Source organism: Nyctereutes procyonoides, unplaced genomic scaffold (assembly GCF_905146905.1).
Source record: "Nyctereutes procyonoides isolate TBG_1078 unplaced genomic scaffold, NYPRO_anot_genome, whole genome shotgun sequence".
NCBI classification, from domain to species: domain Eukaryota; kingdom Metazoa; phylum Chordata; class Mammalia; order Carnivora; family Canidae; genus Nyctereutes; species Nyctereutes procyonoides.
Genome location: NW_026575121.1, coordinates 36,166,223 through 36,238,311, shown reverse-complemented (window position 1 = coordinate 36,238,311; position 72,089 = coordinate 36,166,223). Strand labels below are relative to the sequence as shown.

At 34.2% G+C, this 72,089-nt stretch overlaps 1 protein-coding gene and 1 pseudogene across 1 annotated transcript; both read left to right on the top strand.

Annotated features, from left to right (window-relative positions):
- Positions 1-13,698: 13,698 nt before the first annotated feature.
- On the top strand, positions 13,699-43,746 carry LOC129516473 (60S acidic ribosomal protein P1-like; annotated as a pseudogene).
- Positions 43,747-62,097: 18,351 nt separating this feature from the next.
- SLITRK1 (SLIT and NTRK like family member 1) lies at positions 62,098-65,464 on the top strand. The gene has a single exon (XM_055336084.1). It carries the CDS (start codon positions 62,150-62,152, stop codon positions 64,238-64,240), a length of 2,091 nt encoding a protein of 696 aa, XP_055192059.1. The 5' UTR covers positions 62,098-62,149; the 3' UTR covers positions 64,241-65,464.
- Positions 65,465-72,089: the final 6,625 nt, after the last annotated feature.

The following is a 72,089-nucleotide window of genomic DNA, read 5'->3' as shown; positions in this document are numbered from 1 at the left end:
TCATCCCTGCCTATTTCTCCTTAGAGTAATAAGTATTGAGCTTCCCTCCATCATATTCTCTTTTCCACTTTCTTTCCTTGCATATCCAATTTCCTTAAGGTGGAATGCCTTCAGTTGCCAAACCACTAATCAGAATTCCACTGCCTATGTGTCTCTTCTGGTTGATAATATTTTGTGATCTTTCTTTAAAAAAAAAAAAAAACCTCCCACTATACCTTCAGAAGATTTTATATATGCCTTTATTATGGAACATATTGTGCTTAACAGATTGTTAAATTTTTCATTTTTTTAAAATAGCATGGAATATCATTAAAAATGCCCAAACTAACATGTTTAATTCTTATCAAACTTTCTCTTATGTTGAATCTCATTAGCAACACTAATCCCTACTGGCCCTTTCAACATAAATTTGAGAAAGATTGATGCATGTCAGAAGTATTTTTCTCTGTTAACTAATTGTACATTTATTTTCCAAGGCATAGTAGCAGTTCCATCCCAATAGTTCTTCTAGGTTGTTTTATAGGCAAGGCAGAACAATTTTCTGGCTACATATTATTTCAGCCATAAGCAATGGACAAAGTTTCTAATACTCAGCCTGGTTCTTTTTCTCAGATGATAAATTTCATTCAGTGATATAGCTACCTTTTACTTAAGATAAAATCATTTATTCAGCTATTCAAACTTTTTAAACTTGTGACCATTTAAAGAAATGAAATTATTCTTGACTGTTGATAAATTGTATATGTAGAGGCCGCTTTGAGGCAAACAGGCTTGAGCAGTGGAATGCAGAAAGGGCCACAGCAAGCACCTGGCTGAACATGGACAGGTCCATCAGGTGACCTATCGTGAAATATCCGAAATAACTGACCAATGGGCTACTTACAACCAAGTGCAGTTACCAAAAAAGGGCAGATTCCATATGTGCCATATCGCCTCATCTTCCCCCTTTAAAATACCCCCCACCTACTGCCTCATTACAGACAACCTCTCCTCTGCTACCCTGCTCAAGCTCGCTTCCAGTGTATTCAATAAACTTCTAGCTCCTGTGCTCTGCCTCAGGTGAATTCTTTGACCACTGGTGCCACCAGCTTTCCGCCCCATCCTCATCCTACATTAGGGGGTTGCCATCCTATCCATGGGGAGACAATCCATCTGGCTGCCACATTAGGTGGCCTATATGGGGAGACTTTGTGCCCCCCCTCCACATTTGGGAAAACCCCACACGAGGAGCCTCTGCCAGTCCAGATTCTCCCTGGATTTTCTGGGAATTTCTCAGGACTTCCTCTTGCTAGATAGACTCTAGTACTCCTTGGGGAATTGACGATCTCCCACTTGGGTTACTCCTGGTTGAGGATCCAAAGCCCCAAGGGGAGAACCAGCCTACCACCCTCGCCCTAAAGGGTGAGGGATTTCCCCTTCTGTTATTTGAAGGGACCCATCCCTCCTCTCCTTTCTCATTTTTAGCCCTTTGGCAGTCTAACTGTAGTGCTCCTCAGACCACTGAAGGCCTCTGCCCAGGGCAGCTTCTTAGTGTTGCTTGAAGGTCTGAAGTCAAGCCAGTCCACTATCCCAGCCTGTGAGGGGGAAGGACCTCTTTCCTCTGCTTTCTCATTCTCTCCGGCAGATCTGCTCCCAAAGTCTTGTGCAATTGTTAGATCATACAGGCTGAATCACACACCTTATGCACTAGGCAGGGACCCTTTCCTGCTGCTCAGCCACCTTGCTTCTTTCAGCCACTGCCCCTTTTCCTCTGTTCCTGCGATCCAGATGCCATCTTCACCTGCGGGCAAACGTTTTCCTATGCATCTGAGTGGTGAGTCCTCCTCCTTTTTCCTACACAGTTTGACCAAACTGGTGTCTGGCTCTCCTGTTGCCAGGGGACTACCCAACCAAAAGTACCATGCCATTTGCTCGACCCTCTTGGTGGGATACCCCAACATGGTGGGACACCCCAAAAGTGTCTCCCACTGCTTGCTGCAACTCCTCCCCATGGTGGGATGCCACCAGAAGATTCTGTAACCTCCTATAAATCCAGTCCTTTTTCAGGTCAGGCAGATGCCCTGACTGAAATCATGACCTAGAGTCAGAGCTCTGTTCCCTTTGGCAGGACCCCCCTTTGGGAATCGGCAGCTGATCTTTCCTACCCTCTGTGTTTCTTCTGACTCACCTTGGGATGTGTATCAAAAAGCTGGAACACATTTGACCCCCAAGGCCTGATGTTTCATGGTCTCAGTACAAACTCTCAGATTAAGAGGTATGGCCCTTCCACAGAACTCTCTTCTAAAACTATTCTCCAGCTTGACCTCCTTTGTTAGAACTCCTCCATGAGGTTGGAAGTCCCTCATGTGTCTTGCTCAGTTTCATGACTCTAAATTAGGAGCCTGACCTAAGAAACTCTTGTAGAATGTGTTTGGGTAATAACCAGCCACCTCCTGACATATTGGACAGTGACTCTCTGTTCCTCCTCCTAATAGATGTAGGGTTTCTCCTCATTCATTTCCCAGGTTAATGGACACAATCATTGGAGCCAACTATGGTTAGTCTACTCAGGTAAGGGATTTAAGGAGTATTCAGAAGCAGCTGCCAAAACTCTTTTGTTTCAGGGAAGTCCCCTGTTTTCTCTGGCCCAACATGGCCTGCCTATTTTCAGTTTGGTGACAAACATGGCATTTGCTCCTCTGTCTGAGCTAACAAGGCTTAGAACCAGGAACTAGTTTTGTTTTTTTGTTTGTTTGTTTTTGTTTTTTTAAGATTCTATTTATTTATTTAAGAAAGACACACAGAGAGAGATGCAGAGACACAGGCAGAGGGAGAAGCAAGCTCCATGCAGGAAGCCCAATGTGGGACTCGATCCCGGGGCTCCGGAATCACACCCAGAGCCAAAGGCAGATGCTCAACTGCTAAGCCACCCAGACGTACCTGATTGTAGTTTTATAACTCTTATTTGAAGCATTGTTGGTTCTCTACTGTTTTTTCTTCCAGATTAAGGAAACTTTCTCTTAAAATAGGTATATATGACTTATAAAAATGTTATAAAGTATTCATTTCAAAACAAATTCAAACATTTAACTTTTTTCTCTACCTGAACTCTCTGAAATTCAAAATGTCTCAGTGAGTATTCTTTCTTTCATGGCAATCATAATCATTTGCATAAGTTTAATAAGAATCTGTTCTCCTTGTAAAAGACACCATTGGAAACATTGGTTATTTTACCAAGGCTTTGACTGGAATGTCATATTTGAGAGACATGCATAGACTCAGATATGACCAAATGGCTTTAAGGAACTTAGATTGACTTTATAAAGCATGCAGCATGGCAGGTTCAGGAACCCCAGGATACTTAGGGGAACCCATGAAGAAGAATCTGCCCAAGTCTAAAGGTTTTGCAGGCATGTCTGATGGCAAATATTTGGCTTGGCTTCTATTCCATATATGCTACTGAAAGGTCAATTGGGATTCCTTATGAAAGTTCCAGCAAAGCAGATTTTGAAAACCTATATGGTCAAGCATTGTTCCTGCTGAGCTTATGTAAATAATTGGGCCAACTTTATTAAAACTGGACTTGTTTTGCAAATGAATTGTTCTCATTTTGGCTATCTCTGGAAATAGGTGTGATTCTAGAGAGAAAAATTATGTCTCAATAGCCCACCTTTGCAAATTTTAAATTCTAGTTCTAATTTTCACTGAGTGTTGTTTGCCTAAGCTAGACAACTTGAGGTCAACTTCAGAGAACTTGCCACAATAGCACATGTATAGACCATCTTCATGCTTGTTGATCTGTGGGGATAATAAGAGGACCCCATAGGCATATGATTATTTGAACAGCCAGAAAATGGGATTGATTCCCCAACAATTGTATAACTCACCTAGCACCTTGACCAATTCTGTGTGGCTTGAATAACAGAATCATTCCCTAAAAGCCAGGGTGTACCCCACTCCATGGAGTCAACTATGGACTTGTGGAAATAATGAGTGGCCTCACTTTCCCTGTGACTGGATTAGGTGATGCACTTGGGAATGCTCTTATCCCCTGAGGCAAGTTTTCCCCCCTTTTACCAGTAACTCCTCTTAATTAGAATATTGTTACAGCTAAACATCAAATAAAGAGGGTTTCTTGATGGTTTTATCCCTTAGCCATATTTGTTCTAGGAGTCACCTCTGTTGATGTAAAGTTGCAAATAGAGGCTTTAGCTGAGCAAATAGCAGCTACCTTTAACTGAGATCAACATGCAGTCAACCACAAATTCAAAAAATGGCCATACAACACCAAATGGCCCTTAATATCTTGGCCGCAGCTCAAGGAGGAACCTATGTTTTATTAAAAGTGTTATGTATTTACTCCAGATTGCCACAAAAATGTAACAGGGTTACTAGAAGACATAAATACTCAAATTGATGCTTTAACCAATCTCTCTCCTTTGTTGATTAGTTAAACTCCTGGACTAGAGGAAGATTTTTGCCAGCTATCAAAGGATATCCTTAAGGCAAACTGTCTCCACCATTAATGACCACCAAAACTAGTACAATCCAAAACCTGATTCCTCTTACTCAAATAACATACATTCAAAACTTATATCTGGGGATTTGGTATACTTTAAGGCTCTTTCACAGGATAAAAAGCCACTTGAACCTGTCTAAACTGTCTCCTATCAGGTTCACTGCTCCAACAGAGGTAGAACTTCACAGCTTCTCCCCACTAACCCATCCTTTCAAAATCAAGACCACTCCAGCCCCGGATGAGGAGCCCTCCACCAAGTACAGTGGGTAGGAGATCTAAGCCTGTTATTCAAATGAGATTCAGGTGATACAGACCCAGAGGCCTACAGGCCCATGAATCTGGCTCATTGTCAATATGTACTCTCTCCCAATCATTCTATGATATTATCTTAGAAAAACTCCTTGAATACTTTCCTCTCAAAACTCTCACTATTTTTCCTTCCCAGTCCCATGTCTTCATTCTCAACATTTTCCTTCAGGGTGGCCTTTCTGAATTTACTTGGTCGGAAATTATAACTTACCTAGAGCTGCCCCCCACCTTTGATGTCCTACTCTCACAATATAATCACTACCTTTCTAGGCTAAGCTTTGTCTTTCTCATCATTACCTTCCTTTGGTTTCCTCCTTCTGGCTCTGTGCAACACAAGGATAGCTGTCCTAGAAAGAAACCTGTTCATGGTTCTTCTGGCTTCTTCCATTCTTAGGACCCCTGGCCTTAGTACTCCTACTCCTAATTATTGGTTTTCCTCTTTTATCTCTTTGTTAAATTTATGTCTTCTAGGATCCAACAATTCCATATAGGAATCATGGTTCAACAGGGATTCCAATCCATACCATTGGAGGGTTCTCTTCCCCAAAATCCCATAGACCTGACCACCAAGGAATTTCACTCAAATCACCTATTAATATATTAATATAATACCATGCTCTGATCTATAACTGCACAGAATCCCTGATGAACTGACAAATTGGTGTAGGGACATCTCTAAGGCTTTCATTCAACAGGAAGAAGCTACTGAAGATGAGACCTCCACACAAATGCCAAAGGTTTGTCATCTTCAAACTGTCAAGGGAATTTAAGAGGCTACTTTTAGGCAAAGAGGTGTGAACAATGGAATACAGAAAGGGCCACAGTAACCACCTGACTGAACACAGACAAGCCCATCAGATAACTCACACCAAAATATCCATAGGCCCTAACGGACCACTTACAATTAAGGCACAGTTCCCAAAAAAGGAAGATTCCATGTATCACCATACCTTTTCATCTTCCATCTTCAAAAGTAGCCCCTACCCACTGCCGTATTGCAAACAGCCTCTCCTCTGCTATCCTGCCAGCCTCTCCCTTGTGGTGTATTCAATAAACTTCTATCACCTTTGCTCTGCATCAGGTGAATTCTTTCACTGCCCATGCTACCAGCTTCCATTTGATCATTGCCCCACATTTGGGGGCCCTATGCAATCGAGAGAAACCCATTTATGCATCACACTCTAGTTATAGCATAAGTCACAGCAGTTTGGATAACTATTTTAATACAGTGATATTATCTGCATCCTTTATTACAATAGGCACAATACTTACAATTGTTATTAGTTTATCAGATATTTAATTAATAGCTTATATTAAGACCTAATTTTTCTTCCACTTCTCAAAATGAAGTATTTGCATAATTTAAATAAAAATATTATTTTTCATATAGGGAAATTCATTATTATGACTATGATTCTATACTAATGTTTTTGTAGGAATAGCATCATGGAATGTGTGGAACTGTGAGAACATACAAAAGTTATTTTTATAGAAACTCTTTTCTTAAAAATGCATGCTTATTTTTTATATTTTTAAAATTGTTTACAAAAAGATGGCTAATGACTCTCTTCACTTACCAGTGTATTATCTTTAACATTGGAATTTTCTGTTACTCATGTATTCAACTACTGGAAGAAGTATCTTTTAATAGCTTATATAAAATGCTTTTGTTTGAGGTTGACATAGTTTCATTCTCTTTCTAATCTCAGGGAAAAAAATATATATGTATCTTCTAAGATTATCCAGATTAAGTGAATAGATTAAAAGAAATCAGTTAATGAAAGGAATGGTTTTCTCTGACTTACATTTGTAAAAACTGCCAGTATAGTTATTTGACTTTAATCCTGCAAATCCTAGTTTTGCTTACCCCGAATAACCCCAGAGCTTTTATCTCTTCCACTTATTTATTGAACACGTTTCCACATTAATCCTCAGAAGATAACGAACTGTAGGTGGTTATAAATTAGGAACAACACGTTTTGTTCAATTCTATTAGTTATATAGTATATGAATTGGCTATTTCTTCCTGAAACCAGGAAAAAAATTGTTTCATGAACAAAGTAACAGAATTATAAATTAGAGTTCTAAAAACTGCACTATTTTCTTCAGGCTCAATGGTCTTTTAAGGCAATGATGGCTCCCTTAGGAATGTCTGTGTTATGAGCCCCTGACATTGTTTTTGAGGAGAAAATACCTCTGGTAGTGTGGTAAAAATACTATCAGCGTGTACCTAAGGCAGCTCTCAACCACCTTTAAATAGTTTCTACACTGACTCTCATTCCATCTGGATGAAAGACAGTTGGCAGTTCTGTGCAATATGTGTTGTGTGTTCAGTGACTCTGAGATGTCCCAAAATTTTATTCATATTTTCCTCTTTACGGATGCATGTGGCAAATTATTGAAATATATATATATATATACATATATATATACATATATATGTATATATATATACATATATATATATATGTATATATATATATATATATATATAAAGTAAAAGGTTTTTGTAAATATTAACAGTTTGCTTAGGTAACAAATAAAAAAACTTAGGTTCTGGGGATCCCTGGGTGGCGCAGCAGTTTGGCTCCTGCCTTTGGCCCAGGGTGCGATCCTGGAGACCCGGGATCGAGTCCTACGTCGGGCTCCCGGTGCATGGAGCTGCTTCTCCCTCTGCCTATGTCTCTGCCTCTCTCTCTCTCTCTCTGTGTGTGACTATCATAAATAAATATAAATTAAAAAAAAACTTAGGTTCTTATTTCATTTTTGCATAAGGTGAAATTTAAATATCAGTTTAGAACTTCTAGTGTTTATTACATAATTATATTCAGATCTATTCTTTTTTAAATATTTGTTTTAAAATGGTCACTGAGATCATTTTATTTCTATGAAGTAATATGAATATTAACTTTCGTTGAATTTTTAATCCAATTTGCTGTTATTTAACGTGACTGATAATCAGAACAAGACAAAATTCACGAAATAGGATAGCACAATCAATGAATTACTGTATATAATACTGGATTACTACAGCTCTAGTGATAGGACAATGAAAATTGTAAAAACAACAATAATAAATTTAAGCCAAACTTTGAACTTTAAGTTTTTTAAAATAATACTTGCCACAATCCTCATCTTTCCCTACTGTATTGCAAGAGTCCCATTTTCCTTATTTCAATGCTTGCCTTATGTATACTGGCTTTTGCTGTTCGGGGTAACCCTACTAAACAACAACCCTGTAAAGAAAATAATATATAAGTAAACTCCATTTCATAAATAAATACAGGACCCTTCCAGAACCTAAGAAAATTATTCAATTCAAGACCGTACACTTTGTAAGTGAAAACTTGAGATTAGGATTTAGAAGCAGCATTTCTAAGCACTTTTCATTATTGTCCCAATTTTGATGAATTTTGATGTCTGTTTAAATTACTTTTTGTTGGCTTTAAAATGTAAACAGGAAAATGTGGTTTTGTAGCTGTAGATTATAGTTTCCACTGAGTGTATAAGATAAATTGTTTTGAATGAAAACAAAATAAGAAAAATATATATTTTTTAAATTTCAGAATATTTTATTCATGCAAAGTATGTTTTTGTGCTACACAACTGAAAGCATTTTTAAATTTAGATTTCCTTATGCAGCATTCCCTTTTGATATGCAATAATTCCCTTTACAGTGCAATGAATGTTAATAATTACATACATAACAATCTGACCAGATGCTTACAGTAGAGGCTAGGTAATATAAAATAACAAAAATGTGATAAAAAACACTTTCAAACAAAAATGACTTAAAATAAACCATGCTAGTTATTTTATGAATGAAAAGACTTCTTTATAAAGTTAAGAAAGAGGGGATTATCTACCTGTCCCTAAGATTTTTTTTAAAGCATGTAAATTTTACACTCTAAGTGATTATGTTTTAGACATAGAGAAATTCTGAAAAGAGCAAGGATGAAAGTACTAACTGATTACTAACGTGTATGTGTATCTCTGTATGTCCATGTGTGTAAGCTTACACAGCACATTATTCTTCTTCAAAACAATTGCTGGGCATATGATAAAAAATAATAATGACTGACAAGAGGAAAAAGCTATGTTAGAAAAGTCAGAAGGGTATAAAACAAGGAATGTACATGTATAACAATACTGCTTTTATAAATACATATTTGGCTAAGCAGAACACTTACATAAAAACATCATTTTATAAGAAACAGTACAATTTCCTTTTGTACAATCAGCCAGTAATTATTGACATGAACCATGTCCCAAGTTCTATGCCTACTGTTGAAGGGACAAAGGTCAATAAAATATGCACGCTCTCAGAGAGCCCACAATAAAATGAGAGGCAGGTGTGAACAAATTACTATAAATAAAATATAGAGAGAAGTATAAACCAAGTACTATGAAAACACTGAGCAAAGATATTCACAAAAAGATTTATCAAGGAATAAGCACTTGAGCTGACTTTTGAATCTGAGTTTATCATGTGAGTCTGGGGAGACAGCTATTTCCAGGGACAGAAAGTGGCATATATTGAAGAACATATGAAAGAAAAAATGAGAACTAATGAGATAGCATTAAGCAGAGCACGTTGTGCCTGGAGGAGGATGGGAGGATGGACGCAAGAAGAAGATTGGATCTGGGATGGGCTGGGAAGAACTGTGAGCATGAGCTTTATCTTTAGGAGAGGAAAGGCCAATAGAAGTATTAAAAAATGGAAGCAGTATTACCAGATTTGCTTAATTAGGAAGATACTTCTGGAAGTGGTAGTGAAATTCTTGCTTTTCTATTTTCATGCAAAAAAAATCTTTCTTAGCTCACACTTCGTATACTTTGACAGACGTAGCTGACTCAGTTGTACCATTTCCAGAAGCAGCAGTAGAAAAACAGAAGAGAGTTTGTGAAATGCAATGGGTGGGAGCAGCAATAGGAATCGAACCCATTGGCCCCACTCTTTCAATCTCTGCTAACTTCCACATCAGACTTTCACAATCACTGAGGCAAGCTATAGGCACTTAATCTTCTGTCTTCTCACCCTTAGATAATCCCAGCATCTAGGGTAACTTCAATATCCTGATGAATGACTCAGTAACGTAGCCTGACAACACTTGGCCTAAAGCCTTTAGAGACCTGCATTCACACCCTTCTTTAGGAACTACTTTTATGACCATAACAGACACTGACAGCCCAGGGATCAAAATCCCAGTAGCTTTTCACTGACCAACATTTTATATGACATTTACTTCTCTTTGAGGAATAATCTTACCAACCCCAGTGATTATTGTCACTTTGATATTTTTCAACTACATTGCCTTCAAGAAGATTAATCTCAATATGGAACAGTTACATAAGTGACAAAAATGTCATTAAAAAAACTATTGGAAATAGTAGAAAACTCAGTGGAGGCACTGATGAAAGAAGAATTAAATCTTCCTTTAAAGTTAGGGAGGTCTTCATTAAAAATTTTTGAATTGAAATTTTAGGGATAAACATATTTGTCAGGTTCACAAGTAGAGGAAGATGATTCCACACAGAAGAAATAGTATGTGCAAATCAGAGCAGTTTGAGAATATATGGACCTGGTCAAGAGAGCACAGGTATTCCACATTACTAGTCTATGTAGTTCAAAAAACATGTGCAGCTGGATATGTGCCTAATAACCCAAATGCCAGAATATGAACTGCATTCAATGCCATGCAAAGAAGCTAAATTATTATTCCTATAGGATGTTTGGATCTATACAAGAATTTTAAGTATGAAATGGTTCTATTATTTCTGTAGATGGCAAAATGTTCTTCTGGTTCCTAATATATTTCTTACACATTTCCATCTTATCCGTTATTTAAATGCTAATGATCTTAGACATTTGTCCTATATGCTAATGTCTTGAAATCCAAATATCCAATCCTAAACTTTACTTAAGATTCCAAGTTTATTTATCTTGTTGACTTCAGAGTATTTCCATTAGGATACTGCATAGAGACATCTCCTGTGTGTCTCTGGAACTTCTAACACTTTCTTCACTTTTGTGATCTTCCACCTTTATTGGTGACAAACCATCTACTAGGTCATATTGCTGAGGACCATACTTAACTCCTTTAGTTACCACCTATACTTAATTATTTAATGAAATTCTGCCATTTTACTTTTAAATATCTCTTGGTACCAATCTTCTACAGCTTCAACACAACTACTTTATATTAGGCATTCATTCTATCTTTCTTGAGCAATATCCACTTTAAATACTTCTCATTGTTACTAATAGACCCTTAATCAATATTGTGAGATGAATAACAAGCTAAGGATATGAATAGAAATTTAATTAGTATTATCAGCCATTGTAGATTCAAACTCTTTCTTTCTCGTACAGACTAATTATAAAAAAAATGCCTAAAGTAAATAAGTAAGTGGACTGAATTTAGGATGGATGTAGTAGCTGAGTAGAAACAGAAACACCATTTGTGGAATTCACGGTTTTAATAGTATATGATGTTTTAAAACTGTAATTCAATTGGAATATCTATAAACTAATTACTCAATTAGTAATGTCTTAAATGCTAGTGATTATGTATAGTTATGTATATATAACTCAATATAAACTGCACTTAATGTATTTCTATGAAATAATATGAATAGATAAAAAATTCATACAACTGAAATGTGATTTATTGTGAAACTGAAATAAAAACTGCATAAATTCATACTAAACACATAGAATATTCAAAGTAAATCTCACTAGCGTGATATAATGCTAATGACAAGTAATAATGCAAAAACAGATCCTTAACTTGATTTCCTAAGTCAATTCTGACAGTATAATCCAGAGAAATCTTGTATGTGCTTCCAAAATACTCTAAGAATAGAACACCTTTCCTAGTAACTATATCGGATATGTATTATAGAACTATCTTCTTAAAAAATTATGTACAATATTCTGATTTTAATCCATAATAAGGAACAAAAAAATCTATCTAAATTACATAAAGCCTCTCCATATTAAAAGTAGTAGATTAAATAAAACCAAAAATAATGTTTTAAATTTCAGATTAAAATGCATATTTAGGGATCCCTGGGTGGCGCAGCGGTTTGGCGCCTGCCTTTGGCCCAGGGCGCAATCCTGGAGACCGAGGATCGAATCCCACATCGGGCTCCCGGTGCATGGAGCCTGCTTCTCCCTCTGCCTATGTCTCTGCGCCTCTCTCTCTCTCTCTCTGTGACTATCATAAATAAAAATAAATAAATAAATAAATAAATAAATAAATAAATAAATAAAATGCATATTTATACTCTTATGGCCAAATAATAAAAATATTAACAGTGATATTATGTATATAGTTATTGTATTATACATGTTATATACATGTATAATGTATGTATATATGCATATGTCATTACTTATTCCATACTACAACTTTGTGATGAATTATAATATTTTAGTAGAAGAAAAGAAATTTACACAAGTTAACTGGCTTTATAAAATCAAGGAGATAGTAAATGAAAGATCCCACGTTTAAACTGATATCTGGCTTATTTCAAAGATTAAGTTCTTTCTGAGAGACTACACAAAAAATGAACAGCACTGATTTCTTAAAGTGTACTGTTATCTATGCTTGTCATTGCAGATAACTTTTTACATTATCTAGCATATTTACAAATTAACACAGTGAATGTTACAGGAAGAAAATGAAGCAAGAATTGACAAAATTGTTCTGAAAAGGCCAGATACTACATTCTTTTGGCATTGCTGGCCATATGATCTCTATGGCAACTACTCAGTTTTGTTGTGGCATGAAAGCAAACACAAAAATACAAAAACAAAGGAGTGTGGTTGTTTCTCATAAAACTTCATTTATTGGATACTGATATTTGATTTCCAGATGAGTTTCATATCTCATGATATATTTTTCTCTTTTTGCAATCATTTGAAAATGTAAAAGCCATTCTCAGCTTGCAGGCCGTAGAAAAACAGGTGGCAGAAGGATTAGGAACATGGTCTGCCAATGCCTGAAAAAAAGACAGCTTAGCTCTACAACCTGATATACAAAAATATAGAGCTAAAATAATTGTCAAAACCTATTATGAATTTTCATCTGTTAAAATTAAGGGGACTAAAATTTTCTTTCTCATCCCATGTGGGAAAAGAATGAACAGAAATTATTAGGAAACAGTGATTCTTGAAATCTGAATGTGCTATGCTCAGTGTGTTGCTTAGCTAATGAGATTTCCTTTCTATGCCCACAACTCGCACCCATCTATCCCATCAGTCATAACTAGCATGAAACTTCCACATCTGTGTCTTCTCTTATTGTTAGACTTACAAGGAACATTATAATCTTTAAAATCACGTTGACTTTAATGTCCTATGGAAACATTACACATTATAATGTTTTTTACTTTTTTATTGTAATTTATTTCATGGTTCAGTACTTTAATCATAGAAAAAACATGTAATTCTATCTCTCACAATGTGTTAAACTTATAGTAGACTTTAAAACAATCTTTTTGAAACAATCATCAATATAAACAGCAAAATTTAGAATTAGTAGAACAGGCTTCTGAGGATTAAACTGATTTATCTTCCTTTAGCCACATAAAAGCTTGTTATCCCAATTTCTCTAAATAATAAAACTAAAACCCAAAATTATGTGACTTGCATATGACTACATGTCTAGTAACAGAATGAAGGTTGTGTCATGCTGACAATAGCACATCAATTAACTAATTGATCAGAAAATGTATTACAATGGTTTTATCAGCTTAATTAGAGGTAGCTAATGACACAATCCCAAACCCTCATTGGCATAATATAACAGAAGTTAATTTTTCATTTACCTAACAGTCTGCTGCAGTTAGATATATCTATATAGATATGTAGAGTTCTCTTAGCAATGACTAAAAAGATCCTGGCCATTTCTCTATTACAACTCCAAAATCCATTGGATCCTTTTCGGAATCTTCCACTGGATCTGGCAGGTCCAGTGAAGGAAGAAAATGTGGATTCTCAGGCAGAGTATTTAATGGCCAACCATAGAGATGGCCTTAATCACTTTTCTTTAGCCTGAATCTAAATAACTACAGGCTAATGAGAAAGTGATTGGAGGAGGAGGAGGAGGAGGAGGAGCAGGAGCAGAAGGAGGGGAAGGAGGAGGAGGGGGAGAAAGAGCTGGGGAAGAGAGAGGAGGAACAGGAAGAGAGGAAGAGGAAGGAAACAGGATTGAGAGAATCTTGACAATGTATGCTGCTAAGGGTAAGAGGCTTCCCAAATTGAAGACATTACCGACGTCAGTTGGAAGTCTTCTGTAAAAATTTTATAATTAAAATTTTTATTTTCTTGAAATCTCTTAAAAGCTAATAAAAAAGGCATGCATCCTATATTAAGGCTAAAAAAAGTCATTTGTTTTTAGTTTGAAAAGAAAAAAAATAATTTATTAGCTATCTATAATAAGACATTTTTACAATTGTCTGCAACACGTTATTATATTTAAATCTAGAGTGTTTTAAGGCCAAATCAGTAAATGATAGATCTTTGCTTCACTAGCTTTTAGCTTTGACAAAGTGTGAGATTCTAAGTTATATCATCCTTAATGACTATAATTAACATATTAAGACTCTTTGAAAATAAGATCTGAAGCTCTTTTTTTTTTTTCTTGTGTAGGAAAGCTTCAGACAGTAAGCCTTTTAAAATGAACTTATGTCTTTGACTTTTCTCAGCAAATGATTCCTGCCGTTCTGATTGTTTCTTTTAATTAACACAAAACAAAGTAAAATAGTTACTAGTATTCCTGAGAAGTCAAGGTCCTTGATTGATCAAATTATAAAGCTTTTTAATTCTTAAAGAATATGTTTAAAATTTTATGTCTGGTATTCTTAATAAACATAGTGTACTTTTACATTTGCTTAAATATATAACTACTGGTTTCATGAATTTGTATAACCAGAGTATAGAATTGGTGATGAATGTTCTAGTAGTACAATGGAAGGCTTCTCTAGGACTTTTGTGGATATTGACCATTGGTTTCACTTTAGAAATATTTTTTTCTCATGTGACAAGCTTTTAATCCTGTAAGCTGCTCTGTACTGCCCTTGGAAAGGACAAATATGAATTTCTTTGAGAATGGCTTGTAAGAGCTGAGTGGACCCTATTTTCTATGACCCAAATTATTCAGTGGCTTTCTCCTACAGCTGAGGGCTGGCCACCTTTCTATTATGATTTACTTAGAGGCCAGAACTCACTGAAACCGTTCACAATGGTAGAATTTGGACATCTAACCGTGAATTAAAACTTTGATGATCTTTCTCATAGCAGTCACTCAAATAAACCACTTACAATTTTTAAAAAGTCTACGGTGGTACTCTAGAAATATGGTGTAGCATTCTTCCTAAAAGGTGTATTCATGTATCTCAAAGTAGATTGTAAAAGATCATAATTTGGATATAAAACTGCTAAAATTTAGAATAGATATTCAGCATTTTAGGTGGAATTTTTCTATAATTTCCCTCTAGTTTATCTTTGTCTGTCAAAAAAAAAAAATTAGGAGGGGGCAGGGACAGAGGGAGAGAACAAATCATAAGTAGGCTCCGAGGAAGGGGACTGTATCTCACGACCCCAAGATCATGACCTGAGCCAAAATCCAGATTTGGATGCTTAACTGATTGAGCCACCCAGACAATACTACCTATCAAAATTTTATCTCATATAATGCAAAAAGTATTTCAATCTTAGTTTATCTGATTTCTTTCAAGATTCTGTTTGTGTTTACTTTTTTGCAATCTAGGTAGGATACGCCTTGGGTATAATGAAATACTTACCATTCTCTAAGTTTTCTGGATCTGCGTTTTGGTGTATGTTATTAATTTTTTGAAATTCTCAGACATTGTTACTTCAAATATTTCTGTTATTCAGTTATCTTTATTTTTGTCTTCCAATTATGGATATGTTATGACTTTTTAATTGTCTCACATTTTTTAGATGTTCTTTTCTGTTCTTTTTCTTTCATTACTTTTCTTTTTATATTTTAGTTTTGTGAGTTTCTACTGATGTATCTTCAAGTTCACTGATTCTATCATTGGTCATATCTAGTCTTCTGATAAGCCTATTATAGGCATTAGTCATTTCTGTTATAGCTTTTCATTTCTACCAATTTCTTTTGAGTTGTGTTTGTTTCCATCTCTCTGCTTATATTTCCCATCTGTTTTTGCATATTGTCTGTTTTTCTATTAAAGACTTGGTAGTTATTTTAAACTACTTGTCTGGTAAAGTCAAAATCTATGTCATATCTGAGTCTAGTTCTGATGTTTACTTTGTCTCTTCAGGCTGTGTTTCTCTTGCCTTTTATTATGCCTTATAATTTTTGATGAAAATAAGACATGATATATCAAGTGATAGGAGCTGAGGTAAAGAATTTTAGTGTGAGATTTAATGTTAATTTTGCTAAAAGTTGAGCTGTTCATAAGGCCTGCTATGACTGTAGATGCCAGATACTTCAACTTAGTGTCCTATTGGAGACAAAAGATTCTATGCTCTACAGATTGCTTAACTATAATGTGCTGTTAGTTAGACTGGAGTCCTATTGATATGATAATAGTGTGTGTATGAGAGGGGGAAAGATGTGTTCCTTAATGTTATGATTAATTATCAGTATTTTAGTATATTCCTATATCCCTTGGCTATAAACTTTACAACGTCCCTTAGTGTTCTTTTTCTCATCATTAAGTGTGACAGGAAAGCCAGAGGGGCCTGGAATTAACTATATGTTTTTTTTCCCTAGGTGGGATGAGATTCTGTTAGTTTTTTTCTCCTTGAGAATGTTTGAACATATTTCAAAATAGCTATTTTCTCTTTCTCCTTCCAGATCCAGGAGTGGGTCTTTTTCTTGTTTTTTCACCATGAGGACATGGTAGGTTCCCAGAGGTAATATGTACAAAAGTATTGGGCCCACACTAAGATTAGGGCCTCCAGGACTTTCTGAATCTCACATTTGTCCACAATCAACCTCTAGCAATTTGCCACAATATCATTTAAGAATTTCTAACAGTATTGAAATCAGTGATTCTTGCTGTAAGTAAGCAGATCTTGATTGTGATTCTCTTTATTTACACGCTTTTCCAGATTTGGGAGTGGTGGTTAGCCCTAAAACCTCAGTTCTCTGACAGATCTAAGAAAAGTTATTAATTTTCAGTTTGTTCAGATGTTTCCTAATAAGGATAGAAGTGACCACTTCCAAGCTCTTGTTAGAAATAAAAAAGGAAGTTTCATGTTTTTAATTAGAACGAATTAGAACAAATAACTCTTATTTTTATGTACTAATTTTATATTGGCATAGCTTTTCTTCCACACTTTATGTAGATAAAATCCATTGAAAATGAATCATCAGATGTTCTAAGATTATAGGACTAAATGTTATCAATAAGCAATAAATTATTAAAACTAATTATACTTGCAGTAACTACTATAAATTAGATTCAAAGAGATACTGGAAACTTATTTTAAATTTGGCTGCCCATAAAAAAGAGCATCTAGAAATATGAAGGATGTAAGTAGGATTGGGGTTGTTCTGTGAATAGTAAGCTATTTAGAAGAAATTGATAGGAAATTAAGTAGATGCATGTGGTTTTATATCCAAAGGCAATTTTTTTTTCAAGAGAAAACCTATATCATATCCTAAATTGTCATTGTTTGGTAACAAATAGTTTGATGATAAACAGTAGGTATCATGGAAAAGTGACTTCAATCTATAAAATAGATTCATAAAATGATGTTCCTTGGCAAAAATTTCAGTAGGCAAAAAAATCCCAATTCTCATTTTTATTTTTCAAAGTTTTTATTTAAATTCCAGTAACATATAGTATAATGTTAGTTTCAGGTGTACAATATAATGATTCAACACTTCCACACAACACCTGGTACTCATCACAACAATTGCACTCCTTAATCTCCATCACCCATCCTGCATCCAGCTCTCTTCTTCTAGTAACCATTGGTATATTCTCTATAGTTAAGAGTCTTGTCCCTCTCCCCCCCCATGTTTGTTTGGTTTCTTAATTTCTACATACTAGTGAAATCATATGGTATTTGTCTTTCTCTGACTGACTTATTTCACTTAGCATTATACTGTATAGTCCATCGATGCTATTGCAAACGGTGAGATTTTATTCTTTTTTATGGCTGAGTAATATTCCATTGTGTATATATACCACATCTTCTTTATTCATCCATCAGTGGACACATGGGCATTTCTGTAATTTTGCTATTATAGATAATGCTGCCATAAACATCATAATCCATGTATCCATTTGAATTATTTTTGTATCCTTTGGATAAATACCTAGTAGTACAACTACTGCACCATATGTAAAAATAAATCCAAAATGGATTAAAGACCCAAATGTGACACATGAAACCATAAAACTTCTATAGAAAGAGACAGGAAGTAATATTTCTGATATTGGCCATAGAAACTTCTTTCTAGATATGTATCCTGAAGCAAGGGAAACAAAAGTAAAAATAAACTATTGGGACTTCATCAAAATAAAAAACTTCCAGAGGTGCCTGGGTGGGTTTGTCAGTTAAGTGTCTGACTCTTGCCTTTGGCCCAGGTCACGATATCAGGGTAATGAGATCGAGCCTCGTGTCAGGCTCTACACAGTCTGTGGAGAGTTGGCTTCTCTCCCTCTCCCTCTCCCCCCCCATATTTGCACACACTGGTATGCATGCCCACTCTCTCCTTCTCTCTCTAAAATAAATAAATAAATCTTAAAATTAAGAAAAAAACATAAAAAGCTTTTGTAAAGTGAAGGAAACAATGAACAAAACTAAAAGGCAACTTATGGAATGGGAGAAGATTTTTGCAAATGATATATCTGATAAAGGATTAGTATCCAAAATATATAAAGAATTTATCAAGATCAAAAACCAAAAAATGAATAATCCAATCTTAAAAATGGTCAGAAGACATGATTTTTCCAAAGAAGATATACAGATGGCCAATAGACACATGAAAAGATGCTCTACATCATTGGTTATCTGGGAAATATAACTCAAAACTACAATGAAATGTCACCTCACACCTGTTAGAATGGCTATTTCTCATTTTTAAATGTTAAACTGGATAATTTATAAAGAAAGTTCTTTTTTGGACCATATAGAACATTCTTTGGCTCATTTAGAAGTACAGAGTACTCCTTGGGAATTCGGTTTGGGGAATTTTTGCTATTAGAATGTTGTGGTTCAGTTATATCTTCTTTATTGAATTGATCTAACTTAGTCTCTGAAAAGTATGTTGCCATTAGCTGCAAGTTAAAATGGAAAAAGGAGAAAGAAAAATCAAGGACAGTGCTCAATACATTTAGAAACTGATGGCCAAAAAGTTCAAATATATGTGACTATATATAATAAGTAGTCTTATTATATACTGGTATTTATTTTAAGATCCTCAGTGAATTTAAGTTAATGACATGCTTTTTACAAGTCTACTATAAAATAATACTGTAAATCTTTTCTTTAAGAAAAATGCAACCAAAGTAAATAGAGAATTTTTTAAAGAGGTTTGTTCTTTTTAAATGCTCAAGATATAACGTCTCAGTGCTAGTAAATTAAAAAAAAAGGTGATTTTCACTCAGAAAAATTAACTCAAAATGGATTTAAGACATAAATATATGAACTAAAATGATAAAATTCCTAAATGAAAGCATATGGAAAATTCTCCTTCACATGAATCTTAGCAATGATTGTATGGATTTAATACCAAAAGCACAAGCAATGAAAGCAAAAATAAATAAGAAGGACTACATCAAATAAAAAATTTTCTACAAAGCAGAAGAGCCAAACAAAGAAACAAACAACAAAAACAGAAAAAGAAAAGAAAAGGCAATCTACACAATAGGAGAAAATATTTGCAAACCATATATTTGATCAGAGTTAATATCTAAAATACATAAGGAACTTATATTAATAGCAAAAAAAAAATTCAAAATAATCTAATTAAAAAGTGGACAAAGGGCCTGAATAGACATTTTTCTGAAGAAGATTATCAAATGGCCAAGAGATACATGAAAAGATGTGCTACATATCTAATAATTGTGGAAATGAAGATCAAAATTACAATAAGAGTACCTCATGTTGATTGGGATGGCTAGTGTCATCAAAAAGACAACAGATAACAAGTGATGAGGAAGATGTGGGGAAAGGGAACCTCTGTACACTTTTGGTGGGAATATAAATTGGTATAGACACTATACAAAACAGTAAGACATACCCTGAAAAAAATAGAAATAGGACTACAATATAATCCAGCAATCCCACTTCAAGTGTATATCCAAAGGAAATGAAATCACTACATAGAAGAGAAATATGCATCCCTGTATTCATTGCAGCATTATTTACAATAGCCAAGACATGGAAACAACCTAAGTATCCATCAGTGGATGAATAGATGAACAAAATGTGGTGTGTATGTGTGTGTGTGTGTGTGTGTGGTATGTGTGTACATATGCCATTGTGTACACACACACACACACACACACATACGTACACACAGAAATACTATTCAGCCATAAAAAAGAAGAAAATTCTGCCATTTGCAGCAATATGGATAAAACTTGAGGGCATTATGCTAAATGAAATATGTCAGAAAAAGACAAATACAGTATGATTTCATTTTCATGTGTAATAAAAAAAATAATCACACAGGAATGGAGAACAGATTCATGGTTGCCAGAAGAGGGTGAGGAGTTAGGAAAATGGATGAAGATAGTCCAAGGGTAAAACTTCCAGTGATAAAATTAATAAATTCTGAGGATGCAATATATAGCATAATGACTATTTAATGGTATCATATTGTATATTTGGAAGTTACTGAAAAATCAAATCTAAAATTTCTCACTGTACATACACAAAATGTAATTATATGGAGTGATGAATGTGTCAACTAATCTTATTTTGATAATTATTTTGCAACATATACATATACAAAATCACTACATTATATGATTTAAACTTACATAATGTTATATGTCAATTACATCTCAATAATAATAGAAAAAATTAAAGAGAGAGTTTACATAGGTACAATTTATTCAGCAAAAAGGAAAGAACAAGGATTGTATATTAGGGAAATATTATAATTGTATATTAGATGGAAACTAGAGAGGGGGTTAAGCATATGCATTTTATGATCCATATAATAGAATGTTTTATAAACAAGAAACAATTCATTTAACAATTAAGAAGCTTACAGTTGTGTTATCTATAAAACTCTTCCCAAGAGAAATAAATTTTTAAGTCATATTTGAAGATAATAATGAACTTGAATTGGTAGAGTTATGTGTATTAGAAAGAAGTGAGATCAGAATTTGATTTGAGGGAATTACTTGAAAATACATACAGACAATTAGGGGAGAGAAGTAGCATGTTGGAAAGTATTATTGAGCATGCTAGAATAGGATCTATATGAGTGAATAAAGAGAGGTAATTTAGTTAGGGTGGATTTATATGACAGAAGGAGTAAGATGAATGTTTAGATATTAGAGAAGCACACTTGATGAATAACTAGAAAAAAATTCTGTTAGACGAAATAAATGGTTTACTAAAGAAATAGTCACCAATTAATTCTAATTATTTGCCTACTACTTTATAATACATGTATCATGATTTCCAAAATCTAATTGGCTTTTGATTCTTCAACATTATAGGAACAGAATACAGAGCTCAAAAATATTCAATAGAATATAAAGAACCCAGAAATAAACCCATGATTATATGGTCAATTAATCTTTAACAATGAGGCAAGAATATACTATGGGGGAAAGACAATCTCTTCAATAAAGGTGCTGAGAAAACTGGACAGGTATATATAAAAGGATGAAACTGGACTACTTTCTTACAGCATCTACAAAAATAAAGTATGCCAAAGACCTAATGTGAGACCTGAAACCACAAAATCCTAGAAGAAAACACAGGTAGTAATTTCTCTAACATTGGTCATAGCAATATATTTCTTGGTATGTCTTCTAAGACAAGGAAACAAAATAATAATAATAACATATTGAGACTACATCAAAACAAAAAGCTTTTGGAAAGCAAAGGAAGCCATCAGCAAAACAAAAAGACAACCTATTGAATGGGAAAGATACTTGCAAATGATGGATAAGGGGTTAATAACAAAATATATAAAAAAATAAAATAAAAAAATAAAAAAATAACAAAATATATCAAGAACTTATAAAATTTAACACCTAAAAAAAAATAATACAATTAAAAAATGGGCAGAGGATCTGAATAGACATTTTCCCAAAGAAGACATTCAGATGATCAACAGACACCAAAAATGTTCAATACCACTAATCATCAGGGAAATGGAAATCAAAACCACAATGCAATATCACCCTACTCCTCTTAGACAATGGCTAAAATAAAAAAGATAAGAAATAACAAGTGTTGGTGAGAATGTGGAAAAAAAAAAAAAGGAAGCCCTGAGCACTATTGGTGGAAATGTAAATTGGTACAGCCACTGTGGAAAACAGTATGGTGGTTCCTCAAAAAATTAAAATAGAAATACATGATCCAATAACTCTACCATTTGGTAATAAAACAAAACACTAATTTGAAAAGATGTGCACCCTAATGTTTATTGCAACATTATTTACAATACCCAAGATATGAAGGCAACCTAAGAGTCTATCAATAGATGAATCGATAAGAAAGATGTGGCATACATCAATGGTATCTTACACAGCCATAAAAAAGGATGAGGTTTTGCCATTTACGACAACGTGGATGGACCTGGAGAGTATTATACTAAGAGAAATAAGTCAGACTGAAAAAGACAAATACCATATGATTTAACTTACAAGTAGAATCTAAAACAAACAACAACAACAAACAAACAAAAAGCAGAATCAGACATATAGAGAACAAACTTATGGTTGCTTAGGGAGGAGGAGGGTTAAAAGTTGGGCAAAATGGATGAAGGAGAGTAGGAGATGCAGCTGCTAGTTTTGGAGTGAGTGAGTTATGAGAATAAAAGGCACGGCATAAGGAATATTATCAGTGATATTATCATGCAATGATATTGTATGGAGATAGGAACTACACTTGTGGTGAACATAGCATAATATATAAACCAGTGGAATCACTATGATGTACATCTGAAACTAGAGCAGCCTGGGGGGCTCAGCGGTTTAGCGCTGCCTTCAGCCCGGGGCATGATCTTTCCACAGGGCTCCCTGCATGGAGCCTGCTTCTCCCTCTGCCTGTGTCTCTGCCTCTCTCTCTCTCTCTCTCTCTCTCTCTCTCTCTCTCTCTGTGTGTGTCTCTCATGAATAAATAAATAAAATCTTAAAAAAGAAAAAAGAAATGAAACTAATAACATGAGTATTAACTCTAGTAAAAAAAGCATAACAAATTTGCAACAAAATAATTTATGAAAAAGTTGATACTGCAGTACAATAGAAAAATGTTATTTTCAATCAGTGATGTTCTGTCAACTGGGTATCTATTTTTTTAAGAATGAATTTTGATCTCTCACTTCATAAACAAAAAACTATTTCAGATGTGTTACAGATTTACATATGAAAAGCAACATAATAAAGTTTCCAGAAAGTAGCAGATAAGAATATCTTTATAATTATGGAACAGGAAGTTATTTTTTAGTGATCACCAAAATCAGCAAATTAAAAATTATAAATATTACTACATTAGTGATAAGAATGTCTTTTTATCAAAAGTGACCAGTAAGAAAGTGAAAAGACAGTTCATGTCATAGAAGCATTTGCAGCACATAAATCGGATGAAAATTTCACAATGTATAAAGACCTCTTCTAAATAAACAAGGAGGAATTCACTCAATATAAGAGAAAAATGGGAAAAACACTTAAATAAGCACTTCACAACAGAAGATAATCTAAATGGCCAATAAATATTAGAAAGTGTGCTCAACTTTCCTCGTCATCAAGGGAAATAAAAACCTAAAATTAAAACCCTAAACTTGATACTGCTGTATACACAATCGAATGCATAAGAAAGACAAAAATATCAAATACTAGTAGGTATATGGAGTGAGGAACCGCCCTCACCCCCCCACCTCCCATCCCCCATCTGTAATTTTACTTTCCACAGTTTCAGTTGCCTGTGGTGAGTCAAGATCAAGAAGCAGATGATCTTCCTCCTAACATATCACCAGAAAGTCAATACTAATTTTCCTAAATCATTCACCTCACTTTATCTCATCAGATAAGCACTTTATCATCTCACATCACAAGAAGGGTGAGAGCAGTACAATAAGATATCTTTAGACAGAAACCACATTCATATAACAATATATTGTTATAATTTTTGATTTTTTATTATTAGTCATTTTCTTACTGGGCCTAATTTATAAATTAAACTTTATCATAGTTATGCATAGGGAAAAACATAGTATATATAGGGTTTGTTACTACCCATGGTTTCAGGCACCACTGGGGGGGGGGTCTTGGAATGCCACCACGAATGGGAGGGGAAGGTTATTGTATAAGCACATTGGCAAACTGTTTAATAGACTCTACCAACACTTTTGCCCAGCAATTTAGTGCCTAATATTACCAAATAGAAATGTGTTCCAAAATCAACTAAATATAGAGACTTCTAAAGTATATATTTCATACTAAATTTGATATGAGACTTTTGACTATTAAAAATGGTCAAATATTGAAAACAAAACCAGAAATATTCCTCAAAAAAAAAAAAAGAAATGTTTCTCAATGTTGCAATGGATAATTATGCCATGGCATATTCATTTAATGGATGTTTAATGAATGAGTATATATAGTAGTAAGGGTGAACTTTAATTTCACATAACAACATAGGTTTCATAAATAAAATGTTGAGCAAATAAGATCATCACAAAAGAGCAATGCTGCATAATTCCATTTTATCTAAGGAAAAATAGAGAAAGCAAAACACATGTGAGCATGTGTATGTGGCAGAAATTAGGTTAGAGATTCTTTGGTGCACTGTAGTCTCGGAGGGGAAAAGCATTGTCAGAGTTCTGTTTCTTTATCTGATCCTTGTTTACGGGATTGTGCTCACAAAGACAAATTCATCAAACTCTCCAGGTATGACTTGTGCACTTTTCTATATGGAATGTTTTATTTGAATAAAAATTTTAATTAAAAAAATTCTTATTGGGCAGGGCCACAGACATAAACCCCCAGGGTTGCTGATGTAAACTCTTGTGTTAAAAGTTCTGAAATCCACCAGCCTCTTTAGGGCAGTAGGTAGTGCATCAGTCTCATAAAAGTTCTTACATCCATGATTTAAAAAAAAAAAAATCAACCTTTTTTTAATTTAAGTCAAAGACACATTTTGCTTGGTATTTTGTTATTAAAATAAATAAGTTTGAGGTTATATCTATCCAAGAAGAAAAAGCAGTACCGTGGGTGGGTAATTTGTGTATGTCGTGTATTTGAAGGGCATATTTGAAGAGTAGAGAGAATACTGGTATGATTAACTCATGAGTTTCTGAAAGAAATGATGCAAGTGATGAGGTTGTGAAAAGGGAAAGGTAATTTGGTTTTAAGTGATGAAAATAGAAAGGTAATTCAGTCAAATAATTGAGATCTTTGAATGCTATGTTAAAGAATTTGAACTGTCCTTTGTAGATAACGAGGCACCACAGAAAGTTTTTGAAAAGGAAAATGACAGTATTTTACCTGTTTTTATGAAGATAACTCAGATGGCAATGTGAAGAACAGATTAAAAAGATTAGAATCCAGAAGCCTGGAGACTAGTTGGATAGATATTGCAACGGATAAATCAGATGATGGAAACCTGAACCAAAATATTAACAAGAGGAAACAGTAGGCAGAGAATTTTGCAAAATGCAGTAGTAAGATAACTGACAGAATTTAGCAGGTGAGTTGATATGAGAAATGGGGAAAAATGAAGGAAGAGTAACTTTAATATTTCTAAATATTTTGAGAAAAGTAATGAAAGCAAGCACAGAATTTCAACAGAAATAATAAACACAGCCCTCTAGGGAGAAACTAATGAATTTATTGTACTGTATTAGGCTATGATCTAATGGAGTGTGGTATAACGCCAGTATGAACTGGCAATGGAGAGGGAAGTGTAGAAGAAGCAGATTTGGATGAAGGTGTATATTTGGTCATTTTGGCACAAATGTCATTTTCAAAAACAGAGAAATGATTTTTCAGAATCTCCCTCTCAGGTGGAATCTTTATTGTCATAGTGTTTCATTGTGTTATATGTAACATTGTTTCACCCACTTTATGTATGTATACATTTCTAAATTCTCTATCCTGAAAGCAACATTTCACATTTATTTTTATGTTCTCCCAGGAATCCAACATGGTGTTAGGACCCAAAGTGATCATTTACTACTAAATTTTTAGTGATCTGACAGTCTCGTGCTTTCCAAAATATTCATTATGGATTTTACAACTTTCAAATATTAATACTATAAAATAGATCACTCAACTTCTCAAAATATGTATAACAGAACAATCTACATTATATGTTTCAACAACAGCTTTGAGAAAACCTAATTAGATCCTATCACCAAAATTTGGTTACCACCCATACTAGGGATACTGAGTTAATTTATCCCTTTGTTATTCGCCACATTGATTATTGCATTAACTTCCAACTATATCTCTCTTTGGTCTGGTTCTACATTCCTTTTTCACGTTACAGCCAATAATCTCCCTATCTATAATTTGTGCTCCTGCTTCAAGGTGGCTTTTCAGAATTTCTCCATTCTTCTTGTAATTACTCCACATCATTGCAGTTTCTATGAAATCCTTTTTTTTTTCCCAAAAGATTTTATTTATTTATCCATGAGAGACATACTCACACACAGAGAGGCAGAGACACAGGCAGAGGGAGAAGCAGGCTCCATGCAGGGAACCTAATATGGGCTTTGATCCCGGGTCTCCAGGATCACACCCCAGGCTGAAGGCAGCGCTAAACCTCTGAGCCACCCAGGCTGCCCTATGAAGTCCTAATAGTAGGACTTAATGAATCAGTGGTAAAAATAAGAACTGTGACTTTAATGCAGGGATAGTGGCTGTACTAGTTCAAATTCTCTAGAGAAATAGAATCAATTGGATGGATATGTATATCTCCATCCATAGGATATGAAGATATTTATTATAAGGAAATGGCTCACACAATTATGGAGGCTGGAAACCTTCTTGATTGCATGTGTAAACAGAATACCCAAGAAAGCTGGTGGTGCAATTCAGTATGAGCCTAAAGGCCTGAGAACTGGGAGCAGTGAGGGCAGGAGAATGATGTTCAACTGAAGCAAGCAGGCAGAAAAAGCCAAAATCTTACTTTCTCTCTCTCTTCTCTCTCTCTCTCTCTCTCTTTTTTTTTTTTTCCATTCAGGCCCTCAGCAGATTGCATGATGTCCACCCACATAGGGAAGCATAAACTGCTTTACTGAGTCTACTGATTTAAATGCTAATTTCACCCAGAAACACCCTCATGGACACATTCAGAAATAATGCTTAGCCAAATATCTGGGTACCCTGTGATCCAGTGAGGTTGACACATAAAATTAACCATCACAGTGGCTGTGTTCCAGAAGCTCATTAGTAGGGATATTGTTTTATTACTTAGAAATTTGTTTTTCCTCAGATTACCAGATAATATGCTAAACCATGTAAGTGGTTTTTCCCAGAATAGAAACCTACCCTTTAAAATTAAACATTTAATGTAACCTTGGTTTAACCATTTTAATGAAAATTTTTCCAAAATTGTTTGTTTATACATGTTCTTGCCTTTTAAATAACATGTACTAAAAATAATTTAACTCTTCTGTAATGATTTAGGACATTTATTACCTACATCAACTGGCTCTAACTTCAAAATTATATGTATCTACTTTTCTATACCACCTTTACCAATACCACTTTGGTCCAGAAAAATATCATGTATCATCTGGATTGCTTTAATTCCTGCTTTCTGATTTCTTAACTTTTCCATATACCCACTACAGCTTGTTGTCACAGAAACCAGAATGATCTTTTTAGCATTTAAGTAAGATCATGTCACTTCTCAGCTCAACACACTCCAATAAGTCCTACTGATTTTTACAATGGCCTGAAAAACTTTACATGACTGGGTTCGTCATTACAGCTCTTATCTTACTTTCTCCTACTCTCTCAAGATATGAGTGCTGTTCTCGCTTTAGGGTCTTTACACTAGCTGTATCTACTTACAATTTCTTCTATTGTTACCAATATTTTAATATATGTCTTAACCTTTGTCACAGTTACAACTACACACACACACACACACACACACACAGAAAGACTTCTAATTTAGTGCTTCTAATGTGCTCCAAACTCAAATAACAACTAAATAATCTCATCAAAATGATGTCTAAAATTAGCATGCACAGGCTCTGAATGGCAGTCTGAAGAACTTTTTTTAAGGAAATTGTATAATTTTTTGCACATGATTGAATGGTGTGAGTTTATTGCTTTTATGTTTTTAACTGTTCTAAATATTTGACATTACTGAAAAAGTCATCTCAGCATAAGTGGGGTATTATTTTCTACAGCATATGAATGGCACTGATGAAAACCATCAATACAGTGGGTTGGAAGGAAACAGCTCCATGCATGATTGATTTAATGTTCTAGTTACATTGTTTCCATTTTATTTAAAAAAGAATAAGCTTGTTGAATCATTGAAGAATGCATTTGAGGTGCAATCCAAGGCATTTAGCAGATTCCAAATTATTTAAAAAATGAAATTGAGAAAGCAACAGAGGAAACACAATGGGAAATGTTTACCTTTGTCTAAAGTATCAGAGTTGATCCTTTTTAGAAATGTAAAAACTGAATTTTAAGATATATAGAGATATTTAAGATGTTAAGGCTGAGGGAAAGATGGTTGTTTTTGTAATAAACATTCTCACCTCATTCCCATATTACAGTGTTAAATATCAAAATTAAATTAGTTATCTTCTTTTCATTGGAACTCTAATGAAGTGTTGACAGTGCCAAATGAGTACCATGATAATTTGTTGCATGGTTTAGCGTAAGCAACATTTTACTATTCTAACTTAAAATAATAATGGTGATTCATTATATTTACAACTCCAACACCCAGAAGAAAATCCATAAGCATAAGTGATATATGTATTCTGAAACTCATTCAGTAGCTGTAGAAATAAAGATATATGATAACTGAATATGCTATTGATTGAACAGAGATTGACAATATTTTGTGTTCATTGTTTGAATGGCTGGCTTAATCATCCTCACTTTCTGCATAGAGAAACCCAGATAATAGATCATGAATTAAGCCCTCCAAAAAACTCCCCAAAACAAACAAAAAACCCAAAAGTGAAAAAAGGACTACAAACATTGTGTTATATTAGATTTTATGGTAGAGATATAGCCTTAGATAGAAAGACTAGCTAGTGGGAAATTTTCGTATATAAAAGTTGGTACTGAATGACCAAGTGTCAAATATACTCCATAAGTAATAATCAGGTCTCTGAAATAGCGTTATGTACCAGTCCATTGAGCTATTATATAGGAACCTCATTTATGTATCATTCACTCTTGAGAGTAATTAATGTGAGATGAAATGAAATTCATCTTCAGTTCATCTGAAGAGATTGAAGAGTAACTGGAAAGCTGAGAGAATCTCATTTTGTTGGAGTATACTTACATGGGAGCAGAATTCATCCCTGGAGGTAGGCTCCTATACCTAGAGATTATGGCATGAGTCAAGTCCAAAATACAAAAATTGAATGTTATTCCCTGGCTGTTATTTTCATACTAAAGCATAAATATTAAGAAACAAGAAGAGTCATTTTTTTTCTATAGAAAAAAATTCATGAGAGACACAGGCAGAGAAACACAGAGAGAGAGAGACAGAGACACAGGCAGAGGGAGAAGCAGGCTCCATGCAGGGAGCCTGACGGGGACTTGATCCCAGGACTCCAGGATCACGCCCTGGGCTGAAGGCAGGCACTAAACCGCTGAGCCACCCAGGGATCCCCAATGATTAGATTTCTAAAATAGAAAGAAGTACATAACCTCCAGTTGTTTCTCTCCTTATTTTCTATCAATCAGTATAGCATTGGAATAATGGGAACTCTATGGAATCCTCATCAAAATGGTCCTAGGTTAAGAATGTAAGCAGAAGCCCCTTTCCCTCCTCGGTAGACTTTTAAGAATACGACTGCCGGAGAAGGAAAACGTTATGAGGTTCTGATAAGGCCAGGTGACATTAGATATTTCATTAACTCTCTGTGTTCTATGCTGGTTAAGTAAGGATTTATTCTACTGTGAATATTAAAATAAAAGCTCAAACCATGACTGATTGTTATATCCCCCCCCATCATCATCATCATCATAATTAACATTTATTTTGTGTATATATCAAGCTTTGTTTTATATACTTAATAGCTTAACATATATTAATTCCATGACTCTTCAAAATAAACTCTATAAAATACATACTATTGTTATCCTCACTTATGATAAAAATGTTGAAGCATACAGAGATTAAGTAATATGCCTAATATTACATAGCTAATAAATGGCAGAGGTGAATTTTCAACACAAGCCAACCTTAATTCCTGGAAAAAGATATAGACAAAAATTTAGTATATCTTGTAAATGAGCAAGAGTCAATAGGAAATTTCCACTTTATGAATTTTAGACAATTTATTAACATGGTTAGTGTCCAAGAGTTATTTTAAAAACTCTACATTATTTAAAAACTATGTATTATAAATATAACAAAGTAAAATGTTTATAAAATAATGCCATCATTTGTATTATAATCTGTCTTTTTGTTGTTGTTTTTACTACTTATTTCAAGTTTAACTTCATTGGTATACTTTTCTTGTGTTGTCAATTTTTTTTTCCTCACAGCTCAATCCATGACCCTGATAGCATGTTACCATAATTTCTACTTGTCTACCCAAAGTCTACCCAAACAGGACAAAAAAAAGATTAAGGCTTTTATTTTATTCACTCTATATTTTTTAAGTTTGGCTGGGATTTATTAGGTATAGGGTGGTGTTCAGTCTACATTTACAATGTTATTTCTTCCCATAAATGTTTCTTACAGTACATTTTTTTCATATTTATTAAAGGCTTAATTTTTACAGCAGTTTTAGATTCAGAACCAAATTGAGAGGAAGATACAGAGATTTATCATAACCCTCTACCTCCACAAATGCATAGCCTCACTCATTATCAACATCTCTCACCAGAGGGAACATTTGTATAATTCATTGATCAACATTGTTACATCAAAATTCATAGTTTACCTTAGGATTCACTCTTGGTATTATGCATTCTATAGGTTTGGACAAATGCATAATGATATATATCTATTATTATGGTATCCAACAAAATATTTTCACCACCTAAAGATCTTCTGTGCTCCACCTGTTCCTCTATCTTCTCTCCCCATCTCTACCAACTATTGATCTTTTCACTATCTCCATAGTTTTACCCTTTCTGGAATGTCATATAGCTGAAATGATACAGTATGTAGTCGTTCAGATTGGCTTCTTTCACTTATAATATATAATTAAGGTTCTTTCATATTCTTTCATTTCTGTTTCTGGATGTACCAAAATTTATCCATTTACCTACTGTAGGACACCTTGGTTGCTTCCAAGTTTTGAGAATTATGAATAAAGTTGTTTTACACATCTGCATGAAGGTCTTTGGGTGGACTAAATTTCAACTTCTTTAGGTTAATACCAAGGAAAATGATTAGTGGGTCATGTGGTAAGAGTACTTTTATTATAGACAATTGGTGTAATTTTTCCTTCTGTGTTTGATGGAATTCATCAGTGAAACAAACCTAAGTCTGATGCTTTCTATTTTAGGAGGTTCATAATTATGAAATCAATTTATTTAGTAAATATACTCCTATTCAGATTCTATTTCTTCTTATATAAGCCTTTGTAGTTTGTATCTCTCGAGGAACTGGTCCACTTACCTAGATTATCAAATGTGTCCAGCATAGGGTTGTTTATAGAATTATTTTATTATCCTTTTAATGGCCATAGATCTGTCATGTATGATCTTTCACATCTAATATTAGTAATTTGTATCTTTTCTCTTTTTTTCTTGTACTGGCTAGATAGATGTTTATTAATTCTATTAATCTTTTGAAAAAATCAGTTTTTGGTTTTGTTGATTTTCTCTATTGAGTTCATGTATGTGATTTAATTGATTTCTGCTCTAAATCTTATTATTTCTTTTCTTTTGCTTTCTTTGTATTTAATTTTCTCTTATTTTTCAAATTTCCTAATGTGGAAACTTAAATCATGATTTTAATCTTTTCTTTCTTTACACTATAAACACCCATATCCCTCTGAACACTGTTTTTGCTGCATCTCACATATTTTAATATGTGTGTTTTCATTTTCATTTAGTTCCAAATTTTTTTTTAGATTTTATTTATTCATGAGAATAAGAGAATGAGAGAGAGAGAGAGAGAGAGAGAGAGAGAGAGAGGCAGAGACACAGGCAGAGGGAGAAGCAGGCTCCATGCAGGGAGCCCGATGTGGGACTTGATCCTGGGACTCCAGGATCAGGCAGAAGGGCAGATGCTTAAACCGCTGAGCACCTAGCCTGCCCGTTGTTTTTTTTTTTGTTTGTTTGTTTTGTTTTGTTTTTTTGTTTTTTGTTTTTGTTTTTAATTTCTCTTGAGTTGTCTTCTTTCACCGATGTGTTTAGAGGTATATTGTATAATCTCTATGTCTTTTGGGATTTTTGAGTTATCTTGCTGATACTGATTTCTAGTCTAATTCCTTTGTAGTCTGAAAGCAAATATTATAAGATTTCTATTATTTAAAAAAATTTAAAGTGTGTTTTATGGCCCAGAATGTAGTCTATCTTGGTGAATGTTCCATGTGTGTTTGAGAATATGCATTCTGCTGTTGTTGAATGAAGTACTTGCAATACATTCTTAAAATTTTTAATGAAAAAATTCAAACATATACAAATGTAGAAAGTAGAATATAATGAACCTCTATTTACCCACTACTCAGCTTTATTATCCCATGGCCAGTATTGCTTTTCTCTATATCCCACACACTTTGCTCCACTATAAGATATTTTGAAACATTCCCCAGACTCATTCCATCCCATCTATAACTCACAAAATAATTTTAGCAAGAAATACAGGTAACATTTTTCAGGGACTTTATGCAGATATCAGGCAATAATTTATTTCAGAGGCCATTATCATTAGCTCTTACAGAAGTATAAATAAAGAAAAGAAGTACACATGTCTGGGAATATCATCTGTGAATTTTACAAATTTACTTATATTCTCTATTCCCCAATTTATTTCTCTATAAGGTGAGAAAAGCTTTGTAAACTTCACAATTTCTTGTGAAGATAAAATGGTAAAAGCTGTATGAATGTCATATAAGTAGTTGACTTGATGTAAGCTGAATTTGTTTTTGTTTTGTTTTGTTTTGTTTTATTTATTTATTTATTTATTTATGATAGTCACAGAGAGAGAGAGAGAGAGAGCGAGGCAGAGACATAGGCAGAGGGAGAAGCAGGCTCCATGCACCGGGAACCCGATATGGGATTCGATCCCGGGTCTCCAGGATCGCGTCCTGAGCCAAAGGCAGGCGCCAAACCGCTGCGCCACCCAGGGATCCCCTGTAAGCTGAATTTGAAGTAAAAGTGTGATTAAGAAACAGAGATCGGTATGTTATACTTATGCCTCTTTTGTGTGTATTATAGAAATATAGTCAGAGTATACAGAAATTGATGTTCTAGCTCATGGATGTCTTAATTCAAGAAGTTAAAAAGGTACTAAAGAATCACCCAAACCAAATTTTCCAAGAAGGTAATAATAAATTATTATACTGTGAGTTTTATATTTGAAGTTTTTATAACAATCATTTTGTCAACATATGGGTTTTGAAGTGATTGTTTGGCTTTGCATTTTCCCTTCTGTATGTTTAAATAACTTTTAGAGGCGGAAAAAAAAATATGGTTTGTATGCTGCAATTTTCAATATCTTAGTAAAATTTTAGTGCTTTAAAAACAGCATAAACTAATCATGAAAGTAGAATTCCTCTATTATGTATAGTAGATAATAGCTTTGCCATTTGAAAATTAATTTATTATGAAGAAATTAATTAAAACTAGAGTGTTCAAAATATAAAATAAATTCAAATGAAAAGAGCCATAAAGGTAAATTAGAAATAAATTTTATTCCTGAGAAAATGATTATAACTATTTTGATTTTTGTTGTTTGGGAGCCATTCATTTTTGAACATTAAAAACACATTTGATTTTTTTTGTATAGCAGAAAATCCATCTGTAGTCCTCAATATATTTATTTTTTCAAGTTAAGTATATATATATATATATATATATATATATATATATATATCTCCTTATAATTTCTCCAGATATCTTTAAAACATATATATCATGAATAGGTACCCCAGTAATACAGAATTGCTTTTTAAGATAAAAATGTTTTTTAATATAAGTATTACATTGGCATTAGCCAAATAGGCATGAGATAATGATGTAAGAGGTGAGAGTTTGCTGGGAGTATTTTCTATTTAAAGAAAAAAGTATGCTAAATAATGTGTGGAGAGCAAGTATGTTTAGTAGGACTACATGTATAATGAAAGAAACAAACTATGTAGAAATAGCTTATTCAGATATCAGGCAATAATTTATTTCACTGCCTAATGATAAAAATATGGATCTTTTATTTGAGAGTTTTTATGTTCTTTGTTATGTAAATAGCTTTCCACCTTTAAATTGTTATAACTTTTTTTTAAATTTTTTTAAAATTTATTTATGATAGCTACAGAGAGAGAGAGAGAGAGAGGCAGACACACAGGCAGAGGGAGAAGCAGGCTCCATGCACCGGGAGCCCCACGTGGGATTCGATTCCGGGTCTCCAGGATCGCGCCCTGGGCCAAAGGCAGGCGCCAAACCGCTGCGCCACCCAGGGATCCCTAAATTGTTATAACTTTTTATCCAAATTCTCAAATTCTACCTTATGCTAAGCAATGCTATTATCATTTGAAATAATAAATATTTAGTTAATCTCTACCACACTTCTTTTTTTCATATACGTGCTTACTTGCTTTCCACAAATAATACTTTGAAAGTACTTTGATGGGTATATTCATTATATTTGTGTTTTGAAAGGGGAAAAAGTCACAGGAAGCTCTTAAACAAATATCACTAATATTCAACTTATGTGATCACGAACGTATTCATATATTTCACATATGAAATATTTCATAATTTGACATCAATATAGTATTTTGCACAATGTATTATAGTATTTCACAGGTTATACAATAGTATTTTGCTTTAGATTAAGGACACAATTTAAAGCAACATGTGAACAAAGCACATACATATATGTATACACAATAAAACATTACATATATAAACAAGAAAAGCCATTTACTGATAAAGTTTTTCTAAAACTTCTTTATAATTTATATCCTTAGTCACTGTAATTCTCTGTAGATATTGATTTGAAGTTGTTGTATATAAAATAAAAAATGGGTATGTTTGAAATATATCCTTTTATATTTGTACCAATTGGGTTTGTATCAGTTTGTACCAATTTAATTTGCTCAAACTAAATAAATGTGTAAAACTAAAAAAGAGTATCAGAGAAATCATTTGTAATAATTTGAGAATCATTTTTGATATTTTGGTTCTGTGTTTAAACATTAAATCTTAAAAAATTAATCTTTCATAATTAGCTATAAATGGTATGCCATTGTAAGAAAGTTTCTTAGACATCAAATGAGTTAGCATTATGAAAATTTCATATTCTAAATATATTAATATTTTGAGATGATATTAACTGTTTTCAGTAAATGAAATTACCATTTTTTGCATCTTTGAGGTCACTTAGTACATAATTGATTTTACAAAGTGTAAATTGTTACCTGAAATAGCCAGTTTCAAATATAAACATATTCACTGCCTGTAATATTAGGTAGTTACCTATACCACAAATGTTAATGATAGAGATATATAGATGTCTGTGTCAGAAAATTCAACATTCCTTTCAGATTCTATTATAGGTTTCATTAACTCAAAATAGCTAACTAAATTTAATTAAACCAAAGTTAGCTTCTATAAAAGATGGCATCAAGTTCTATCAGGGTATAAGCTGTGTGTATGATCTATATGACTTAAACCTAAATGGAAAACAAAATCATAAGCAAAGAGGTAGCCAGAGATTCTTGTATAGTAGTAGAATGATGATGCCTCACAAAATAGTTTTGCTATACTACAGGAATGCATAGCATTAATAACCTCAAAACACATCCAATACATTTAAGTGACGTAATAACTATAAGTCAATTTCATTGAAAAGTAAGATTTTTAAAAGTTTGCTATTATAATGAAACTGGAAGGAAATATAGAAATGACTATATCTACCAGATGTGATAATACGATTTAGTGTTGAGTTCAAAGTTTTCTTGCAAATGATTTTGGAAACATACAGAAATTTGCAGTGGTTTTATTTATCACTGCCACCTAAAGCTTTCTATTTATCAATTAAACATATACTTTCAAACTAATGGAGGAGAACAACTAATTTGTTCTTTCCTGGACCATGTAGAAGGTATTCAGTACTACATTCAAGAAACCCTTTTGGTGTAACTCAATGTTATACCATAGGTTTTGTATATACAAAGAGGTAGGAAATTCACTATTTGCTCTTAGAGAGCTTATTTGCAGGTGATCTTGATGTGATAAATAATTTTAAGAGTTAAAAATAAATTTTTGAGCAATTTTATTTCTTTGACTTGCATCCAGTAAATCTAATAATTACCATGTCTTTTAATTTGTTGCCATACAAAGCATAAAGCATTATTGTGTTGTGAAATTGGTTAATTTGGACTTAAAAGGGATAGTTCTTTTTTAAATTGATTTAAATCCTTACAAATGATGCCTGCATAATTATTCAGTCAATAAAGTCATGTAACTAAATTAATTCATGATAGAACTAAATATATTGAGCCAATTTTTTTTACATTTTTTTCTTTTTCCTCCTCCTCCTCCTCCTCCTCTTCTTCTTCTTCTTCTTCTTCTTCTTCTTCTTCTTCTTCTTCTTCTTCTTCTTCTTCTTCTTCTTCTTCTTCTTCCTCTTCTTCATATCTACACCCAGCATGGGGCTCAAACTCACAACACCAAGATCATGAGTCCCACACTCTACTGACTGGCATACCTAGGGACCCCTTGAGCCAACAATTTTAAACAGATGTTTTTTATCCAGTAGTTTATTATAGTACATATATGGACTTGAGCAAAAAAATAAATTTAAGATTTTGACTGTAGTTTTAGAAGGTAAATGGCTACATATTTTTAAAAATATACCTCAAGCATAATCTAATCATAGAAATGATATTATTAGAGTCATTCATTGAATGAACAGATATTTATTGACTAAAATTTTATTCCACTCTTGTGCTTGACACTCAGCTGGTGTTGGGGGAAAGCCATAATTGAGAACAAGATCCCTTTTCTCATAAAGCTTAACTTCCAACTGTGTTCTTGTAACCCATTCTGCCTCTGGGCCAATTCCAAATGACAATGATCTCATATATTTTCTCTCTTGAGCATGAGGAGAGTGAGGGCAAAAAAAACTCTATCATTGCCCTGAGATGAAGTCATTATGATTATGGCATACAAATAAGATTTTTATTCAAAATTTGACATAAAAGGCAGAGTTTTACATTATGTAGATATACAGAGAGAAAGAGAAAGAAACAGAGACAGAGACAGACAGATCACAAGAATCAGAAGATATGGACTATATTGAAAATCTATGGGACACCTGGGTGGCCTAGTGATTGAGCATCTGCCTTCCGCCCAGGGCGTGATCCTGGAGTCCTGGGATTGAGTCCCATGTCGGGCTCCATACATGGAGCCGGCTTCTCCCTCTGCCTGTGTCTCTGCCTCTCTCTCTCTCTGAGTCTTTTTTAAAAATAAATAAAATATTTAAAAAAAAAAGAAAATCCATTTTTGTATAATATTTCAATTTGATTTGTCTTCCCATATTTGCATGTGAACTATATGGTATTACTATCTACAGATCTGAATCACAGATTTTTAGTTATCTTCATACCCCAAATTTTGGTTTCAGCAATATTTTATTTATTTAAAATAATATGACATTTAGTATAATATGTATTTGAAGCAAATATTTTCTCTTGCACTTATGTTAAGATGTTAAGAATCCAAGGTGATCAGCATCAGTGAAATATATCATAAATTAAGAGTGTAGCCTTCTGTGCAAGAGTGTGGATTTTACGATTAGGTAAACTTAGGTTTAGATCAATGACAACCATGTCGATTAGACCTGTGTCTTTAGATAGTAGTTACCTCACAGATGTAAAAAAGTGCTAAGAAGAATGCCATGTATCCACAAAACTCCAAAAATTTTTACTTACATATACACATAAGCAAACATAGAATTCAGCACTTTGGAATTGATTAAGCTTGGGCAGTAGTGAAATGCTTAAACAAAAAGAAGTCTGAAAAAATTACTTGTCTGTGAGGCAAGGCAAGTTTAATTTTTCAACATGATACTCTTTTCTCAATACAGACATGTATTGAAAAGTCAAAAGGCATATGCAATTGCAGAGGGATATAACATTGATGTAATCATAAAGTTACATTTTTATGATTATAATGAAGTAATTTAGTAGAGAGGCAAAGGACATTTGAAGAAACTATTCTGATGTGAATATTACCATAGCTCTTTATAGAGTTCTATTTCTCCATTATCTAGATATAAAGCATCTATTTACTGATACAGGTTAATGAGGACTTTGGTAGAGTGCTTATTTGTGGCTTTAAAACCTAATGGAAATTTACCCTATCAAGTAACAGCACATTGTTCTTTTCAAATAATATGAAATTTTTGGTTTATATGACAAACACAAATCTGCCCATGAGCTTTATTACTCAGTGATGAAAATTCTATATTAAATATAAAATATAGAAATATTTTGTCTTAATATTTCTGAAAAAAAACAATAGATGTAAGTTTAATTACTGAACTCATGGAATTTATTATATAATAGTGTTTCAAGACCATAATGCTCAGGAATTTTTGTTCATAATAGTATATACCAGAGATATAAATGCCATATCATGCAGCAAAATTAACACTGTGGGAAAGAAGTCAGGATCATGTAACTCTGTGTATGTGTCAGAAGGGGAAAGAAAGAGAGTTGAAAAACCAAGAAAAGTTATAATCTAGTATTGACCTCTAAGATTTTGGATAGCATTAAAAATATGAGGACTTTTGGTCACTTCAAGATGAAAAGAAAATACACACAGACACACACACATAGGCAAACATGCATATGCAAGTTACAAGATATTCCCCATTCTTCATTATGTATTGTAATCTTCCCATTCATTTAGCAATTAAACTTTAGGTAACTAATGCTTATCTACTAAAAAGAGGGCACCTGGGTGGCTAAGTCAGTTAAGCATCTGTCTTTGGTTCAGGTCATGACATCAGGGTCCTAGGATTGGAGGCAGATACTATATTGTTTTTCCATTTTACAAATAGGCACACACAGAAGTTAAGTAACTTTTATAGATGCTATTCAAGTCAGGCCGTTTAGCACCAGAGTCCTGTTGTAGGAACTGATGATCTTGGCCAGGGCTAAAAGCTGCCCTAGACTTCCTCCTTTACACTTTTTCCTCCCCATGACTCTAGTTCTTTGGTTCTTGCACCAGTCAGGCACCAGAAGGAAGGTGAGGTGTAGAATTAGACTGAGCAACCCACCTGCTTCCTCCTTGCTTACAGCATCGAGGTCAGTAGAGGCAGAGGCAACAAGACTTGCTGTGCTGTATTCCCATGCCTCAAACTCATCAGCAATGCTCCCAGCCAATACGACCTACACTCCATGGGTATCCACACATTTTCATCTGGTTTTGGTTCAACCCAGTTTTGAAAAAAAATGCTGCAAAAATTTAAGTTTCCTAGGAGTTTATTTTATCCCCCTCTTCCATCTGACCACCAGCCAAATAATTTTCCTCTTTCTCCTTTTTCAGTTTCCCCTTCCTGCACATATCTTGAGAATTTCACCTTTCCAGAGTCCCCTCCCAAAAAAACACTAAAGTAACTGCAGGGGCTACTGGTGTGTCTGCTGTTTTGTTGGGCAAGAGTAGACCTGTCTGTATGCTGGAAACACTCATAACCATTCCTTTAGATTTGTTTGCCTTGTGGTTGTCATAAAAGTGATTTGCAAAAACAAGGAGCCTTAGTGAATGTACAGTGCCTAGACTTCTGTGTTCTCAGGACACAGAAGGGAGCAACTTTGCTATTTGGTTCAGTAAGTGGACACCTTCGATATAATTGTGGAAATTAAAAAAAAAAAAAGGATTGAGCCCTCTGTAGGGCTCCCTGCTCAGTGGGGAATCAGTTTCTCCCTCTCCCTCTGCCCCTCCCCAACCTTGTGCATGCCCCCATGTGCACATACTTTCTATCTCAAATAAGTAAAATATTTTAAAAAAATAAAATGAAAACAAGAGTCATAACAATTCTTGACAACATCAAAGATACAAATAGCATTTGTAAGTGTTGCTAACTCATTTTTTAATTATGTAATTACTGCTTAATCTGTGCTAGATACTGTAATAAGTACCAAGAATAATGTGTTCAATGAAAAGATGTGGTCCATGCCCTCATAAAACTTTAACACTTGGTAGAAAGGAAAGATATTTACAGTAGTCACATATAGTGACTATGTAATAGTTAAAAAATTTGAAAGAAAAATATGGAGTAAAATAAGAAATTATTACAACTAGACATCAAGACAGGAAATGGGTGATGGTCCAAGAGGGTCTCTTGGTAGAAACAATACTTTAGTTAGAAAGATTTTCCCAGGCAAAAGAAACAGCATATATAATATCTATAAACCTGGAGAGAACTTAATTCTTTGAAAGAATAATATAAATATAAATAATATAAATTTCTGGAGTGATCACAGGAGTGATATTATAGAGGCATACAAGGGCCATCATCAAACACTTTGGGTAGGAAATCATGATAAGGATTTTACGTTTTAGCTAAAATGCTATTGGGAGCTTTTAAAAGGTTCTGAGTAGGACAGTTATCTTTTTTAATAAGCATATTAAAAAGATCACCTCAACTATGGTGAAAATGAGATTACTTGCTTTTAATAATTTCTGATGATTTAACAAGTACAAAAGTGAAAGAAGCAAATATTCTTCAATGACCACTGCCAAGTGATCAATACATTCTGCATGTCTATCTTTATATCCAAAAACCTCAGTAAGGTAAAATGTTACAATCCGAAAATTATAAACTCACAATATTCAAGAGGTTGAGTAAAGTACAATCTTCAGAGAAGAGATTTCAATACAATTCTGAATGCTGAGAGCATATAAAGAAGTGACAAATGGTGAAATAGGACAGCAAAAGCCAGAGCGTCTAGTACAATAAGGACTGAAATAGCAGTCTTGTCATAGGAGAACTGTAGGGAAAATAGAAACTTGAGAATCTTGCATACAATAAAGTGTGAGATCAATGTTTGGTTCCAAAGAAGAGGATTCAACATATGGCTTCTGTATAGAAGCATAATATTCTATCACCTCTTCTCTTGTACCATGTCATAAAGGCCTGGAAGGTAGGCACTTAGGCAAATAAGTTATTTTTTTCTAAAACAATTAAATGCCAGGTATAAATTCTTATTTTTGTTCTACTCATCCTGTGACAAAGCTTACCATTGAATAAATCACATCAGTTCCAAACCAACCTTTTATTGTCTCATTTTTAAATAACAAAGGAAGGGATCCCTGGGTGGCTCAGCAGTTTAGCACCTGCCTTTGGCCCAGGGCTCGATCCTGGAGTCCTGGGATCGAGTCCCAGGTCGGGCTCCCTGCATGGGGCCTGCTTCTCCCTCCTCCTGTGTCTCTGCCTCTCTCTCTCTCTCTCTTCCTCTCTCCCTCTCTTTACCATAAATAAATAAATAAATAAATAAATAAATAAATAAATAAATAAATAAATAAATAAATCTTAAATATGAAAGGACAGGGGCACTTGGATGGCTCAGTTGGTTAAGCATCCAACTTTTGGTTTAGCTCAGGTCATGACCTCAGGGTCATGAGCTCAAGGCCCACATCAGTCTCCTCACTCAGTGTGAAGTCTGTTTGAGATTCTCTTGCTCCCTCTCCCTTTGCCCCTCCCCCTGCTCTCACTCTTTCTCAAATAAATAAATAAATCTTTAAATATGAAAGGGCATGTTAGGAGCAGTAGAACAATGAAAGATTGAGATTTTAAAAGTGAATCTAAAGGAGTTTCTCAACTATGGCACTATTGACATCTTGGAAATGATATACAGTAGAAACTAAGAATGTGTTCTTCCTAGCTGTAATAATAAAAAATGTCTTCACACATTGCTAATGTCCAAATCATCTCCAGTTGAGACCCTTTGCTCTATAGGAAACAGATTGAGGGAAAGAAAATGATTTTAAAATAATTGTATTTCACTTGAATATTGTATCCATAATACAAGAAAATTATAACATAAAAAGCAAATAGAAAATAGGAAGCTCTTGAAAATCAATAACATTTCTAAAATTAAATAAAACATAATTGACAACTTAGAAAAGTCAGTAATATACCAAAGATATAGAACGAAAGGATAAAATGAGGGAAGATTCATTCATGAGAGATCCAAAATACAACTAAATATGAACTCTAGAGGAAGAGAGCAAAGAAAATAAAATCCAATAGAAAGAAATTTATCATAAAGACAGATGTCTAGGATGCAAAGACTTGACAAATGCTCAAAGAGTAAATGACAAAAGACTTTGAAAGATAAAGAGTGGAAAGGACACAAACCTTTCCTGGAGAAAGAGTTTCCACACAAATTAATGTGAGTTATATTTGAGTCACATTATCATAAAGAGCAAAGCAGCTTAAGATCAAAGAAGTTCTAACTTTATAGATCTAACAGAAAATGATCTCAGAAGAAAGGACTGAGGTTAAAAAAAAGAATATAAGCAAGATATTGTACATCTATGAGTGAATCAAAGAAATAAAGTCAAACAAAAATTATCTTATTAAACTGAACTGTATAGTAGCATGTAATCTGTGAAGAGTGATTGGAGTTCATGTCTTCCAAAGCTCTTGCATTGTTAAGGATGAAGATAAGTTTAGATTTTTAGCCTCATTGACTTGTGTCCATGGTAAAGTTTCTAGCATAACCACTAACATAAAAATAGAATGCATCAATTCTAAAATAGTACATGGAAAAGTTGGAATAAGAGAAAAAAGTTCTATAAGAATAAGGCAAAGAAAGATTACACACACACACACACACACACACATACACACACATATGAAAAAAAGGTGTGTGTGTGTGTGGGGGCAAATGGAAGAGACACAATATATAGGTTGAAATCCAAATATATCAGGGAAGCTTTTCCTCACCTGGCACTAAGGTGCTCCTTTCTTCTGAGGAAGCTAAGGCCTGGTTGGAGTGAGGCCCATTCTTCATCAAAGGACTAGTGCCATTCCCAGGCAGCCAGTACCCACTCAGCCCCACCTGCATCTTGAGCTTGCCTACACCTACTCTGCAGTCATCCTTCATGGTGATGAGGTGACAACAGTGGATGATAAGATCAATCAATGCCCTCATTAAAGCAGCAGATGTAAATGTTGAAACTTTCTGGCCAGGCTCTTTGCAAAGGTCCATACAGGGAGCCTAATCTGCAATGTTGGAGCTGATAGACCTCCTACAGCAGCAGGTGCTGTACAAGCAAGAGGTCCTTCTTCTACCACTGGTGCCCTACCTGAGGAGAAGAAAGTGGAAGCAAAGAAAGAAAAATCAGAGGGGTCTGATGATGACATGGACTTTGATCTTTTTGATTAAACCTCTCTTCTGTCACCTGTTGAATAAAAAGCAGTTGAACTCTTAAAAATATTAAAAACAAATATATCAGGGATGATGATGGATGAAAATAAGAATGCAAGTTAAGATCTAAAGATTGCTACTATGCCTTGTTTCAAGCTAATACATACCAATCATGCCATAGTTATCTTTGTGTGTGTGTGGTGAGACACTTAAGATCTACTCTTAGCAAATTTCAAGAATATATGTATATTAACCATGGTTACCATATATATGAGTATGTGTGTATGCACATTTTTTTTTCAAAACAAACTTAAGTAAAGTACAAATATTTTCATTATTTATCTCTATAAACTGGATTGTGGGATGTTACATGGCATCCAAAGCTCTAAGGGGGAAATCACAGAATATCTCTGATTTCACCAGTCTGTCCTCATCAAAGCTTAAAAGCATGGATGATAGTTATTGTCCTTTTTTAACTATAAATATCAAAAGTAAAATTTTTCTTTCCTTTTTTGTACCTTATACTTACCACATTTTCTGAAGGTTTATTTACTTATTTGAGAGAGAGAGCATGTGAATAGGTTGAGGAGGAGGGGGAGGCAGAAGAAAAGGGAGAGAAAGTCTTAAGCAGACTTCACTGAGAGCAGAGCCCAAGGCAAGGCTCCATATCTCCACCTGAGCCTAAGCCAGGAGCCAGATGCTTAACCAACTGTGCCACCAGGTGCCCCACCATATTTTTTATTGAGATAGAATTGTGTAAGTTAAAGAAGGTGTGCACCCTGTTGATTTGATACACTTATATATTGAACTATGATTATCACTGTAGCAGTATTTAACACTTCTAATAGGTCATATAATTATTTCTTTTTTTGTGGTGAGAACATTTAAGATCTCCTGGCAACTTTGAAGCATAGTAAATCTCCAAAATTAATTCACCTTCTAAAGGATAAGTGTGCACCCTTTCACATCTCCCCAATTCTCCTACCCTACAGCCCCTGGTAATCACCATTCTACCCTGTTTCTATGAGATCTACTTTTTTAGATTCTGTATATAAGTGCTATTATACACTATCTGTCTTTCTTCGTCTAACTTACATTACTTAGCATATTGCCCTCAAGGTCTAGAAGTGTTTTTCTTCAAGAATTATAGCTGATGAGAACTCATAAATATGGATCTTTCTATAATAATAAAGCTAACCTTCTAAATATTAAGGAGCTCAGAAAACAGTATAATTTTCTCATAAAAAAGAAATGCAGCATAAAAAGGTAAGAAATTATCAGTGATCATTATTTTGAAAGAAAAAAAAGAGGTCTTTGAGGAAAAGTGTGTAGATAATAATATATCCCATTATATTTTGAAGGCCTAAAGAAGAGTGAAGTGCTCTGTAGATTTCTCTGATTGCCTCAACCATTCTCCCTGGCTTTCATCCAGTGGCATGCTTTTTGCTACCAAATGAGTAGTTTTTTCATCAGACAAGGGGATGTTTTTCCTTTTATTTAAATAGTTACCATTTTATATGAACTATTGACCTATTGTTATCATATAGCTGTTGAAATAAGTTCATGCCTTATATTCTATAATTTAATTGTACATGATGACGTAATTGTATTATTCTACACAAAATAAGCTTATTATTTTAACCTTTATAATTATAAATTACTATAAAACAAAAATTTCCCTTACTAGCATTATTTTATTGCTAATAACTACTGCTAGCTTTCATTTGCCTTTCTTTGATATTGCAAGTGCCTTAGTTTTAAAGTTGAATGAATGAGTGAATGAACAAATGAATGAACAAAAATTATTTGTGTAATAAGACTTCCAGTAAGATTTTATGTGTATATGCACAGAAGGATATGAATATTGTTAAGTAAATATTCAAAATTCTTCTTAATTAAATTAAGAGTTGCATATGCTGTGGTATCCTGGTGAGGGCAGCAAAACATTCAGCCTAATTTTCAAAGGAGGTACTTCTATGCAAACTGTAAGTTATTACAAAATCCAAAGTGTATCTCTTCAATCCCAAAGAAAGTATTCAGACAAAACAACTATACTTTTCATCAAAGTAATCACTGCATCATCACTGTTTTCTAAAAATCACAATAGCTCTTGTATTTACTCATCCATCCATCCATCCATCCATTCATTTGTATCATAAATCTGCAGGATCTTAAGAACCACCTAGTATAAACCCAAAAGATATAAACACACCTATAATTGAGAACTAAGAGGATGTACATTCCTATTTATGACTAAATTGCAAAAGTTTATGCAGCATATATCTTTTTTTCTGACTTATTTTCTATTTTAATGATTTTTTAAAGTATCAAACACCTTAAAATATGCTTTGTGGTATATTCAAGTGGGTAAATGCAATTGCATGTTCTGGTATCTAATTTGAAGGTAGGATCAGAATAGAGTCTATAAAATAATTTAGAGTTTTTTATTTCAATGTACTAAAGCTAAATAGAAATATTAGATTTTTATGAACTATAAATGTTAGCCACTGAATCAATAACATTGGGCAGATACTGCATTATTTTAACAAAAATTTACTTGATGCTGTCTCACAGTAAAAAAGAAATTGTATAAATATAAGAAATCTTAGAAATACGTTCATTATTTTTTTGACCTGACAATTGCTTAAGAATTCATTGCATACGTGAATAGATTTTTTCTTTTTTCCTTTCTTCTTTCTTTCTTTCTTTCTTTCTTTCTTTCTTTCTTTCTTTCTTTCTTTCTTTCTTTCTTTCTTTCTTTCTTTCTTTCTTTCTTTCTTTCTTTCTTTCTTGTTATATGCTTTAACTGAAAAGCAAGTTATTAGCTACAAACAATAATAGTGAAGACAGGGCAAATGGAACAAGGAGGAAGGTACGGAGAAACCTGTATGAGTTCAACTGTGCTTTATTAGAGTTTTTACTCTGAAAAAATAGAAATGGTCCTAGAAACCTGAAATGGGAACTTGAAATTTCCAGCCTTTTCAGTGTGATATATTATGCTTCTAGTTACTTCAATGGTTCTAATAATTTTGTGGGAACTACCTTTTTTTTTTTTTTTTTAAGTGACTCAGTGGGAGCCCAACTCAGGGCTTGAACTCAGAACCTTGAGATCAAGACCAGAGCTGAGATCAAGAGTCAATGCTTAACTTACTGAGGTACCCAGGAACACCTGGAAAACACCTCCTCTAACTGAAAATATTCCATTGTACACTAATTAGTTCAGAGTACATGTGTCTTTCATGATAGCTTCCTAGTTTTTGTTTTAAAAAGTAATTTCCATATATGTTTAATTGATACTATAATTTGAAATTTAAACATACTTCCAGATACTGAAGCTCAGAAATTACAAATTTCTATATTCTGAGCCACCAGAGGAAAAACAGCAGTGTTACCATCTCTTATTTGACACATAGAATTACAAATTGGATGTTGTTTTTATTTTTATCTTGATAAATCAAAGAATAAATATGTACTGTGAACCTACTATGAATGAGTTCAAAGCATAGTTCTACTTCAGAGTATCTATGGCCTAGGCAAGAAAACCAGGCACAGCTATTTTGTAAACTAAAGAAAAATAAGATGTGAAGTAATTCTAATAAAAGGAAATTTGTAATTTGTCGACAGATGAGTGGAAAATATATAAAGTTAAAAAGTTCAAAGCAGAGGAGTTAATCCTGAATTGTAAGAGTCATTCCTTTTTTTTTTTTTTTAATTTGAGTATCTACTCTATTTATTCACGTTTCCCATAGGATTGTTTAGAGAAGACATATCATGGTCAGAAGGTGGTTTGATGAGCATCAAATCAAAATAAAGGGACATAAGTGGATACACTTCTCAGGACTCACTTTTCCTCTTAACATTCTTGGATGTTAAAAATTTTGCCAATATATTTTTCTTTGTGATTCTCCTTTTATTTTTCTCCATTTCTAATTCTTTTCTTTTGTTTTTAAGTTTCTTGCCATGATACTACTCTAATGATATCTATTGTCTTTACCTAATGATCTGCCCTTAGGGTGACATGACATGTTTATCATAAGATAGTATGTACCTATAAAAGTACAAATTTTAGGGAATAATTAGTGAACAAACCTTATTATTGTCAGTCATACCAATGTATCAGCCATATCATTATTTTGAGTACTAGAATACATATATATGCATATATATACACGTATATACATATATACGTACACACATAAATTCAGTTTACAATTTATAATGGGAGTTAGGGAACACCTACAATGATAACTATCAGGAGACAGAAATGGAAATACACTATACGGATTCTACTAACGTTATGCTTGCATTTATTGGGGAATAAATATTTAAAAAAGGAACTGTTGTTTTGCAAGTGTTTCTATGGGTCTCATGTTTGACTCTTGATACCATTTTAACATGTTTCACCCTCCCAAGATTTATTGAAATGTAATCAATATACAGAATATGACACATAATTAATGTATACAATTTGATGATTTTGGACATATTTATATACTCATGTTACCTTCACCACAATCAGATAAACGGTAGTAAATATGTCCATTACTTCCAAAAGCTTCCTTGTATCCTTTTGTTTCTGTTTCAGGGTAGGCTAAGAACACTTAACATGAGATCTACCCTCAACAAATTTTTAAGCGCACAATACCTTATTGTTAACTATAGTCATTGTATTTTCATCATAATTTCAGCAATCATCAATCCTCCATGATAAAAGATATATTTTTGGAAAATCTAATAAAGATTAGGTATGTATCAGGGTTTTGCTTAGCAACTTTACAAAGTTATACATTTTAAAATATTTTACAGTGGAAAGCAAGTAAAATAATAGTTACTTAGATAACTAAGACAGTGATTTACAGTTTATAGAGTGACTTTGTCTCCTTCATTTCCCTTAATCTTCAGAGCATAGACATGAAATGGGCAGGGCAGATATTGCACAAATGATAAATTGCACCTTTTCTATTTTTTGAGCTGAAAATGTAGTAATTAGATTTATCTTTGAGCATTAATTTGTATTCTTTGAGATCTCAATTCTCTTCCGCCTCTTTTGACTGGTTTTAACATACTTTGTAAATAATTTTTTAGAATTTTAAATTTAATTTGATAGTATTTTATTCTTTACAGTTCAATAGTTAGCTAATATTAAAAACTACTCCTCTCTTCTGTTTATATCATCTTTACAATTTATTAACACAAGCAAATATTTTGAGATCTATAAGAAGAAAAGAAATAGTGGTGGTAAGTAGTTGGCTAATATTAGAAAACTTCCTTTTCTGGAGCGCCTGGGTGGCTTAGTCAGTTAAGTGTCCAACCCTTGATTTCAGCTCAGATCATGATCTCAGGGTCTTGAGATACAGCCCCATGTTGGGCTCTGTGTTGGGTATAGAGACTGCTTGTGATTCTCTCTCCCTCTGTCCCACCCACCCCTCTCTCCTAAAAAAAAAAAAAATTCTCCTTTTCTTCTTGCTCTCATTCATTTATTAATGCTTATGCATACTTTGACATATACAATGATTTAAAAATGGTCACATCAAAACATTGTTTCACATAAGTAAGAATATAAACATTTCCTCAAAAGTATTATTTTGAAGGCGTTGGCATTTGTGTTTTTCACCCAGTTCTTGAAATAATTCAAATTTATCATCATTCATGGCACAGTTATGAGCATTTTTAAGCTTCTTAACCTTTTACAAAAAGCAGACTGACAGATACTATAATGTTACTTGGAAGGAGTTTATGAAGCATAGAGAGTCCATTTATCTTTGCAGACAATTAAGGACTTAAACATGGATTAGGCCATGCAATCAAATGGTTTGTACATAGATTATTTGGTCTTGGCACCCTATCAAATTATTTGAGTACAGTTGTATTGTTTCAACAAAAGCTATTACAGGAACAGTCTTAAAAATGAGTTCCTGCATTCGTTCGAAGGAGTTATTACATCATCCATAATATCACCATTTCTCAGTGTCTTCTACACAAAGACCTACACTGAAAATATCCATGTAAATTCAGTACCACTCAAAAAATGTGGTTTTCTTTAGGGAACCACAGTTTTGTCCATATATTTCATAGTAACTCTCAACATGGTATTTACTTTCAGAATTTGGCCATCCACTAAAGGATACTGAAAGATACCTTACACCCAGCACACATATTTATAAATGGAAGTAGACTATTGGAAAGTAGAAATGTTTGGTTAAAAGAACAGAACATGAGCTGTGGCAATTAATAACATACAAATATAACATTTCTCTATTATGTTAGCCATACTGGTTAAGTGTGGAAAGAGAAAAAAATCACAGCAATTCCATAAGTTTGATATCCCATAAGTAATTTTGCAGATGTGAATGCACCTTACCTATAAGCATGCTCTTATGAACCAGCAAAAGCGTTATTATTCATTTTCTTTTGGACACAATAATTCTCAGGAGCAAATGCACAACAAAATCAACATGCCTGTGAGGACCTACGGTCAGCAGATTGAGCCCTGATGGCCTTTTCCAACTTGTTTTCTGCCTATGAATATGTCTATTGTATATATTTTATTGTATATATTTCCTATAAACTACCACAATTCCTTTATGGAACCAGACATGCCATTAATTAATTGCTTAACTCTGTGCAGCTGCACTGTGCCAGGCCCTCTGCCAGATACTGGAAATACAAAGATAAACATGACACAATTTCTTTCTTCAAGGAGTTGAAAATCTGGCCAAAGTGGATCCCATTTTTTTGGTACTTTGGAATATAGCAAGCGCTCCCACATTATCATATTTGATATGCACACATGGGAAATTTAAAAAGTGCATTAGAAGTATGTTTACTCTTCCTGGGCACTGAACTGCAACAATTATTTTGTTCAATAATAGATCCACTGGGAGGATGTAGCTAATGTGTGAAAACTCAAATCTGAGTAGATGTGTTATCCTGGGAACATAACTAGAATTTTGGTGAAGCTCCCTTTGATTCTGCACTTGTTACTGGATTTTTCTTTTGCTTCCATCATTACCAAATCTGAGGATCTAATATTAATCTTATAGATAATACCAATTGGATACCACTTATGCATTGCTTCACAGAGGTAATAGCATTACCTTCAATCCAATCAAACAGAACAAGAAGAATCCAGAGCCAAAGATCAGAGTGAAATAATACCATAATTAAAATAAAAACCCTCAGATTATATTTTATGTCATTAAATATTTTAAATATGTAAAACAAAATGATCCAATGATCATTTACTAAATAATAGTGATATATATATTCACAATATAATTGATTCTGTCTTGTTATGAAAATTAGAAACTACAACTGTTTACATGTCTTACTACTATCTGTGGTTTTGTGTTTTAACAGATTAAATAGATTTAAAATAGATTTTAAAACAAAGTCATTTATTCTGCCATTGGTTTGCTCTCCTCTTCTGCATCCTATTGGTGAGGAAGTGAGTCGGGTTGCAGGGTAGTGGCTTTTCCATCCTCTAGCATGGCCAAAGCACAACACATGATGCTGTCAATAATTGACACCGACAGCAGGGAAGCTAGTGCAGCAAACCATTTGCCAGAGACATGTGTGCTGATACTAGTTGTAATAAGACTAAAATGAAAAAAGAAAAAAAAATCTTTTTTTTGCATAGATTGGGAGAGTAATTTCAACATGTCTTTTGATTGACATGCTTGCAGATGTTTAAGAGCTGTGAAGCTAACTATAATTTATGGAAAGTGGATTTTGCATCCGGTTGATTTCCCTTAGAAACATTTCACTGAAATATGACATTTGATTTTGATTTTTCAAGACCACCTCAGAGACAAAGTGTTATGTGCTATCTCCTAATGCTACTAACATGTTTTGTTTGCTGGTAGTGACTATCAGCAAGTCTTCCTTCAGCAATACCAAGAATTGTAAATATGTTGCTAAACTAGTGGTGAAATCTGGAAATAAACCATACATTTTCAGTGGGAGCGATATCACCAAAGTGGGAAAATTTGCAAGTGGCAGAGTATTAGATATTACGATGGTTTATGGATCTCTACAGGGCCCCAGGACATACAGGATACACAGTATATTGCTGATATGAAATTTTCATGGGTGCAGAATTAGGAGAGAAAAAAAGTCCAAAGGGGTTTGGAGTGGGAAATAATAATAGAAAAAAATCAAAGTTAAGAAACAATAGTATAAATTCAATTACTTAGAGATTGAAGCCATATACTAGTTTATCTAGAATTAATTTATCAAGCAAAAGACAGTATTTTGCTGAACTGGTAAAACTATATAAAATGGAAATACTACTACACTAATGATCATCTTCTAGAGAGTTTCTTAATGGTGTTCTTTTAATATAAAAGAACTGAAAACAAGTACAGTTATGAAAATTTCAAATAAGTTATTATTGCTACTTATTTTTTAGATTAAAATAAGTAAATAAAGGATTAAAAGTATGATCAAAATTACATGTTTTTAATGTCTTATGTTTTAATTAATGTATTTATTTCCAATTTCAAAAAGGATGGAATATTTGAAAATTATCAATATGATATTTTCATTTCAAATTAGTAACAATTATTACAGTTCCAAAGATGAGAAGCATTGAAGTGTAAGAAAAATTGTATTGTGTATTTGTTTTAATTATTATTTCCATTTAGTTTTTTAATCAAAGGGACACTATCTATAATTTGTGGTAGCCATATTCTTCAATTATTTATATGCAGGTTGTATGCTAACAAATAATTCAAAGTAGTGAAATTCATAAACATTACAAATAAGTTAACTAATTAAACTGAGTCCAACTAGTTTCAAGCACTTTGAGGTCAATTACAGTGATATGTAAAAATCAATGGCTCTGTACAAAGGCATTTTAGAATGTTACTGTACAATAAACTTTTGCTAAATCAGCCCCTTTAATTAAAATCTATTCTACCAAAAAAAATTAAAGAAGTTTACTGCATGAGTTTTAAAATGCAAATCTAGTATCTAATACAATCATTTCTGGCATAGCTATTAAACTAGTACATTTTCTTTCTTTATTTAAAGGTTTTCATTTTATTTGTAATAATCAATGCAGATATATTTTCCAGGCCAGTCAATGGATTTTTTTTTAGCATGATGATTTCAAACTGTGCCATACTGAAAAGAGAAGTAAGTAAAAAAAAAAAAAATGGAGGCAGAGTATATTATAAAAACATAGACAAAGAATAGAAATTGTCCTTATTATGTATAGAGAATCCTATGTTTTCAAAAATAAATTATTCCAATTTAATTGAAAAGCAAATGACAAAGAAGATTTAGTCAGTTTTTTTATCATTTATGATAGTATATATGATCTCCAAATAAGACTTAAAAGGTGGGAAATTGACTAAGTCAATTGATAGGACTGGAGTAAGAGATTCCCTCATAAGCACAATGTATATCAAAGTATGATTACCTGGGTTTGATGCCAAAGCCCATGATATTTTCACTGCTCTAGGCAACTGCTCACGTGAGATAATGCTTTTTCACAGCCTAATACTTACCGAAAATGTAAAAACTGCCAATTCCAACTGATTAGAAAATAACATGTTTTCTAGTTTAATAAGTAATATTTAATCCTTTTTCCTTGGGCAATTTAAATGCCATATAGGATTTCCATTTTTCATAATACTGAAATCAAATGTAGCTACCAATACATAGTGCTTGTGCAGAGATCAAAAAGAGATGGTGTTGGTCTTTTTTTATCAGCTAACTAGACACTAGCCATCTACATGATGTAATTTAATGGCCATCACAAAAAGGCATACACCTATTTTATTTATTTATTTATTTATTTATTTATTTATTTATTTATTTATTTATTTTTGGCATACACCTGTTGGAATGTATCTCTCTGCCTAGCCTGCAGTAGTGCATGTGGTTCTACCTTTAGACATCTATTTCTTTGGATCAAGATAATGTATATAAAAAAAACAGAAGTGAAATGTAAGTTGTGGCATTGTCCATCTTACAGTTTTGCATTCTGGTGTTTCGCATACAGTAGGTATAATATTACAGTTGCAGTGTATACATGTTTGTGTGTGGCTAGTGTGCACATGTGTGTGTAAAATTAATGATTTTATACTTTTTTTTAACTGATGAAACAGAATATGGGTATGATGCATTTTTAAATGGCATATCATCTTGACATCATATAAACACTTGAAAGACAGATAGTCAAATTTTGCCCTGAAATAAATCCCAAGGAGACATAGTATATGACAAAATAATAATATAACTAGTGGGATGAGGAGAAAGATAAAGAAAGAAAATATTTTATAAAAGAAAATAGGAGGAAAAAATATAATTGAGTCTCTAAGTTTTTGCCATAACTCTGAAAGGACTCACAGAAAAGCAGATGATATTTTTGTTTTCATACAGTTTAAAAATCCAGTCAATAATCTGAAAAGTTAACCTCACTGGGTCTATAGACCTTCATGATTTTTAAATATTTTATATTCATAACAGCTAATTTCACAATTCACTTCCTCTTGCAAAAGCAGCAATGCATCCCTATCATTAGCATCATTACACATCTATTCGTTGTCAGCCAGGTACATGGTACTGTGCTAACTCTTTTGGGTTGCACAAAATGTGGATTAGAAACTCATTTTCTAGAGAATAAAAGAGTTTCATAAATATATACATGATAATACAGCACAAAATATATAAAGCTCACATAATGCATGGAAAACATGAAACCTAAAAATGTACCTAAATAATTCACAGATTGTATCACTTGCTCAGGTAACTAGTTATTTAAGTAATCCTGTCTTTGAGCTTTCCAACTCTTGTGATCACTCTTGTGATCCCACTCAATTTATCACTAACTCGCATATTGGCTTATTTCACTGGTTGAGTGTACATACCATACATATTATGCACTTGGCACTCTGCTAGGTGACAGATATAAAAATATAAAAGGCTTTGATTTTTGTCTTCAAGTACATTACATTTTAGTGAGGAAATCAATGCTACAAACAGTTTTTATAAGAATATACAACTTATTAGTTATTTTACTCAATACATCAATATTTTACTCAATACATGAAAGGGACTGAAATCCATAGGTGGCTTGGTCTGGAAAGGATTCACAGAAGCAATTTTAAGCTAAAACATATCTTAAAATTTGACTAGGAGTGAAGGTAAACAATATACTCAACAAATAATCATAAATTGAAAATTATTTGCTCAAGGAAATGGGTCATCATTGGCTTCACTTTAAAAGTACTGAGATGATGGGAAAATATTTTAAATAATAGTAAGTAGTATTGGCAGAGGTTTAAGGAAATAGCAAATCTCATCTACTGCTGGTGGACTATAAATTGGCAAAATTTTTGAGTAGGTAGCTTATTAGTTTGTATCAAAAGCCTTGATATTTTTCCTACACTTTAACCTGGCAATTCTACTTCTACAAATCTATAATAAGACAAATAATGATGTTCACAGTGATCTGTGCACCAGGTTGTTCTTTGCAGCTTATTTATGAGAGCAAAAATTTTAGTAAGAATTAAATGTCCAATAATGTGAAATTAGTTCAAAGATTTATTCTATGTCATACAAAGAGATCAACCTGTAATATAATACAGTAGTGGTTGTTTAATAACAATGGAAATGTTCACAAATAAATGTTAAGTGCAAAAAAAAATAAAAATAAAAAAATAAATGTTAAGTGCAAAAAGTATATTACAAAATGTATGTGTGTATATTTATACTAATTTCTGGGTGTTGGAATTCTGTAGATTTTATTTTATTCTTTTGCTGTTGTCTTCAGTGTTTTCCAAAATCTATACAAAATCTATATGTGTATTGCCTTATCTTAAAAATGTAATACATACTTTGTAGGAAGCAAAAACAGAATTCTTTTTCTATAATTATCTGCAGGATTTTGTAAGACAAATTTTAAAAAGTAGAATAACTTCTGTTAAAAACAAAATGACAGACCCAAAATAGAGTTGCTTATGCTAAGCCCCATGTCACCAGACTAAGACTTAATTAGTTTTGGCTCTTCCAGAAGTGAAATCTTAAATCACCACTAGTGAGGTAATCTGCCCTAGAGACCTCTGCCATACCCTGAAGAAAAGTGACTTTGCCACCAGAAATCTGATTTTTGCTAGTATAATTTCCTTCTTTCTGTTCCCTTCTACCTATAAATGTCTTTCATTTTGTAGAGCTCCTCAGAGCACTTCACTATCTGCCAGATAGTATGCTGCCCAAAGCATGAATGGTTGAATAAAGCCAATATGATCTTTACAATTTACTCAGTTGAATTTTATTTTTTAACAATTATCAACAGGTTATACTTAAGCACAAATTAATATAAACAATTATACAAATATGAGTCCTCATTTCATTGTAGTATAGTATATAGTGTAGTACAGTTGACCCTTGAATAACCTGGGTTTGAACTGCATCTCCCAGCATTATACAGATTTTTTATGTTACATACACTACAGTACTATAAATGTATTCTCTCTTCTCTATGATCTTCTTAATAACCTTTCTCTAGCTTACTTTATGGTAAGGCACAGTATATAATACATATAATACACAGAATATGTGTTCATCAACTATTTATGTTATTGGTAAGGTGTCTTGTCAACAGTAGGCTATTAAGTTTTGAGGGAGTCAAAAGGTTTTTTTTAAAGGTCTTATTTATTTATTCATGAGAGACACAAAAAGAGAGGGAGAGGCTCCATGCAGGGAGCCTGATGTGGGACTCGATCCCAGTACTCCAGGATCACCCTCTGAGCCAAAGGCAGATGCTCAACCACTGAGCCACCCGGCATCCCAGACTCAAAAGTTATATGTGGATTTTCAACTGTGCAATGGGTTGTTCATGAGTCAATACATAAGAGTGTTACCCTTTTCAGGCAGACCTTTGATTGCTTAATTTATGTTAAAATTTTTAAAATAAATAAATTAGAATTTCCTCATATACAAATTTATATTTTTGATCCCTGTTTCCCCCAATATGTCCAAAATAGAAATTCATGTGAGTTTTATTAGACAATGAGACTTTATGAGAAAATCAGTTCCAATCAAAGATGGCCAAACATATGACCCAAAGCCATATAAATTTAAAGTAATATAAACATGAAAAGTGATACTTTCATAAGTAAAAATGTGAAAGTATATATATGTATATATAATATATATATTAACTATATATATATATATAAATGTTTTTAGAGAGAGAGAGAGAAAGAGAGTGCATGCACACATGCAGAGGATGGGAGAGGCACAGAGGGAGAGAGTGAATCTTAAAGCAGGCTCCATGCTCAGCACAGAGCCCAGAGTGGGGCTCCATCTCACCAACCTGAGATCTTGACATGAGCTGAAATCAAGAGTCAGCTACTTAACTGAGCCAATTACACATCCCTGTAAAATTATTTTTATGTGTTCTACTTATTTTGCTGTTTATCTCATTATAAACAATGGTTACTTTTTGTCAAGCAACTACAAAAATATTTTCAAAATATGTTTTATGGTTTTGCCTTAAGAAGTCATGTAATATGATAATTATCTTGATATTCCACTCCTAGGAAATTATTTACAATCATACATAAAGAAAATATAAATAAATAGGTGGAGACCTTACATTTTAAGCATGTTAATTTATAGGTGTAATTGATTTATATTCTCATCTCTTAGTTTACAATTTACAGCAGAGAAGATGTCCACTCCTTTATCTTGTGAAACATAGGAAAGGATAGTAGTAGATTAAACTCAGCACTAGTGAATTCTATTCTACAGGACTTATTACATTTATTCTCGGTTTCAAGCCCTAGTGATTATGCAAATATATTAATAAAACATCCCAAGTCCAAATGTGAAAAGTCTCAGGAAGCAAGAGACATTGGGACTTTTCTGAAATTAAATTTTAAAGATTTTGGATTCAGAAAAAACAGTTGAAGAGACAAAAAAATTCCATAAACTTCAATGAATTGATTTACTAGTAAGGAAGCTGACCCACAGAAAGATTAAAATAACAGCTTTTAGAGCAAATGAGGACTTAGGAGCAAGAACAAAAGTTTAGTTCATGAATGTGTACCATTGTTACTTTTGGCAAAGTCAACTGCTATTATTCAATCTTACTCAACACTCCTCAATTTCAGTTTCCACATCTATAAAGTAAAATAATAATATCAAAATCACTATACATAAGTTTTCCATAGCTTCCTCTGGAACGAAAAGCATGGATAAGAGAGGGCTAAAGATGGACTTCCTATATATAATTTTGTGTTTCTTAAATTTAAAAAATATCCCTTTTAAAATTAAAAATGAAAACTGAATAATTTTAAATTTATAGCACAGAATAAATAAAGAATGAAAGTATTTTAAATTAATGTTTGCTATATTTTCTACTCTTCCATCTTAAATATGTAGTGCACATATGGAAACATCCGGAAATTTGATGCCACTCGGGGAAAATAGATAATAAATTGATAATTCCATTTTTAATCTTAATGATTCCATGATATGAACACCTAACTTGTGTCACTTAAGGGATGAACCTGTTTGAGGGAGGATAAGAAAATATGAACACTTAATGATACAATTGAAATTCTTCTGGTCACAGTCCAGAAACAAAACTACAGCCCTGAGCAAATATTATCAATTCTCATCATCATCTGGAGTATCCTTTATCTCAGGCTCCTGAGATCATCTGTTATGAGAGGCAAAGCAATTGAAGTAGTTCACTTGAGCTCAAATAGATACAGTAGAACCCTTTTAAAAAGAGTTCATGCCTAAGAAATGTTCCCCCAAGGCATTAGAAATGTTTAGATTGCATACGCATCGCCATATTTTTTTATTTCCCACCAAGAAATTTACTGTTATACTTGAAGAGTTAGTCTTTGGAGGGATGGATGTTCTTTTCTGGGCTGCTTTATTTCTCTGAAATACATTTATTACGAAAATATTTTTAAGAAAAATTTTATTAGCTCATTAATGAAGGTGCATTTTCATCTGAACTACACGTGTGTCTATATTCTTTGCTTGCAGTTTAGTATTGAATATCTCATGTAAGTAATATTACCTTAATATTTTCTTCTAAGATTTGGTTGCTCATCTGGCACTACCACATGCCTTTTCCTAGAGTGCAGAGATAATAAACTATTTGAGGAAGGTAAATTTGAAAAAAAAAAAAAAACCATAACATATCAAGATAGGAAAATCCTAATTGTAAATTTTCTAATGTGATGGCCTCTTTCAGAGGCAAGAAGCCATCAGAGGACAGAGATATAAAGTTTAATGGGTGAGGGAGTGAAGACATCTGAATATCAATTGCTTGTTACCTCAATCAATTCCGTTCATTTAAAATCAACTGAAATATGTTCTTTGGGTCTCTTCACATAAAGTATTTATTCAGCAAGTTGAATAAACAAGTAACCAATTAAGTTTAATAGTGTGATTTTAGATGATTACCATCAATATTTTTCTTCCTAAACAGGCAGCATTTTTCTGTCTCTCCTTCAGAAACTTGCCTACCTCTATCAATCACAGACACTGCCAGAGGCTGCCTACCTTTCACAGGGTGGTTTCTGGGGCCAAGAAGTTTCAGACCTGAGTCCTATTACAAAGATACAGAAATATCCATCCCTCCCGTTTAACTTCTGTACATCTGCAGTTCTCAACTGCATAGCATTTTTTTTTTCTGTAAAATGGTTTTATATTAAGCTCTTTCTCTTTCTACATGTGGTAACGGAATAAATTAAATAAGAATCGGATTGTTTTAGAAGTGTAATAGATTGTCTGGAAAAGCCCCCCACCCAACACACACACTACCAAACTGAACCTTCATCTATGTCCCCCTACTAAATTTTACCATAAGACAACACATTTGATCATATGAAAATATTATATAGAGGTATGAAAACTGTCTCACCTTAAGAATTAGCTTCTAATTTCTAAAAATTTTTCCCCTACACTTCCCTGAATTTCCTCATCCCTAGTCCTTCCTGGAATTCTTCAACTCTCCACCCTTTTCAAAATGCACACATCCTTGAATACTGGATCTTTTACTCAGATTATTAGCAGGCACATTAACAGCTGTCCAACTGAGTAAGACCTAATTAAAAGGGAAACTGATGTAAACATATTTCTGCTTCAACTGAAGAAATGAAACAATAATAATATCCTATAAATTCAAACCCTAAAATGCGCACAATTTTTAGAATATATTTTTTTTCAATTTTAGAATATATTGATGGAAAAGGTGTCAACTCTGTTAAGAAAAGTCAGCAGAGCAGCTGACTTTTCCAACAAGCAGCATTCTCATATTCTCTCCTTTCTCAAATGTTTATAGAACTTGGTTTTTATAAGCTTCATCTAAGTTTGAGGAACCAGATGATTCCTTGTCTGGGAAAAGCCCTAGCTGGGTGCTCCACCAGAACCAGTGACCCAGAGAAGAGAAACTGCCTGCTACCTGCAGATAATATCCACATAGGGCCTTAGAGACCTGCGATTTCTTTCTTTTTTTTTCTCTCTCTCTCTCTCTCAAAATGCAACTGGTTATTTACTTGTAAGCGTTTTAAATATGTCCATATGGATGCGGAAACTTTGTGAGTGTGCATGTGTGTGTCGTGTGTGAGTGCCAGTCTGACAGTGGGTTTTTAAGAGCACTCACGAATCATACTGGGATGTTTTTTTTCCTGCTCCCTCCCTCCTTTTCCGGTTCTCAGCGAAAGCTTTTGGGTCTGGAATCAAAGACTGCAAGCATGCATTGTATTTTCACCCTGAAGACTTAAATAACATTCAAGAAATATCATCAGAGAAACCTAACTCTCAACGACCAAATTGACTAAAATTCTATACCAAGTTTAAAAAAGAAAAAGTATGCGCCTAAATTATATACCTTGCAACAAAAAAATTCATAGCCAGTTATATAATTAAAATATAATATATTTGATATGACTATATGTTTCAAATAACCACTTTCAACATGCCAAAAAAAAAAAAGGTTTCAAAGACCTCAAACAGCATAAAACATTGTACTGCAGAGACGGAAGAAATGCATTTAAAGCACCGATGAAAATGGCGTGCAGTATAATTACCTCAAATTGCTGTTCGCTTGACACCCTGACACTAATTTTATTCAAGCCATTGGGAAATAAATGTTTTAAAAGCACTCCTTTCCAAACGCTGGAGGTAGTGGGGGCTGTGAGGTCGCCAAGGAAAGGAAAGGGTAAAGTTTTCAGCACGCAAAAAGAATTAAATAATCCATTTAAAATAAGCATCTATGTGGATCGACAGCCTTTAATGCCCACATTTTTAACGCTTGCCCTGTACGTGGATTGATTTTTTTTTTCTTTCAGCATTCCCTCACCAGATGGATTTTTGCTACTGCAGATCAGCAGAGGGTGTCAGATCTTTCAGAGTGCACCAGGCTGGAACAAGCAGAGCTTCTTAGCAACTCTCTTCCCCCCCCCCCCCATTCTCGCGCTCTCTCCCTCCCTCAGACAACTCGCCCCCCGCCCTCCGCCCCCTCCACGTAATTCTGAAAGAGCAGAATAAAGAGGAGAAAAAGAAAAGGAGAGCTAGTACCCGAGAGCCGGAGCCCGGAAAAAAAGCTGAAAAGGACGGAAGGGAAGGAAAGGAAAAGGATGGACAGCTACAAAACGCAGCGATTGCGGAAATTTTCCAGCGCCATTGGCTCGGCAGCGTGAGTTCTTCGGTCGGGCGTGATTTCAGCACCGGGGGGACTGGACAGCACCCCGGGGGACTTCTGGGCAACCTGCAGCCACTGCAAGAACTCCATCGGCCGCCTCAGCTGCAGGAGCCGCCGAAAACCCTGCTTTGTATCAGAGAGGCAAGGTCAGTCCGACGCACAGCCATGCACAGGCAGTGCGCCTGTACTACGCTGCAAACCCTCTGCTTGTTTCTCTAACATGCACTTGCTTCTAATTACTAGCATTGTTCCCTTCCTGATTAGTGAGGACCACTAGACCAGGTTCTGTAAGGGTGTATTCTTAATTTATATGTATATATTTAACTTCTTTTGGTAATTTTTAAAGGGTTGAGGGGGAGTAGGGTTATTTTTTCTACTTTCTTTTCTCTTTCTTTTTTTTTCTTTTCTTTTTTCTTTCTTTCCTTCTCCGCCCCCCCTTCCTTTTTTTCTTTTTCTTTTCTTTTCTTTTCTTTCTTTCTTTTTTTTTTTTTTTTTTTTTTTGCTTGCCTTGCACTACGTGCCTGGATAGTCTGTGGATATAATTATTGACTGGCGCCTGGGTTGTTGCAGTGCGGGGGGGTTAGGGAGGAAGGAATCCACCCCCACCCCCCCAAACCCTTTTCTTCTCCTTCCCTGGGTTCGGACATTGGAGCACTAAATGAACTTGAATTGTGTCTGTGGCGAGCAGGATGGTCGCTGTTACTTTGTGATGAGATCGGGGATGAATTGCTCGCTTTAAAAATGCTGCTTTGGATTCTGTTGCTGGAGACGTCTCTTTGTTTTGCCGCTGGAAACGTTACAGGGGACGTTTGTAAAGAGAAGATCTGTTCCTGCAATGAGATAGAAGGGGACCTACACGTAGACTGTGAAAAAAAGGGCTTTACAAGTCTGCAGCGTTTCACCGCCCCGACTTCCCAGTTTTACCATCTATTTCTGCATGGTAATTCCCTCACTCGACTTTTCCCTAATGAGTTTGCTAACTTTTATAATGCGGTTAGTTTGCACATGGAAAACAATGGCTTGCATGAAATCGTTCCTGGGGCTTTTCTGGGGCTGCAGCTGGTGAAAAGGCTGCACATCAACAACAACAAGATCAAGTCTTTTAGAAAGCAGACTTTTCTGGGGCTGGACGATCTGGAATACCTCCAGGCCGATTTTAATTTATTACGGGATATAGACCCCGGGGCCTTTCAGGACTTGAACAAGCTGGAGGTACTCATTTTAAATGACAATCTCATCAGCACCCTACCTGCCAATGTGTTCCAGTATGTGCCCATCACCCACCTCGACCTCCGGGGAAACAGGCTGAAAACGCTGCCCTATGAGGAAGTCTTGGAGCAAATCCCTGGCATTGCTGAGATTCTGCTAGAGGATAACCCGTGGGACTGCACCTGTGATCTCCTCTCCCTGAAAGAATGGCTGGAAAATATTCCCAAAAACGCTCTGATCGGCCGAGTTGTCTGTGAAGCCCCCACCAGACTGCAGGGGAAAGACCTCAATGAAACCACAGAACAGGACTTGTGTCCTTTGAAAAACCGAGTGGATTCCAGTCTCCCGGCGCCCCCTGCCCAAGAAGAGACCTTCGCTCCTGGACCCCTGCCAACTCCTTTCAAGACAAATGGGCAAGAGGATCATGCCACCCCAGGGTCTGCTCCAAACGGAGGTACAAAGATCCCAGGCAACTGGCAGATCAAAATAAGACCCACTGCTGCGATAGCGACCGGCAGCGCCAGAAACAAACCCCCAGCCAACGGCTTGCCCTGCCCTGGGGGCTGCAGCTGCGACCACATCCCAGGGTCGGGTTTAAAGATGAACTGCAACAACCGCAACGTGAGCAGTTTGGCTGATTTGAAGCCCAAGCTCTCCAACGTGCAGGAGCTTTTCCTTCGAGATAACAAGATCCATAGCATCCGAAAATCTCACTTTGTGGATTACAAGAATCTCATTCTGTTAGATCTGGGCAACAATAACATTGCTACCATAGAGAACAACACTTTTAAGAACCTTTTGGACCTCAGGTGGCTGTATATGGATAGCAACTACCTGGACACGCTATCCCGGGAGAAATTCGCCGGGCTGCAAAACCTCGAGTACCTGAACGTGGAGTACAATGCAATCCAGCTCATCCTTCCTGGCACTTTCAATGCTATGCCCAAACTGAGGATCCTCATTCTCAATAACAACTTGCTGAGGTCCCTTCCCGTGGACGTGTTCGCTGGGGTTTCGCTCTCTAAGCTCAGCCTGCACAACAATTACTTCATGTACCTTCCGGTGGCAGGGGTGCTGGACCAGTTAACCTCCATCATCCAGATAGACCTGCACGGAAACCCTTGGGAGTGCTCCTGCACCATTGTGCCTTTTAAGCAATGGGCAGAACGCCTGGGTTCCGAAGTGCTGATGAGCGACCTCAAGTGTGAGACGCCGGTGAACTTCTTTAGGAAGGATTTCATGCTCCTCTCCAATGACGAGATCTGCCCCCAGCTGTACGCGAGGATCTCGCCCACGTTAACTTCGCACAGTAAAAACAGCACTGGGTTGGCGGAGACCGGGACGCACTCCAACTCCTATCTAGACACCAGCAGGGTGTCCATCTCCGTGTTGGTCCCGGGACTGCTGCTGGTGTTTGTCACCTCCGCCTTCACTGTAGTGGGCATGCTTGTGTTTATCCTGAGGAATAGAAAACGATCTAAGAGAAGGGACGCCAACTCCTCGGCGTCCGAAATTAATTCCCTACAGACAGTCTGTGACTCTTCCTACTGGCACAATGGGCCTTACAACGCAGATGGGGCCCACAGAGTATATGACTGTGGCTCCCACTCGCTCTCAGACTAGGACCCCAACCGAGGTAGAGCGGGGGAGCGGGAAGGCGACGCCCCCCCCCCCAGTCATCCCGGGGGTCAGAGGAGCCCAGACGCAAGTCCAGCGCGCCCCAAGGCTTTATGGACATAAGTAAATAAATAACTATGAACTCGCTCCGCTGAGAGGGTCTGACCCCTTAACTCCCTGCTGGAAACAAAGAGCAGACTGTGGCGAGCTGGGAGAGCGCTGCCAAATCGCTCTTTGCTGCGAGCTCCTTTTGGTAACACCCAGCAGGGGCCCTGCTCGAAGAACTAGCCCTCTGCGGTGGAGCTGATGCGGATGGCTGCCGCGGTCCTACACATGCATACATACACCCACATCTATACAGAGAGATAGATATCTATTTTTCCCCTGAGGATTAGCCCCGTGAGGAGGGGGGCGTGATGGCTCCCTGTTGGCTATGCAGGGACGGGCAGTTGCACGAAGGCATGAATGTATTGTAAATAAATAACTTTGACTTCTGACAAAAACAAAAAGTGCTGCATGGCTCGCATGGAAACCGCGCGCGCTCCAGGGACGCTGCCCTCCTCGGCGGCTGGAGACGGCGTCACGTTCACAGCACCCACCCTCTTACCTGATAAGTCCCATCGTATCAAACTTTCTATAAACAAAACACAGTATAATCAGAAAGTGCCATTTCGCCATTATTTGTGATCGGTAGGCAGTTCAGAGCGTACGTACGTTTACTGTGAAAAAAAAAATGTAAAGGTTTTATTTAAGACATTTGCATGGCTAATCATCAGTCCATTTTATGAGTTAGAAATGTATTTTGTTGAGCGAAGTTTTTATGGGTTGTTTTGGGTTCTTTCCTTTATTTTGATGGTGATGTTTTTTGTTTTGTTGTTTATTTTGAGGGGAATATTTTTCTATACATATCCAATAATGCCTTCCATCTGAATGTAAAATAAGTACCCATGATTTCTATTATAGTATCAGTGTAATTATTAAAAAAAAAGATTTTGAGGCAGTTAAGCATGACCAATTAATGTCATTCTAGTGCTTAGGCTGCGATCTTATGGTAGCAATTCTGTGCTGGTGTAAATCTTACTTATAAAGTAGGAAAGAAGAACTGAGGAAGCACGTGAAACTTACTAATTCTATTCGAGGATTTTATAATGGCATATTTTTTCAGTATTAAAGTGAAAATGTTTTCAACTCTGGGTCCTTAAATTTTTCCAGCTTCATGTTTGCAACTGGTAAACTGGATTTGCGGTGGAAGGGACCGGGGAGGGGGCCGGTTGGGGGTGGATCCCTTCTAGAGCTGTATCAAGGCTCTTTCTCTGACGGTTTTACTTAGCTTTCTATCCTTTGCATAGCAGCCCTCCTCCTCCATCCCCACCCGGGCTTTTCCAGCTTTTCCTTTCTCGGTAAAGTGAGGTCTTCCCCCAACACACCCTCCCCCACCCCCCATCTCCCCCTCTCCTTATGCGGCAGTGAATCCCTTTATTAATACTGGAAATCCCTCGCTGCTGTTTCTGCTGCTGCTGCTGCACACACTGCAGATATATTAAGGATGTTAGAGATTTGATTTAATTGACTCTGCCTAGATCGGTCTCATTAAACAGAGTGGAGATTTCATTGGTCAGCACTCTTCGATGAAAGACAGCCCTAATGACTGGCATTTGAGATGCTGCTGGCGTTTTGAATTCAACATCTGCTGAAAACGGTAAAACTAATTAGTGCCCACCCACCCTCCCCGCCCCAACAACTGCATACTGAAATTTGTTAAAGCACTCATCTTTATGGAAATCCATCATTATCCTAAAGAAGTGTATCTTTCCCATCATTCGGATTTCTAGTTGTGGCCTAGTAATTAACACAAAAAGCACTGAACTGTTTGAATTTTATGAGCCAGTGTAACCTGGCCTCAATCATATGCCTCTGGGATTTCTAAGCAATCTATTTTATCAGCAGTTAAGGAACAAAATGCAAATAAAACTATACATATTGATGGGGTTCTGCATTCCACCACATATCCACCCTGAAGAAGTATGTTAAAAGGCTGCAGATTGAAGATTTATATATATATATATATATATATATATATATATATATATATATATATATTTGTAACTCAGCTAATGAAAGCCCCCAGAGCAGTAGTAGTAAGACTTGCCTTCTAGAACTCATATTTTAAAGAGAAGTAATTTCCCAGAACAGTGATGTTCTGGAGTATGTATTATTTATTTTAATGGTTTTAAAATAAAATCTTTATTATAAACTATCACTATACCTAAGGCCATTCATCATTTTCTCTCTTGATTCTTTTGTTTGTGGAGTGCATTTCATAGTGATAAAATTGGAACTTCATATCCTCTGACAAATATCATGTTTATTTATTTATTTTTCTTATGAAGGCCTTAATTCTTTTTTTGGAAAATGAACTGGGTTCCCTGTAAGCAATCAACAGATTTATTTGTAATGGAAAAGCTGGAGGAGGGGAAGAGTCATATTCAGCAATATTATAACCTTAAGAAGGAAAAGAAAAGATGGTGGATATTCTACATCTCTGGTGGGAAGTGATACTTAAAAGATATCTAGTGAGGCCTAACAGTAATCTTTAAAACTAATATATGATTAGTCTAAATCAGGAAACTAGAACTTATAGAAGATATTCATTGAGGCAAGAAGTTTTCTTTATACTAATTACAAATAAATTATGACATAAAGAACAAAGTTTAAAGAGTAAACTTATTTTCTAAATATTAGCTTTAACAGTTTGGAGTGGTTATTGTGTGCCAGGCATGGGCTAAACGATTTACATAACTATTTAATTTAACCCTTACAAATATAAAATAACTTAATACAGTATTGCTATTTCCATTATACAGATGAGGAAATTGAGGCTTACAGAGGATAAGCAATAACTCCAAACATAGCTCCGGGTAGATACTGGAGTGATATCTAAACCAAAGTTCCTTCATACTACAAAACCTTATAACAGGATAAACTCTTAAAGAAGAGTATCCTTAAACAATACATATAGCTATAAAAATACTTTTTAACAAGTCAAAAACCCAAGTTGTATTTTCTTAATTGAGTATGCATTGGTAGTCCTTTATATTTCCAATTTTTCTTCAACAAAAGAAAGTTGCCCTACGTTTAGAGGGGATAACTTTAGTGTGTTCTCCAAGAATGTATAAAAAGGCAACATATAAGAAAAAAATGAATTGATATATGCATTTATGAATTATAGATTTTAAAATCATTAAATTATCTATTTACTCTAAAATATTAGAATTATCAAATATTCTAATAAACACTAATATGTGTTTAAAAATCCATGTAGAAAAGATAAGCAATGATTTAATGTAAAAGAATATTCATTACTTAGAGAATTTTTTATTTTGATACAGTAACTTTGTCACAATTATGTATATAAACTAATATATAGCCATATATATTAGTTTACTTTAAAGTAATATGTATTATGTATTAGTTTAGTTTGCAGGGTACATAATACAAATATGGTCTTAGCACACAACTTTCATTTAGAAGTGCCTAGCTTATTTTTGTTGTCTTCACGTAAAATGTTCATATAACTATAGCTGCCAGCGTGCACTAGTTGAGATATCTTGTTTCTAGTTAAATCATATTTAATTCATCAAGGGAAAAGAGATTTTAGTTGTACCAGATGGAAAAGAAGGAAAAAAAAGAGATATCTTGTTTAGTTCCATTGCTTTGAAGAAAGTAGTAGCTTCTGTGGTTGCTGCTGTAACTAAGAATATCCTAGAATTTAAGTTGTTGCCATAGAAATTTATTGTTTAACCACTTTTACATGTTTACCCAGGAGGAACCTGGAATGGCTGATCTAACACTAACATAACAGGATTCTATTTCTTAACAGTATTTATATCAGATGTAATTAGAATTGTCAGGCATTTTAATAAGTGTTAAGAATTATTTTGGTGATTCCAAGAATAATTTGTTAATTTAGCTTTTTCTAGGTTGCTAATAAACGTTATTTGATATGTACAAAGAGGTGGATAAATTTGCAAGGGTGGACACTAGAAGAGTGTGTTTTTTTGCTATCTCGGTAGAATATTTAGTAAAGTGGTTTCTAATTCATCTCTTTTGCTAGCTAATTTATAAATATTATTTTTAATCTATAAGCTTATTTGAGGAAAATGGACATATAAAATATGCTAAAGACTTATTATTAGCATGCCTTATTCAGATGCAACGTATTATTTAATTTTTGAAAGATGAACTAACTCTGTATGGTATCAGTAGATAGAATAAATGCATACTGAAGATTTTTAACTTCTATGATTTGCTTCAATGTGGCCCTGAACCATAAAAAAAAAATGAAGGCTAAAATTAAATTTTTCATATAATCCCCTAGCATTTTTCATCAATTTCTTTTATTTATTTCTCTTATCATCAAAAATACTACTATTAAAAAAATAACACACAGTACATGCAGGACTTTCCTCTTGGTTTCGAAACTTAAAAATATGCCACTAAATAGTTCCATGAAAACACATATTAACACACAGAGCAATCTTGAAATCTGAACCAATATTGACTCTACTGTGAACCCATCAAAGTTTGGTGAGTTTCAAAAAAAAATTAAATAGCTATTTAGGAACTACAATTATATAATGAAATGAATCACTGAAAAAATAATCTTAGACTATTGAAGTCCAATATAACCCTTTGGCCTCAGTTGACCAGCAATTTTAGTATATTGGCTTAGACCTCAATTGTTTAATTAATTACTCTGTTCCTTCCATTTATTTGTTAAATATATGCTATATTACATACTTGAAGTATAATTTTATTCCCAACTTGAATTTTGCACAAAGTTTACAGCAAGAAAATTATCTTATAGTTTAAAGAATTTTGAATGAATTGGAACCTAAATATTCAATCGACAGTGTTAATTGGGGACTTGCTACATGAAAAATACTGTGGAAGCTCTTTTAGAAAAAGAGAATAAGATGTGTCCAACCTCAGGGAATTTACAATCTACAAAGCTGAGATATATCCCTCCTTGTAATTGTAGAAATGGTAAATCATTTGAAATTATTAAAGACTACCACTAGAAAACTCTTTGTTTCTTTCTTTGAGTAGTTGAGGTTTTTAGCCATTGGAGAAGTGCAATGGTCACATCAGTTTTATTAGTTGTTATATAAATAGTAAAAAAAATCTCAAAACAATATTTTTAAATGAAAGGGGCACTTTAATTACTTCACTAGTTTTATTCCTTTTTCTGTAAAATGGGAATAATGGCGATTTTGTATCTTCAGTTAAGGTCTTTTTTTTTTAAGATTTTATTTATTTATTCATGAGAGACACACATACACAGAGAGAAAGAGATGCAGAGAAGAGAGAGAGGCAGAAGGAGAAGCAGGCTCCATGCAGGAAGCCTGATGTGGGACTTGATGTTGGGACTCTGGGATCACACCCTGAGCCAAAGTCAGAGGATCAACCGCTGAGCCACCCAGGCATAACTTCGGTTAAGTTTATAAACTAATCATTGCAAAAAGAGACAATCAAACGAATTTTTACCTTAAGTGAATGATAATATTTCAATTTTAATTATTTGAGAAATCAAGTAAGTTTAGGAAATTGAATAAAATATTTTATGATATCATTAGAATTTCAGAATAGTTATCTTTGGCTACCTAGCTTTGATTTGTGTTTATACACATAGAATAGATTATAGTAGCTTTAATATAATATCATAAATACTTTTTTAAAAAAAAGATTTTATGTATTCATGAGAGACACAAAGAGAAAGAGGCAGAGACATAGGCAGAGAGAGAAGCAGGCTCCATTCAGGGAGCTCGATGTGGGATTCGATCCTGGGACTCTATCCTGGGACTCCAGGATCACACCCTGGGCCGAAGGCAGGCATTCAACCATCCAGCCACCCAGACATGCATCAAATAACTTCTATGATTTTACCGTAAAGGTAATAATCCCACAGCCATTTGTTGTTTAGCAAAACCTGATAATTCAGTTACTTAGTAGTATGGTCTAAATGTTTTAACATGGAGAAAGCAGTAAGCAAAATCATGCACTTACTTCTACAGCTTACTCTTTGCCTCTAATTCCATTTCTTTTCTTGGCAGAAGAATACAGGAAGGAAACATGTTCAGCTACAGCATATCGATAGAAAAAGTCAATATATAGTGAAAAATGAGAAGTTCCTCAAATATAGATGATGAATGGTTAATCCATACTGCTATCAGAGAAGCAGTCTCTGCTTCCCAGCAAAGGCAGATGAGTGTAAAGGGCCACTGTTACCGTGAACAGTAACAGCTCTTACCAGATTCTGTGATATTTATTGTGTGCTCTCTTTTTTTTAAATCAACATCTTTTTATACATTTCCAACCTACACTTGACATGAGAAAGTAATGCTTATTATTTTGATAGCAATATGATTTGAATAAATTATATATACATAAAAGAACTTTTTACCACTGCCATGAAAAGATTGATTACAAAATAGTGAACACATTTAAAATAATGTCATGCCAAAAAAAGTGTCTTGCCTATATGCTATAGTAGAATCCATATGTTTTAAGCCATGCACTTTTATTTATTAAAATAATTATTTTTTATCAATTATAAGTAATCCTACATGACTAAATAATTATATATAAAATATTTTCTTGTATAATATATGAAATGGTATAATATAATAATTATCTGCTAAATTCCGTTCAGTTACATAATTTCTATAGCTACTCTGATTCAGTTGTGAGTCCAGTTAACTTTATTTAATTGGATATATTTAGCATCAGTTTGTGTTTTGGTAGCTTATACAGAAAATGGTTAAGTATGGGTTTGTCATCATGGAGTTGTAAATTAGTGCTAGTGAACTTTTCAAGGATCCTAAATAATGAATCTAAATTGGTTTAATTCATTATCAGATAAATCTAAAGGAAATGAAATTACTACAGCAAAGAGTTTAATGCTGTTAATCCTTCTGTTTCCTGAATGACTAAATGTTTTCTGGTGTGTGTCAGTACATGCTTTAATGAGAGTTTAATATTATTATTATTATTATTATTATTATTATTGAAGTCAGGAAACATTATATTTTGTTATTTTCAGCAAAACTTTAATTTTATGGCATTTGTATTTTTCACTAAAATGGTCATTTCTCTACCAAACAAATTTCATGCTACAGATGGTATTTGGTATAATTAGACGTTAAGACATAACAAGCAGAGTATTCCAGGAGGGTATTACATCTCATGGTGTAATATTATGAAGAATAAGACTTGAAGCCAAGAAACTAACAGCTGGAAGTAGCAATAATCCCCAAGAAATGAATTACATGGACTTTCATATTGCTATTATAACTTAAAATTTATAACATCAAATTCAGAAGAAAGATCAGAGCACTTTTGAACATTGTTTGTGTAAGTGTGACAACTTTTAGCCAGCCCAAAAGTATTTATGCAACAAGCTTTTTAGTAATATAGAACATTTTTTCCAGCATTTTTACATGAATAGCTAATATGGTGCTTATGAAATTTCCATCCCTACAAACTCAATTTGATGAGTAATCAAATGCACAAATTGGAAATAGAGTTATTTTCTTTTATAAACTCAGGTTTTTTTTTAGTTCACAATATCTTAACTAGTATGACATATAAGGAAGATAATTTATGTGGGCTTTTAAACTATTATTGAGAAATGTTTTGACCACCACCTTTATAATACTGTCTTCTTCAAGACTGATACAATTGTTTAAGGAGGCAACATAGCACTGATGTCAGAGAGATGCACCTTAATCATGCGAAATTCAGAGTACAAAAAACAACAAAAGGAAAGAAAAACAACTATAGATGATGGAAATTT

Excerpts from the sequence above, each read along its gene's own strand:
- SLITRK1 (XM_055336084.1), top strand. The coding sequence starts at position 62,150 with ATGCTGCTTTGGATTCTGTTGCTGGAGACGTCTCTTTGTTTTGCCGCT.